Source organism: Silene latifolia, chromosome 11 (genome assembly GCF_048544455.1).
Source record: "Silene latifolia isolate original U9 population chromosome 11, ASM4854445v1, whole genome shotgun sequence".
Lineage (NCBI taxonomy): Eukaryota > Viridiplantae > Streptophyta > Magnoliopsida > Caryophyllales > Caryophyllaceae > Silene > Silene latifolia.
In genome coordinates, this window is record NC_133536.1 from 192,860,049 (window position 1) to 192,932,137 (window position 72,089).

At 41.0% G+C, this 72,089-nt stretch overlaps 1 protein-coding gene and 1 non-coding gene across 8 annotated transcripts; both read right to left on the reverse strand.

The window, feature by feature from the left end:
- Positions 1-24,665: 24,665 nt before the first annotated feature.
- LOC141615593 (small nucleolar RNA R71) lies at positions 24,666-24,772 on the reverse strand. Its single transcript, XR_012530007.1, has one exon. It is a non-coding gene; the product is annotated as a small nucleolar RNA R71 (small nucleolar RNA).
- Positions 24,773-27,469: 2,697 nt separating this feature from the next.
- LOC141612215 (uncharacterized) lies at positions 27,470-38,669 on the reverse strand. 7 transcript variants are annotated; one of them, XM_074430941.1, is made up of 9 exons: positions 38,453-38,669; positions 37,452-37,583; positions 36,784-36,896; positions 36,319-36,397; positions 36,080-36,108; positions 35,807-35,900; positions 29,087-29,176; positions 28,820-29,003; positions 27,470-28,257 (listed from the first exon to the last, which is right to left on the reverse strand). In XM_074430941.1, exons 2-9 carry the CDS (start codon positions 37,581-37,583, stop codon positions 27,854-27,856), a joined length of 1,125 nt encoding a protein of 374 aa, XP_074287042.1. In that variant the 5' UTR covers positions 38,453-38,669; the 3' UTR covers positions 27,470-27,853. The 7 variants fall into 7 exon arrangements, with proteins under 7 accessions (XP_074287042.1, XP_074287046.1, XP_074287047.1 ...); XM_074430945.1 differs by having other exon boundaries at positions 36,319-36,475; XM_074430946.1 differs by having other exon boundaries at positions 36,319-36,475; positions 36,784-36,907.
- Positions 38,670-72,089: the final 33,420 nt, after the last annotated feature.

Genomic DNA, 72,089 nt, shown 5'->3' on the forward strand with positions numbered 1-72,089 from the left:
ACACGGCGTGACCTGGGAATGGTGGGGATATGTCGGGGTGGCCGAGTCGACCATGAGGGGGGTGTTGGTGTGGTGGCGGGTGGCGGTTGGTGGCGGCAGAACAGGGGAAAGCAGAGGACTTATCGTGGCTCTCTTAAGACGCGCACCATAGCCGCATTTCTGACCATGAGTGAGGTTGGAAGGTACCGTTGGAACCGCCATGGACCAGGGGTGGCAATGGTTGTGGTCGTTGGGTCTGAGAGTGGCTGTAGTGGTCGTGGTGGTGGGTTTTATACACGGTGGAGGGTGGTGTTTGGGGATTGATGGGTAGAGAAGGGGATTAGGGCGCGTGTTTGTGGGCAGCTGTTGGTGGTTTGACGGGTGGTCAGTGGGTATTTGGATGGGTCGTTGATAAGTAGCATTTTAGTCGTATTTTACCACGCATTTATACCTTATTCCGACTCGATTTTGTGTGTTTAAATGTCTAAAAAGCTCATTTAATTACTAATTTATAATAATTAGTCGTATTAGTTTATAATTAATAATTAATTGTATTTATGTATAATATTAGTATTATTATTATAATAATTTAATGTGCAGGCAAGACGGGAAAGTGAGGCGGAAGAGCAAGACGAGATTATGAGAAGAAATGGCGGAGGTGAAAATAGGCTAAAATTTGGAAAAATAAACGAAGTAAAGGAGCAGCTGCTAATTTCAGACGGTCTTTGCTGAACTTTTACTACCACCTCCGGCCACCGTGGCAGCCACCACTCACCACGACTAACATCCTCCCACTTCCAACATCACATCCCAACCATCCACGACCACCATGGACCACCGCAACAGCCACCACGAACCCACCTTTCCCCCCTAGCCTCAAACATACAATTACAACTATTTCATGCGACCATCTTTCAACCACCACCAATGCCACCTCCAGCCACCTTACAAACCTCCCACAAACACCAATGACCTCACCCCACTTCCACCTACACAAAACTACCACGTAATCCCACCACTGATCACCAAGGTGGCAGCCACGACTCAGATTTCGAGCCCCGCGCGCTGCTTTTCCCTTGTTTTCGCACTCCCTTCTTCCCTGAGCCGGCAGCCCGGCGGCCGCCACCAAGACCGGCTGGGACACTCCCCAAAAATCCCTCCATTTTCCAGAAGACTCCCTGCCGGTCATGACCCCGGCAGCGGCCAACCGGCACGCAGCACTCTTCCTCTTTAATTACTCTCAAATCCGCAAGCTTGTTTGTCTATGCCGTCTGACCGGCAGCCGCCACACCGGTACCCACCACACCGCGTCATTTCCCTACTCCTGCTTCATGTTTCTCGCTGCCGGGTCCCTGGCCGGCGGCCGGCTTGCCGGCAGGGATCCCCTGTTTACGTTTTTGCCCTGTTTCAAGCTTGAACGTGCGTGGATGCTTTTGCTTTTGTTTTCACGTGGTAATTTAGTATCATTAGTATTAATTATTATATTAATATTATTATTGTTAATCATGGTAATTAGTAATATAATTAGTATTATTACTAGTGTTATTATTAGGTTGTTATTATTATTATCATTAGTGTAATTAAAATTGTAATTAGAGGATGCTATATAAGTCCCCTCTATCAACCTACCTTAGATTCTAATTCCACCTTAAAGACATTAGATTAGAAATTAGACTAGTTAGATTATTTTTCTCTCTAAACATTTTGTAGAACCCTAAATTTATTTTCCTCTCTCAATTTTTTCCTTTTACCCAAGTTGAATCTTTATTCAAAAAATTAATACAATTGTTCTCTAGCTTATCCAAGTTCTTCTCTTTTCATTAGTTTACAATTAGTAATTTTGGGTTGTATTTGGAGAATTGAAGAATCCTTCCATATTTCAATCCAAGTTTTCATCTTTATGTTTGTTGGTATAATCCTTCCTCTTAATTCTCTCTTTAATTTCAACTGTTTACATTTACTTTCTTCCTAGTTTTAATTTGATTGTTGTGTTTGAATTTCTCTTTTATTGCTAGATTATCTTTTTTCTTTCTTGTTCATCTTTTCATGTTCACCATTGTTATTCCCTTTCAAAGCTTGAGTCTTTGAGTTGTTGAGTCAAAGATTGTTACTTTTCGCATTAATCATGTGCCATCTTAGTTTAATTAGCCTTTCCTAATTGATTTGTTGGTTGTTACATGTTTAATTGTAGAAGTCAATTCTAGATTATGTCCATGTCTAAAGTATCCATCTTTATTGTTTCTTTTGCCTTTGGCACCATGATTTGTGAGTAGTTTCCTTCTAGGACTCGGTTTGACCCGCATGGGTAATTTCACTAATTAATTCTCATTAAGGCTAATTTGTTGGGGGAAATTGGTGAGGGTAGCTTAGAGGAATGACTTGACTTATGGACCGATTTTTGGGTAGTGTCAATTTGTGACCCTTGTCCACCAACGAGAGTTGGTTAGGTTGTGAATAGGATACCCGAAATTTGGACCTATTGCTAACCTAGGTTGAGACCGAAAGGGAGAACCGAGGGAGGGCACCTCTAAGCTTGTGTTTGAATTCGACCTTCGAGAGAAGGAGTTGGATGACCCGGAAAACGGTGAGGGCTTAATGACCTTAGCCATTACTAAGCCACCTTGGGAAAATGCATGTTCTTAGGGTAGCCGGGTAATAGGTTAGGGATTCCGACCTTCGAACCCGAGAGGGGGGTCGGTGGGTAGTTCTAGTGTCCTATTGCGAACCCGAGAGGGAGGTTTTAGGCGAATTAGAGCCATCTCCCCCTTACCTTTCTACCCTTTAAGATTAGGCAAGGGAATTGCCATGTGGAATTACGTATAGTCGTGGGAGAACCGAGTTCTAGCCTCTCCTATTATTTGATTAACTCTTAATCTATTTTAGCTTGTCTTTACTTCTCTTGTTTATTTGCATTCCATTTTGCTAGCTTAGTTGTTAGAATTTTATAATTACCTTGTTATTGTTCACGTAGCTAACTTATAATTTGAGACAAAACTAATACTCAAACCTTGATCTCCTTGTGGTTCGACCTCGACTACCCTTACTAGTTGAGTTAATTGTTTGATCGGGTACGACGACCTCTACCCGCTTATCAGTCGTGGTGTAGGGAGGAGGTAAGCAGGTTGGGTGAGGACCATGGTGGTTGGTGGTGTCGGTTTGGAGGGTGTTTATGGGAGTGGTTGGTCACAGTTTGAAATCGTGTGCGAGGAGAGTGTTTTGTGTTTGGGGCAGGTTGGTTTAGGTTATTTGAGTTTGTTTTGTAATCGGGTTTCTTATATCGTAAACCTTTAATAATTATAGTACATAATTAGTTTGAATAATTAATATAATAAAAGGAATAAATAAGTAAATAATTGAATTATAATATTTTGTATAGGTAACGGAATTGGTTGAACGGATTTATTGAAGAATAATACTTCTAGTTGATTGCTTTTATTGGATTGCTGATCAGGTAGGGATAATCCTACTCAACTCTTATTCGATAATATTTGGTTTATTGGATGGCTTATATTAAAGTGAATTGATCATATGTGAATTGTGTTGGTTGATATCATTGTAATTGTTGGAAGGGAGAATTGTATTGCATTGTGTTGGTTGATATTATTATATTTGTTGGAAGGTTGAATTATAATACATTGTGTTGGTTGATGTTAATAATTGTGATGAGTTGAATTAATTGTTATCGTTGATTGTGAATGGGGTTATTGTGAAAAGCTGTGCGACAGTCAGTTATGAGTTGTTGAGGGAGTTTGTACACTGGGGTGATGTCAATATGTACGTTATGAGAGGGGAACCAAACCTTTGCTTGTCCCCAAGCAAACTATGAATGCAACTAAGAACAGATAGTGGAACGGGACCAACTTATCAACTACAAATCATCCACCAAAACCAGTTTAATGCAACAACTAACAAAGTGGCAAGTGATAAGTGCAAACGAATTAAATCAATGTCTCAAACTTACTGAACCGTCGACCTTGCAAGACTCATAGATATCGGACTCTCACGGGTCGCTCATTACTCAAATTAGGCACAGGGTGAGTATATAAGTGAAAGATATAAAGAAGTAAAGACACTCACCTAACTCAACCTATAAGAGCATGCATGCAGTTTAACATGAAAAGAATCTCTACGACCGTACATATGCATTCCCACCAACTGATGACCAAGACACATGCCGAGGACTTATATTTGGGTAAGTGAGGTAATGGGTAAGAAGGGGCTAAAATGAATTTGGAAATGTGGAGTGAATAGCCAGGCTAGCAACAACGGATCCAAATTTTGAAACTACATCCCAACTTCATACTCAATATATATCAATACAAAACAGTGCAAATTGGATGCACTCAACTCACAATACACCACATAAACTTGTCAACTCCTCATAAGATACAGATAAGACATGGGAGTAAAATCACAACGAATTAAACTTCAGCTCATGATTTTTTCGTAATTTTTTCTTTTCTTCTTTTTTTTTTTCTTTTTCAATTCTTTTTCTAATTTTTTTCTTTTCCACACAATTTTTCTTTTCGTATTTTCTTCTTTCCATTCCCTTCAACATATCCACCAACTTCTTCAAATTAGATATATAACCAAACAGCAATGAAACATTCCCAATAACTATTGATTACTAGCTCGGCCAGGGTAGGCATAATTATAGATTGTAGTTAAACAGGACAAAGAAGGCAATTTGGCTATGTGAGGCTCACGAGTAGAATGAAATAAAGGGAACTGCCTCTCCTAACATGTGTCACCATCCACGAACCGAATGCATACAGGTATTAAGAAGACTAGATTCATGCTTATGCAAATTGATGTTACATGCCTTATAGAGAGTACTACTCACGTCCTACATGAAACCGGTCATGAATGTCACCAGTTTAATAAGCTCTGACCTCAGAATGTAATGTAGCTTGCCAATACGTGAGTCAAGTCGATTCGTTCAGATAAGAGAGAAACAAAAACTCGTAGATTATGCACAATACCATGCCAACAAAATGTCAAGATATGCATGTCAAGGGTAAAGACTCATAGTAGTGTCAAAGTTCAAGCGTTCCGACTCAAAATAAACGTGAAAATTTTTTGAATTTTATGTGATTTTTTTTTTTACTTAAAAACAACGATGCATGCGAAAATGAATAAACGTGCAAACGGAAATGCAATAAAACATGCAGACACAGATATGGATGCATACCTCCCCAAACCAAACCGTACAATGCCCTCATTGTACCAACACTAGGGAAAGAAATGCAAACTAAGGAGAAAAGGATAGCGGGAGTCGGAAAACTTACAAGACGGCGTAAGGAGGGACCTCCCCAAACCGACCATGAACATGGGAGGTTATGGACAGCCACGCGGCAGCTCAACAGACGAAAAATAGCAGCTAGACCACGTAACTGCTCGATCGAACAGAGCAGAATTGTTCGATCGAGAAGATTGGGTGCCAAAAGGGCTCGATCGAGAAGATAGGTTACTCGATCGAGATAAACGGTTTTGCAGCATATCGATCGAGGAAAACAGTTGCTCGATCGAGTAAAATTCTCAGCAAAAGTAGTCGATCGAGTAGAAAAACCACTCGATCGAGCTACAGCACCTGAAAAACGTACAAAATAAGTATAGGAAATACGAGAGACGCATAGTTCAGCGTTCGAAGTTCAAAACACAGCAAAAAGAAAGAAAGAAAATAAGTTTAACTAAAGTACAACAAAATTGTCCGGGTTGCCTCCCGGAAAGCGTAGGTTTAAGAGGTCTCGCACGACCTTTCTGGCTTCAACTAACTGGCTCATCGAGGTCGTCGAAGTACAAGACTTCAACACGGTTGTGTGCATCATTTGCTTCATGGTAATGCTTCACATATTGTCCATTCACTTTGAACCTATCTCCCTCAGAACCTTCTAGCTCAACAGACCCAAATTTAGTGACAGTTGTCACTGTATATGGGCCACTCCACCTGGACTTCAGCTTGCCAGGAAATAATCGCAGTCGGGCATTAAACAGCGACACCTTCTACCCGACATGAAATTCCCGAGGTAAGATCCTTTTGTCGTGCCATCTCTTCGACTTCTTCTTGTAGATGCGTGAGCTATCATAGGCGTTGAGCCTAAACTCCTCTATTTCATCTAGCTGCAATAGACGGTTCTGACCACACAACTTAGGATCAAAGTTAAGTTCACGAATTGTCCACCAAGCTTTATATTCTAACTCAACAGGTAAATGACATAACTTCCCATAAACTAACCGATAAGGCGATGCACCAATCGGTGTCTTAAATGCAGTCCTATAAGCCCATAATGTGTCCTCCAGTTTAAGACTTCAGTCCTTCTGTGATTTAGAAACTACTTTAGCTAAGATCTCTTTAATCTCGCGATTAGAGACCTCAACTTGACCACTAGTTTGGGGATGATACCCCAAACCACGCCGGTGTTGAACACCAACCTTAGACAAGATGGAAGTTAGTTTCTTTTCCTTAAAGTGCATTCCCCCATCACTAATGACGACCCTAGGGACACCAAAGCGGGGAAATATAATATTTTTAAACATCTTAATCACGGTATTGGCATTACAATGGGGTGAAGCAATTGCCTCCACCCACTTAAACACATAATCAACAGCTATCAAGATATACCTGTTACCTTTAATAGACGGGAATGGTCCTTGGAAATCGATGACCCAGACATCGAAAACCTCAACCTCTAAGATACCATTTTGTGGCATCTCGTGTCTCTTTGAATTGTTCTCAGAGCGTTGGCAGGCATCACAAGCTGAAACAAAAGCTTTAGCATCAGCAAACAAAGTGGGCCAGTAGAAACCAGACTGAAGTACCTTAGCCACGGTACGCGATGGACCGTGGTGACCATCATAAGAGGATGAGTGACAGCCTTCCAAGATCATTTTGGTCTCCCACTACGGAATACACCGTCTGTAGAGACCGTCTTCACACTCCTTAAATAAATAAGGGTCATCCCAGAAGTACTGCTTAGCGTTATACAGAAAATGCTTCCTCTTCTGATGAGAAAGGTCAGGCGGCAGCGTGCCACTGACAACGTAATTAGCTAAATCTGCATACCAAGGATCTTGGTTAATAATAGAAGACAAAACAGCAAACAAAGAGTCATCAGGAAAAGAATCATCAATAGGTAAAGAATCTTCTCCCTTTTGCTGTGACAGTCTCGACAAATGATCAGCTACAACGTTCTCAGCATCTTTCTTATCTTTTATCTGCAAATCAAACTCCTGAAGAAGGAGTATCTGTAACACCCCGTAATTTCGGACCGTTATTATATTGCGGAAGTAATTTATTAATCAAGTTGAATTTAATATTTATGTATTTGAAGTAATAATAATTCAATAAAATATAATTCTATTATATTTTGAAGTAAAGTATTTATTTTGATAGTTTCGAAATGTTCAAAAATAGTTTAAACCATGTAAAAACCTTTTATTTCGAAAATGGCAATTCTTGTGAAAATTGGGCAAACGATTTTGGAAATGGGTCATATGAGTACTCAATCTTCTTGTAATCTCGTGTTTAAGAACTTTGGCATTGTCGGAATTTGCATTTGACAAACGGTTCTAATTATCGTCGAAACGAGCCAAAACCGACTAATAAAATTCCGCCAAAAATCCCGTCTCTTCCCCTTTTGAACGGCACACCCTTCCTCCTCCTTCCCTTTACATTTTTCTTTTCCAACTTCATTATACTTGAACATTCTAACATGTTCTAAACATAAAACACCATTTTCATACCTTTCTAAGCTAATTTTCATCATAATTCACTCATTTCTACTCCAAATTTCATAAGGATTACATATTTGGAATCCTCTCTTCATTTCCAACATCCTAGTATGTATTAAATTCATTTGCCCTAAATTTATTTTATCCACCATTTTTAGGGTTTTGATTTTAGTGCTTATAATTGTGTTTTTATTGTTTATTTAGGTGAAGATTTAGAAGACGAGTTTGGAGACTCGTATGTAGTTGAAGATAGTGGCTAGCATGTATATTAGGGTTTGGTGTTCAAGGTGCTAATTGCTCATTCTTAGCTAAAGGTAACATATTTCGAGTTACTCGACGAATAAATGTCACATTCTTTGCTTTTTGTGTGATTTTGTGCATGTTAATTGAGTGGTTTATTTCACATGAAAATATGGGTTAAATTCATGTCTTTCATAAGTATAAGCTCACATATTAGTATGGAAATGAAATGGGAATGATTAATTGATGCTTAAAACGGTGTTAAAATGAACAAAAACGGAGAAACAGAGGATTAGGGGTGGCGGCCCAGCAGGCCCGGCAGGCCCGTGCAGGCCCACGGCAGCCCTGGGTTGGCCCGGGTCGGTCCGTTGCTTGTTTTCGTGATTTTTCATGCGTTGTTCGTCGTTTCGGGTTTATTAATGTTATATTTAGTATAAGTAACATATGGGTAATCTTATGAAATGAATAATGTTAGTAGTAAATATAATGTTGGTGGTAAAATTATTCTTATATTGGTAGTTGCACATGTTAGGATAGGTTATGATATGAAATTGTAATTAATAGGCTTGAAATGAACTTTATAGCAATAATTGCAATGTTTGGATGATTATGCCGAAAACTGAGCCCTTAGTCCCTTTGACTGAATCGATGTCAGTCAATTGTGTGATTGGTCAGCCGCGATTGAACCCGTACCTTTCGCAGGGCTGGGGTTGCGGGTAAAAATTCGGTTGGATGAATTATTGTGAGAAATGGATAATTGGCCTTATTCTTGTTTTAGGCCATTTATTATGTTTTATTTCACATGTGTTGTTGGTTGGTTTGAATGGTTTCTTATATTGTAGAAACGGCCCTAGATTCCCTGAAACCTTTAATATTGTTAATATTGCTTGAAATGGAATTGGTATTGAATACTTCTTGCAGGTTGTTGTGTTTGTCATAGATAGGCCTTTATAGTCTTTGACGAGTGTATGTTCACTGCTCAATAGCCTTTGTGTTCCTGACTTGGTGGGTTTATATCCAAGTTGGGGCATGACCTCGTTACTTATTTTGAGAGTAAGTGGTCAGCTTAAGTACTAGCCAACCCTTTGGTGGACTCCTTAGGGTACTCACTTGGTTTTAAAAAAATTGTGGGTCTTGGGTGCGGTGGTGTGTATCCGCATGTCTAGGTCTGCGCAGATTTAGGACTAGGGTTGTGTTGTGTCTTGGCCATGTTTTGATAGAACTTCTGAGCCAAGATACCGGTTCGATTACCTTCCCTACCTCGTGGTATAGACTCGAGTTACAGAGTGACTATTGACCGTGCTAAGAACTTATGCCTGTTTTTGATATATCGTCCTTTCTTGTATGGTGATTCTATGAATTGTAATAGGTGAGATGCAAGCCGGTTACAATTGATAGAGTTTGGATTACTGCTTGTTATATGTTTCACATGATAGTTTAATTTGGTCAGTTTAGTGTTCATATGTTAGAATACTCGATAATTAATTTATTTATGATGTTGTTACATGTTACATTACATGTTACATTAAATATGACATTTCGTGGCTGGGAGGACTCGAAGTTACTCCCCACTGAATTGTGGCTTTCGTGTTTGTATAAAATGCGAATGGCAGGTTGATGATGATTAGATGGGGTACACGGACGAGCTAGTGAGCAAAAGAACCTTGGACTTAGTTTGGTTATATTTTGTAGTAAACCTTTAAACATATGGTTGTGTTATATTTTGGAGGGACATATGTCTCCCTCTTTTACTTTGGTTTGTATCACTTTATTCTCGCGACTTTAGCATGGTTATGTAAATTAGTTTGTTAGTATTTGCAGGTTTTGGCACTCTTCATTTGGAAATGTTTGTGAATGGTTTAGAAAGGTTTTTAAAATTACAGGTTTTATCTAGTTGAACCAATTACAAACATATCCTGTCAGTTTTTCTGTAGAATTTACGTGTCTGTTTAACACTAAAAATGAGGGTGTCACAGTTGGTATCAGAGCTTGTTGCTCCCGACGCACGTTTGTGCACCCCACTTAAAATCACTTGACCTTTAAATAATAAACTTGAGAGATGGGTAGGATGGGTAGATTTAGGATTTTATGTGGTAGCCTATTTGTGATTGCTAATTGTTAAGTACTAATTAAATTTTCTCTTTTGCAAGATGGCTCCGCCAAGAAGAGTGGATGATGCTATTTTACAAGCTCTTACTCAAATCCTCCAAAACCAACAAAACCAGCAGAATCAACAAGCTCCTCCTCCTCCCCCGCCTCCTGAGTGTACTCCAGGCACCTATACTTGGGTGGCTAACCAATTAACCCGAAACAACACTCCCACTTATGGTGGAGAAATTGATCCAGTTGCTCTTACGGGGTGGTTTCGGGAGTTAGAGAAAAGCTTTACGTTGTATGATGTTCAGAAGGAACATAAAGTGAAGCTGGCATCTCACTTCCTAGTACGAGAAGCAGATCGATGGTGGTCTATGACTGGGCCTACTGTTTCATCTGAACCGGGTTTTGACTGGGAACGTTTCAAGGAATTAGTGGAGGCCCGATTCTATCTGCAAGAACTTAAACAGCAGAAGTTGAAAGAATTCATGGAATTAAAGCAAGGAAGCCTTCCTGTTCAGGCCTTCACTGATAAATACAACGAGTTGGCTCATTATGCAACTAGATTGGTGAAGGATGACAACGAAAAAGCTTTCTTTTATCTTGAAAAGCTCTCTCCTAAAATCAAAAGCATGGTCCGACGGGACTCCACCAGCTTTATTTCAATTTACAATGATGCTTTATGGGCTGAGAATTCACTGAAAGACATTGAAAATGAAGCTCGTGCAACCAATTCCAGTCTTGGCAAGAGGCCTTTATATCCATCTTCTAGGCCCTATACTCCTTCACCCAGGTTCACCTCTTCTCCCTCTGACTCAAACAAGAGGAGATTTGTTCCTACTGTGCAAGTTAACCGGGGTGGTCAATCTTCGGCTTTTAACAACAATAAAGGTGCTAAAGACCGAGTGTGCTATAATCGCAAGAAACCAAAGACATCCTGGTAAATGCTTCGTTGATCCTATCATATGCTTTTCTTGCAACAAACCGGGCCACAAGGCCAATGTTTGCCCGGAGAAGAAAGTGACGGCTCCTACTACTCCCCTGCCGCCCCGAGAGGCCGAAAGGCGGATTTTTGTCATGAGCCGAGAAGCGGCGAGGCACACCCCGATATCATTCTTTGGTACATTTTCTATTTTTGATGTTCCTTGTTTGGTACTATTTGATACGGGTGCCTCTTTATCTTTTATTTCAATGAAACTCTCCGATAAGTTATCACTTGAATCATCACATGGAGAAAGCACATCTATATCCTTACCCTCTGGTGATGTCTTTTCCTGTTCTAAAATCTGTCCGAGAGTTCCTATTTCTATCGCGGGATCTATATTTCCAGCAAATCTTTTCCGATTTCCGCTTGAAGAATTTGATGTCATTTTGGGCATGGATTGGTTACATACTTATCATGCTCGATTTGAATGTCGGGACCAGAAAATAATTCTTACAAGCCCTTCAGGTCACCGTGTGTCTTATCAAGTGGTTAAAAGACAAACCGGTGTTAAATTAATTTCTGCTATGAAGTTTGTCAATGCGATGAAAAAGGGTCATCAAGCCTTCTTGTGTATGGTGACTACTTCAGATTCTTCCTCTCTGCCTTCTAAAGAGAACGTTCCGGTGGTATGTGAATTTTCCGATGTTTTTCCTGATGAGCTACCGGGAATTCCTCCTGAAAGGGAAGTTGAATTTACTATTGATCTTATTCCTGGTACCGGCCCTATTGCTAAAGCTCCTTATAGACTGGCACCGTCTGAAATGAAAGAGCTGAAGGCTCAGCTGGATGATTTGATTGCCAAAGGTTTTATCCGACCTAGCTCTTCACCTTGGGGTGCTCCTGTACTCTTTGTAAGGAAGAAGGATGGATCTATGCAGTTATGCATAGATTATCGTGAACTTAATCGGGTTACTATCAAGAATAAGTATCCTCTTCCTAGAATTGATGATCTTTTCGACCAACTCCGAGGTGCTTTCACTTTCTCTAAAATTGACCTTCGTTCGGGCTATCATCAGATTCCAGTCCGAGAAGCTGACATTCCTAAAACCGCCTTCATTACGAGATATGGTCATTTCGAGTTTACAGTGATGCCATTTGGATTGACCAATGCTACAGCAGTATTCATGGATCAGATGAACCGTACTTTCAGAGAACACCTTGACAAATGCGTTGTAGTGTTCATTGATGACATCCTGATCTATTCTAATCTGAAGAAGAACATACCAAACACCTTCGTGCTATTTTGGAGATTCTGCGCCATGAAAAATGGTATGCTAAATTCTCTAAATGTGAATTCTGGTTATCTAAAGTGACCTTCCTTGGGCATGTCATTTCGAAAGAGGGCGTTATGGTAGATCCTGCCAAAATCGAAGCCGTTGTTAATTGGAAAAGTCCGACCAATGTTTCTGAAATCCGTAGTTTCCTTGGCTTGGCGGGTTACTATCGGCGGTTTGTGAAGGATTTTTCAAAGATTGCTAGGCCAATGACTCGATTCTTTGAAGAAAGAGTCTAAATTTGTGTGGTCTGAGGAGTGTGAAAATGCCTTCCAGGAATTGAAAAAGAGGTTGACTACCGCTCCGGTGTTGACCTTACCTGAAGAAGGAGTGGACTTTGATGTTTATTGTGATGCTTCTAAGCACGGTATAGGTTGTGTCTTGATGCAAAAAGGGAAAGTCATTGCGTATGCCTCTCGACAGCTTAGAGTTCATGAAGTTAACTACCCGACTTATGATCTTGAATTAGCTGCGGTGGTGCATGCTTTGAAGATTTGGAGACACTATCTCATTGGAGTCCATTGCAAAATCTACACCGACCACAAAAGCCTGAAATACCTCTTTACCCAAAAAGATCTGAACATGAGGCAAAGAAGATGGTTGGAATTGGTGAATGACTATGATGCCGACCTAATTTATCACGAAGGGAAAGCCAATGTGGTGGCTGATGCTCTTAGCAGAAAATCTTGTCATTCTTTGACTTCTTTTCGGGAATTACCTCCTGAACTTGCTTTAGAACTTCAAAAATTGGGAATAAGCCTTGTAAAAAGGGGCTCTAATCATCTTAATGCCATGTCAGCCGAACCTGACTTCTACCGTGAGATCCGTGCTTGTCTTCCCGATGATCCTACTTTCAAATCCATTCGAGCTAAAATTCAACTTGGGCAAGCTAAGGATTGTAAGATTGATGATGATGGGTATCTTCGTTATCATGGTAGAATCTATGTTCCGGAGGCAGCTGATTTGAGAAAAAGAATTCTTGATGAAGCACACCTCTCTCCTTACTCCGTTCATCCGGGAAGTACCAAAATGAACAAAGATTTGAGATTACAATTCTGGTGGCCTAGGATGAAGATTGAAGTTGTGTAATATGTCAGTAAATGCCTCACCTGCCAGAAAGTAAAGATAGAGCATCAAAAGCCCGGGGGTTTGCTTCAACCCTTGGATGTTCCTCTTTGGAAATGGGAGTCTATTTCCATGGATTTTGTGATGGCTTTACCCAGGACTTCCACTGGAAAGAATGCTATTTGGGTGGTTGTGGACCGATTGACTAAGTATGCTCGGTTTATTCCCATCAAAGAGACCTGGAGATTAGAAGTTCTAGCTCGTGTCTATGTGGATGAAGTAGTGCGCTATCATGGGGTTCCTAAAGATATAGTTTCAGATCGGGACCCTCGATTTTGTTCTCGTTTCTGGACTGCATTACAGGAGGCCTTGGGTAGTAAACTATTGATGAGCACTGCTTTTCACGCCGCCACTGATGGTCAAACCGAGAGAACAATTCAAACTTTAGAGGATCTTCTTCGTGCTTGTGCCTTAGATTTCCAAACTTCCTGGGAGAAATGTTTACCTCTGGTTGAGTTCTCTTACAACAACAGCTATCAAGCCTCCATTAAAATGGCACCATATGAAGCTCTGTACGGTAGAAAATGTCGTACTCCAGTCTGTTGGGATCAAACCCAAAATGTTCCAATGTTAGGACCTGATTTGGTGACCGAGTCCATTGAACAAGTCAAAATCATTCGGGAGCAGATGAAAGCCGCTCAGGACCGTCAAAAATCATATGCTGATGTCCGTCGTCGACCACTTTCTTTTGACGTTGATGATCAAGTATTCCTTAAAGTGTCACCTATGAAAGGGGTGAAACGGTTTGGCGTAAAAGGGAAGTTGAGCCCTAAATATATTAGACCTTTCCGGGTGATTGAAAAGATTGGTCCTGCTGCTTACCGTTTAGAATTGCCCTCAAATCTGAGTAAGGTTCACAATGTCTTCCATGTTTCTCAGTTGAGGAAGTACATTAGTGACCCTAGCCATATCATCCAAGAAGAGATTCCTGAATTGGAGCCTAACTTGGCGGTTGAAGAAAGGCCAATCCGGATTCTCGAAAAAGCCAACAAGCAACTTAGGAGCAAAGTGGTACCTCTAGTCCGTGTTCTTTGGCGTTGTGGAAATGTCGAACAAGAGACTTGGGAGACTGAAGCTTCTATGTTAGCCAAATATCCTGAATTATTCTCGTAAGGCATTCCTTTTTCTTACTCTTTTTCCGCGTTACTAGGCCGTATTTAATCATAATTAGTAAAGATATTATTCTTATTATAGAACTTTAAACTAAAATTTTGAAAATGCTTTTATGATTTTTAATGGTTTTAACATTAATGAGTGTTAAATCTCGTTATTGGAGACGTCCCAATAATGGGTTTTCTCATTTATTGGTGTAGAAACATTTTTATATTTTGATATGAAATGTGGATGTTCTTGTCTGATCAACAAGAATATCACCGTTTCATTGAAAAGATACATATATTTTTCTTATGATTAGATTATTAAGTTGTTGTTTATTATAAATTCTCCTTCTAAGTTTCGAGGACGAAACTTTTTTAAAAGGAGGGGTGATTGTAACACCCCGTAATTTCGGACCGTTATTATATTGCGGAAGTAATTTATTAATCAAGTTGAATTTAATATTTATGTATTTGAAGTAATAATAATTCAATGAAATATAATTCTATTATATTTTGAAGTAAAGTATTTATTTTGATAGTTTCGAAATGTTCAAAAATAGTTTAAACCATGTAAAAACCCTTTATTTCAAAATAAGGGCATATCGGGAAAAATGGCAATTCTTGTGAAAATTGGGCAAACGATTTTGGAAATGGGTCATATGAGTACTCAATCTTCTTGTAATCTCGTGTTTAAGAACTTTGGCATTGTCGGAATTTGCATTTGACAAACGGTTCTAATTATCGTCGAAACGAGCCAAAACCGACTAATAAAATTCCGCCAAAAATCCCGTCTCTTCCCCTTTTGAACGGCACACCCTTCCTCCTCCTTCCCTTTGCATTTTTCTTTTCCAACTTCATTATACTTGAACATTCTAACATGTTCTAAACATAAAACACCATTTTCATACCTTTCTAAGCTAATTTTCATCATAATTCACTCATTTCTATTCCAAATTTCATAAGGATTACATATTTGGAATCCTCTCTTCATTTCCAACATCCTAGTATGTATTAAATTCATTTGCCCTAAATTTATTTTATCCACCATTTTTAGGGTTTTGATTTTAGTGCTTATAATTGTGTTTTTATTGTTTATTTAGGTGAAGATTTAGAAGACGAGTTTGGAGACTCGTATGTAGTTGAAGATAGTGGCTAGCATGTATATTAGGGTTTGGTGTTCAAGGTGCTAATTGCTCATTCTTAGCTAAAGGTAACATATTTCGAGTTACTCGACGAATAAATGTCACATTCTTTGCTTTTTGTGTGATTTTGTGTATGTTAATTGAGTGGTTTATTTCACATGAAAATATGGGTTAAATTCATGTCTTTCATAAGTATAAGCTCACATATTAGTATGGAAATGAAATGGGAATGATTAATTGATGCTTAAAACGGTGTTAAAATGAACAAAAACGGAGAAACGGAGGATTAGGGGTGGCGGCCCGGCGAGCCCGGCAGTGCGGCCCCACGACAGCCCTGGTTGGCCCGGTCGGCCCGTTGCTTGTTTTCGCGATTTTTCATGCGTTGTTCGTCGTTTCGGGTTTATTAATGTTATATTTAGTATAAGTAACATATGGGTAATCTTATGAAATGAATAATGTTAGTAGTAAATATAATGTTGGTGGTAAAATTATTCTTATATTGGTAGTTGCACATGTTAGGATAGGTTATGATATGAAATTGTAATTAATAGGCTTGAAATGAACTTTATAGCAATAATTGCAATGTTTGGATGATTATGCCGAAAACGAGCCCTTAGTCCCTTTGATCAATCGATGTCGATCAATTGTGTGATTGGTCACCCGCGATTGAACCCGTACCTGTCGCAGGGCTGGGGTTGCGGGTAAAAATTCGGTTGGATGAATTATTGTGAGAAATGGATAATTGGCCTTATTCTTGTTTTAGGCCATTTATTATGTTTTATTTCACATGTGTTGTTGGTTGGTTTGAATGGTTTCTTATATTGTAGAAACGGCCCTAGATTCCCTGAAACCTTTAATATTGTTAATATTGCTTGAAATGGAATTGGTATTGAATACTTCTTGCAGGTTGTTGTGTTTGTCATAGATAGGCCTTTATAGTCTTTGACGAGTGTATGTTCACTGCTCAATAGCCTTTGTGTTCCTGACTTGGTGGGTTTATATCCAAGTTGGGGCATGACCTCGTTACTTATTTTGAGAGTAAGTGGTAAGCTTAAGTACTAGCCAACCCTTTGGTGGACTCCTTAGGGTACTCACTTGGTTTTAAAAAAATTGTGGGTCTTGGGTGCGGTGGTGTGTATCCGCATGTCTAGGTCTCTGTGATTTAGGACTAGGGTTGTGTTGTGTCTTGGCCATGTTTTGATAGAACCTCTGAGCCAAGATACCGGTTCGATTACCTTCCCTACCTCGTGGTATAGACTCGAGTTACAGAGTGACTATTGACCGTGCTAAGAATTTATGCCTGTCTTTGATATATCGTCCTTTCTTGTATGGTGATTCTATGAATTGTAATAGGTGAGATGCAAGCCGGTTACAATTGATAGAGTTTGGATTACTGCTTGTTATATGTTTCACATGATAGTTTAATTTGGTCAGTTTAGTGTTCATATGTTAGAATACTCGATAATTAATTTATTTATGATGTTGTTACATGTTACATTACATGTTACATTAAATATGACATTTCGTGGCTGGGAGGACTCGAAGTTACTCCCCACTGAATTGTGGCTTTCGTGTTTGTATAAAATGCGAATGACAGGTTGATGATGATTAGATGGGGTACACGGACGAGCTAGTGAGCAAAAGAACCTTGGACTTAGTTTGGTTATATTTTGTAGTAAACCTTTAAACATATGGTTGTGTTATATTTTGGAGGGACATATGTCTCCCTCTTTTACTTTGGTTTGTATCACTTTATTCTCGCGACTTTAGCATGGTTATGTAAATTAGTTTGTTAGTATTTGCAGGTTTTGGCACTCTTCATTTGGAAATGTTTGTGAATGGTTTAGAAAAGTTTTTAAAATTACAGGTTTTATCTAGTTGAACCAATTACAAACATATCCTGTCAGTTTTTCTGTAGAATTTACGTGTCTATTTAACACTAAAAATGAGGGTGTCACAGTATCCATCTCAATAGCCGTGGTTTAGCTTCCTTCTTAGCAAGAAGGTGTCTCAGTGCTGCATGATCAGTAAAAACAGTAACTTCTGACCCTATCAAATAAGAACGAAATTTTTCTAAAGCATAAACCACAGCTACCAGCTCTTTCTCAGTAGTGGTGTACTTCACTTGAGCCTCATCCAGAGTTCGGCTCGCATAGTAAATTGCATTCAAAGCTTTTTCTTTCCTTTGGCCTAGCACCGCTCCTAGTGCGTAGTCACTAGCGTCACACATAATCTCGAACGACAAATCCCAGTTGGGAGGCTGTATAATCGGCGCCGAAATCAAGGCCTGCTTTAACCTGTTAAAAGCAGAAAGTCACTCATCGGTGAATACAAAGGGGGCGTCTTTAAGTAGCAGCTGTGTAAGTGGTTTAGCAATTTTTGAAAAGTCCTTGATGAACCGGTGATAAAAGCCAGCATGACCAAGGAAACTTCTCACTCCTTTAACATTAACAGAAGGAGGTAATTGCTGAATCACTTCCACTTTTGCTTTGTCAACTTCTATACCCCTGTCAGAAACTAAGTGCCCTAAGACAACTCCCTCGTTGACCATGAAATGGCACTTCTCCCAGTTAAGCACAAGATTAACCTCAATGCAGCGCTGCAACACTTTATCAAGGTTAGACAGACAGTTAGAAAAATCACTTCCATAGACACTGAAGTCGTCCATAAAAACTTCCATAATAGACTCAATGTACTCTGAAAATATCCCCATCATGCACCAGGGGCATTACAAAAACCAAAAGGCATCCTGCGATAAGCAAAAACTCCCTGAGGACAAGTAAAAGTAGTCTTAGCCTGATCATCTGGATGAATAGGGATCTGAAAGAACCCTGAGTACCCATCTAGATAACAGAAAAACTTATGGGAAGCTAACCTTTCTACCATATGATCAATGAAAGGAAGGGGAAAGTGATCTTTCTTGGTGGCGGCGTTCAGCTGTCTGTAATCTATACACATCCGCCAGCCAGTTACTACTCTAGTAGGTATTAATTCATTTTTGTCATTCTTGACCACAGTAGTCCCTCCTTTCTTAGAAACTACCTGAACTGGACTCACCCACTTAGAATGACCAACGGAATAGATAATACATGCGTCAAGCAGCTTCATTACCTCAGCCATCACAACATCTTGCATCTTTTGGTTCAGCTGACGCTGACCCTGTGTGCAAGGCTTGTGATCTTCCAACAGCTCAATCATGTGCATACAAATATCTGGACTAATTCCCTTGATGTCATCCAAAGAATAACCCATAGCTTTCCTGTTTTTCTTAAACACAGCTAACAGAGCAGTCAGCTGATCATCATCAAGTTTAGCGCTAACAATGACTGGATATTGTTCGGTATAATCTAAGAAAGCATATTTAAGATGAGAAGGGAGAGGCTTATGCTCAGGTACCTTTACCTCTATGGCGCAAAGAGTACTGACCATCTGTTCCACTTTCTCTCCCTCGGCGTCGGTGAGTTCACGCTCATCTAAAGCAGCTTCAAGCAATTCGAACACATCGTCATTGTTATCTGGGTTATCTGCACACTCATCCAAAAGCATTAGGGCTTCTAGCGGGTCCTTTATAAAAGAACCTGACCAAAAGTCATAGACAGACTCGTCAACAATATCAACAGAATAACATGTATCCTCTATCATTGGCCGAGTCAAAGTACTAGGCAGACTGAAAGTAATTGCGTCATCCCCCACTGCAAGAGTCAAACGCCCTTGTTTGACATCAATAATGGCCCCAGCTGTACATAAGAATGGTCTTCCTAGTATAATTGGGGTCCGGGTATCCTCAGCTATGTCTAAAACAATAAAGTCTACTGGTATAAAGAACTTGCCTATTTTCATAGGCACGTCCTCTAAGATACCCAAGGGTCGTCTTATAGATCTATCAGCCATCTGTAATGTAATATTAGTCATTTTAAGGTGACCCATTTTCAATTTCTTGCAGACAGACAGAGGCATGACACTGACACTGGCTCCTAAATCACAAAGAGCCTTATCTATTACTTCATTGCCTATAATACAGGTAATAGAGAAACTACCCGGGTCTTTCATTTTAGGTGGAGTTTCATTTAAAGTAAATTACTAGACTCTTCCATGAAAGCAACAGTCTCAAATTCACTTAGCTCTCTCTTACGCGTCACAATATCTTTCATAAATTTAGCGTAAGTAGGTACCTGGGTAATAAGTTCGGTAAAAGGGACAGTTACCTAGAGGTTCTTGACAACGTCCACAAACTTACCGTACTGTCGCTCAACTTTAGCGTCCTTCAGACGTCCTGGATAGGGCACTCTGGTAGCAACGAGTGGACCTGCGACTTTCTCTTTACCTTTATCAGCAGGTAACGTCTTCATAGCAAGGGAAGATGACACGGTAGCGGGAGTAGATATTAAAATTGAAGCTCCGCTGGTTCTGGCACTCGATCGAGCAGTTTCTTCACTCGATCGAGTGGTTTTGTCATGAGAATCACTCGATCGAGGCATTTGAACCTCTCGATCGAGTTCTTGAATTTCAGGTTCTCTCGATCGAGTCCCAGAATCACTCGATCGAGTAACTTTTTCTGCCAAAGTGTTCGATCAAGAGGAATAAACTCCTCGATCGAAGTCTGTTAATTGGGCACCTCTCGATCGAGTGGGATTTATACTCGATCGAGTAACTGAATGGGCGATTTCACTCGATCAAACAGAGATTTAATTCGATCGAGTAGCAGGACAGTATTCAGCAGGGATCCATCAGCTCTTCTAATTCGTCATCCGGGGTATCATCAGCTGTTACAACCCCATCTTCCGGCATTTTTGGTCCATCATAAGCAAGACCACTTCGGAGATTAATGGCATTGATTGGGTCGCACGAGGGTGGATGATTAACTTGGTGTTGCGCGAGTGTTAATTTCGCAACTTGCTCTCTTAGCTCCACAATAGCGGTATTATGCTTGTTGCATTTATCCCCAAGCTGTTGTGTTAAGTTCAATACCAAGGATTTCAGTTCGGCTAACTCCTCATTTGTAGAGGGGGAGTCCGGTTGCGGCGTTGGTGTAGAAGGAATAGAAGCACTCGTTGAGGTCAAGTCTTCATATAATTTGGAAAAAGAAACTCCTTGCTTGAATTTTTGATAAGCAAGGACACGCTCTACATTTGCCATACAACCGATAGGGTCATGCCCCTCCATACCGCATCTACCACATATTATCTCATGCTCAGTAATAGCACAAACTTGTGCATGCTCACCCGTAGTCTGTATAATCTCCGGACTACCTAGACTTCCGCTAGGACTCTAATCTCCACCTCAGCTACTACCAATTTGTTCACATGCCTAACTCCTCGGGGATTTCCATACTCGGCAACATGGATGGCCATCTCCTCAATAAGATGCCACCCTTGATTATCCTCTACGTTCTTCTGAAATCTCCCTTTGGCCGCGTTATCAAGAACAGCCCTTTGGTCCGGATACAACTCATTGTAGAATTGGGTACATAAGAACCAGCGCTTGAAACCGTGATGAGGCACAAAACGGACGAGCTTCTTGAACCTAGTCCAAGCCCCGTTCAAGTCTTCAGTAGATAGTTGCTCAAATGCAGTAATTTGAGCTCTCAACGCATTAGTGCGTTGTGGTGGAAAATATCGCCTGTAAAAGACCAAGGCAAGGGAATTCCAGTCGGTCACACCGGCAGCTTCCCTGTCTAAATCTCTCAACCATTCTCGGGCATCATCGGTCAAAGAGAAGGGGAAAAGGACTCCCTTCACTTTGTCTTGTGTCACCCTAGCAACAAGTTGAATGGTGGAACAGTATTCTGTAAATAATTCTATATGCTTGCACAGATCTTCTCCAGGTACCCCCCTGAAGAGATTTCTCTCGACCAGTTGTATGTAAGAGGGGTGGATTCCAAAGGTCCCCGAATCAGCAGTGGGTAATAGGAAACCTTTTGGAAGTTAATCCACCATAGGCTCTGAATGACTGGCTATATTCGGCATCCTAGCAGATAGAATTTACAGTGAAGCAGGTACGACAACGTTCTCTTCTAGAACAGATATCCTGCAAAACTATCAAGAACTAACAAAAAATATGAGATCAATCTCAAGGAATAAATTCCTTGAGATGAGAGACAAACTTAATACAAACAACAAAATTACGCCACCTCCCCGGCAACGGCGCCAAAATTTGATACCGTCGTCAGGTACCAAAAATAAATACCTAGATACAACTAACAGAAGTTAGCAGCAAGTAGGGTCGATCTCCACAGAGAGATGGAAAAATGTCAACTTAATTAAGTCCGTCTAGGTAACAGTTCTAGGGGTTTTAATTGGTTGTTCTAATCTAAAAGAGATCAAGAAAGAGAGGAAAAACAAAGGAATAAAGGTTGAGCAAATAGAGAGAAAACAGCTAAGACAGTCGGTTCACCATGATTCTTCAGTCATGCAATCTAGGTCTCAGGTCAATGCAAGTATGGTCTATGGGGCAGTGAATATCTCCTTCTGGTCTCAATTCGCTCTAAAGTACAAATAGCTTAGCTTCCGCCTTTACTACGTGCCCTAATGTTCGCTACAAGTCTCACCCTTTCCAATCTTCCGATCTAGGTCAAGGTTTAATGCGGTTTAATGACTAATTGCGTCGACTCAATTCGGCAGAAACAATTATATGTAGCGATTAACAACATAAACTACACTAGCATTAAACCTAATAATTCGATTTACAATTCCTTCATAATCATGGATTCCCTAAGTCTTAGCAAGAGAAATTAGCTATGCATTATTATTGTGATAGCAACAATCATACACAAGCAAGAAGAATTAAACATGATAATAAGCAAAAGAAGATTAAAGTTAACAATCACAAATAAAGAGAGAAAGAATTAAAGAGAAGCAAAATATTAAGATTAAGATAAAAGAAAGAGACACCAATTACAAGATTCGATCCAAGCAATGATTCCAGAGTAGGAGTATGAGAGAGTAGAGAGGAAGAGAGAGTATCGTCGTCTCCCAGATGATGAAGAAGTAGTAACACGCAGTACTTAACCTAATTTAAAAATTAATTACAAGGCCCAACACGAAATAAGGCAAAAACACACGTACAAGGTGAAACCTCTCGATCGAGTGGAATGAAACCACTCGATCGAGGACATAACCAGCAATCCCTCTCGATCGAACAGAAAAATTCGAACGAGGACTTCTTATATCAGCCTTCTTGATCGAGTATCAAAACAACTTGATCGAGTGAATCTTCAAAGTAGAAAGCATTCGATCGACTAATAAGTAGTCGATCGAGCTATATTAGCACGTAGGATTCCTTGACACATTCCAAGGTCAGCTCACGCGTCTTTTAAGTGATAGATTACAAGCTCCAATTCCTTATTCTCCACAAATGCATGCAAATGAGACAAGTTTAGGCTCGATTTATCTTCTTTCTGGTCCGTACCTGCAATTTACACAAGACAAGCCAAAGTAGACTATTCGGGGGTATTTGTAGCTAGATGCTACATAAATAGTACAGAAATGCGTGTAAAAATGAGGTAAAAACCTTATAAAAAATACATGCATCGGGTACTATTACATATTGGCGGTACGTTGTTAAGGGAGGGGTACCAAAGTAATGTGAGCACATTGTTAAGGGAGGTATGCTAAGTCATGGAAAGGAGCACGTTGTCAGGGAGTTGTGCTATGAGAATGGAGAGTGGATTGTTATCGTATGTTCTTGTTGTTAGTGTTTATTCCTACTCAACCTCGCGGTTGACTGTGTATTCGTGAACACATGTGATGAACCATAATGGGGAGCAGATTTGACAGGTACTAAAGATTAGCTGACTTGGGAGCTATGGGATGCGTAAGAACTTGGCCAATCCACCTAGAAGTCTAGACCACATAGATTGCGAGATCACTTTATTTATTTCCGCTGCGAGTTGTAATTATTTTATATTAAGTTTTAGTTGGTAAAGTTGTAATAAACATGTAATCGCTAAGTTTTAATTTAAAGTACTTTGGTGAGTTGGACTTTGTTATTCACTACCTCGGGAAACCGAGATGGTAACGCTCTCATTTACTTGGGAATGTCTAGCTAAAGGCTCCTAAATAAATGGGGGTGTTACACGACTCCCCTAGACTCTTTTATCAAATATTTTTACATCATCTTATTTACAAGTTATCAAACCAACCAAACAACCAATCGTAATCGACTTTGATAGAATTCTATTCATAGCATTTCATAACGCAATTCCCGTCTCCTCGTGTTCGACCCCTTATACTACATTCATTTGTGTCTAGGGAATTCTATTTTTGATTAGGTATACGATAAGCTTATCAAAGTTCGGCGCCGTTGCCGGGTAGCACGGTTTTATTGCGTTTAGAATTGTTGATTTTTATCTTGTTTTCTCTTGTCTTGAGGAACACTTGTTCTTTAAGACCGTTGCTTACAAATTTCTTGAGATTGTTGTCCTATGACCAGGTCTTCCCGCATTGGAAAATTGCTTTCACCAGATTTCGAGCCCGAGGAAACCTTGCGAAGAGGACGACGTTTTTGGAAAGAAATTAAAGAAGCCGCTTCTCCCGTGCAAATTAAAAGTGCAAGAAAGTCTTACTTAGAAGATCTTCAAGCTTTTGAAGAGGAAGAAATTTCTAGTTCACCATCTCCAACCAAAAATATGGTGAAACTTTCCGATCATTCCAAGCCCACCGCGGCTATGCTTCCAGCCGGTATCACTACTACTCAAATTACCGCCCCGGAGTTCGAGATCAAACCGGCTTTTATTAGCCTTGTGGAGAGGAAGCAATTTGGGAGAAGTCCTTTGGAGGATTCCAATTTGCATGTTCAAAATTTTTGTGACTATTGCTCCATGATTCTGTAAACGGGAGTCACTCACACCCAAATTAGGGAAATACTTTTCCCTTTTTCTTTGAAGGACAAGGCAAAACTATGGATCAATAGCCTTGATCGCACCACCATGGGAATCACCAATTGGGAAACTTTGGCTCTTGTTTTCTATCAAAAGTTTTTCCCACCAGAGAAAACTCAAACTTTGAGGAGCCAAATCACGGGATTCCGTCAACAAGCACTTGAGAACTTATATGAAGCTTGGGAAAGGTACAAGGAGTTGCAAAGGCAATGCCCACATCATGGGTTGGATGCTTGGTTCTATTCTACAATGGATGTTGTACCGAGTCCCGAAGAATTCTTGATTCCGCCAACAATGGGTGGTTTGATCAAATTGACACCAATATTGCTCATGCCACGATTGAATCCATGGCGATTCATGATGCCCAATATGTCAATTCCCGGAGTGCACCAATCAAAGGCAAAGAGGAAGCTTCCGACACTACCATTTTGAAAGCTCAAATCTTATTGCTCCAAGAAAAATTGGAGGCTCGAAATACGGCTTCCTCTCTTCAACAAGTCAATGCCATGTCCTCTACAAGCCATATTGTTGTTTGTGAAGGTTGCGGAGGTGCGAGTCATTGCACCGCCCTATGTCAAGCCCTTATTGAGGAGCTAAATGCTTTTCAAAGTTTTAGACAAAGTTCATATCCACCGAGTACATTTTCAAATACATATAACCCGAACACAAAATTTCACCAGAACTTGTCTTATAAAAGCAACAATGTGCTTAACCCTCAACCCCAAAAAAAATTTGTGCCTCAACCTCAACAACAACAAAATGCCTATGTTCCACCACAACAAAGGTTCAATTACCCACCGGGTTATCAAAATCAAAACCAACAACAAAGGCCACCTCAACAAAATTTCCAACAAACCCAAGGTCCACCACCCCAAAATGCCTCACAAAACAACCAAGGGGGAGTAAACTTGAAGCCTTGGTAATGCAAATGGCTAACACCCAAACAAAATTGTTGGGTCGAATGCAAATGAGTGACCAAGCTCATAATGCTGCAATCAAAATGCTAGAGCATCAAATGCCTCAACTAGCCGCATCTAGCTCTCAAAGAAAAACAGGTCAATTACCGCCTCATGGTGAACAACCACATGATACCATCAATGCTATTACCTTGAGAAGTGGTACAAAATATGATGAGCCATCCATGCCCAAGGTAGATGAGGAGGTACTTGTTGAATTGGAGGTTTCTCCTAAAGCTAAGAAAGGTGAAGACATTTCAAAGAAAGTGGATGAACCAATTGTGGTTGAGAAAGTTAAAGATGTGGAGGATGCTCCTCCCAAGAAAGATGTTAAAGCAAAAGCACCGGAAAAAGTGAAAGTGCCTTTCTCTCATAGATTGGCCAAACATCAAAAGGAAACTCAATTAGGTAAGTTCATGGAAGTTGTGAAGAATCTCCAGGTAACCGTTCCTTTTACCGAATTAATCACTCAAATTCCTTCTTATACTAAATTCATAAAAGACATTTTAACTAAGAAGAAGACTTTTGACGATGTTGAAACTATAGCATTCACCGCCGAGTGTAGTGCTCTTTTGTAAAACAACTCCCCTCCTAAGTTAAAAGATCCCGATAGCTTTCCATTCCATGCACTATTGGCACCTATACAATTGATAAAACTTTATGTGATTTAGGTGCTATTGTGAATGTAATGCCTTACTCTATTTGTGATAAGCTTAACATGGGAGTCTTCAAATGTACTAGTGTCACGTTGCAAATGGCGGATCGTTCTATAAAACGCCCTTTGGGAGTTTTGGAGGATGTTCTCGTAAAAGTTGGTAAGTTTTTCATTTCGGTTGATTTTAATGTTCTTGACATGGCCGAAGATGCTCAAATCCCAATCATTTTGGGAAGACCCTTTCTACATACCGCGGGTGCGGTAATTGATGTCAAGAATGGTAAGTTAACTTTGGAAGTGCGTGACGATAAGGTCACATATAATTTAAATAATGTCATGAAGAGTCCAATTATAGAAGAGTCTTGTTATTCTATTGACGTTTTGGATGTTGATATTGTCATAGAAGACTCTATACCTCGATCTTTGGCTAAAGATCCTTTGGAGGCACTCTTGCTATTAGAATCATTTTCAGGTGATGATGAGATTGGAAATGAGGAGATGGATGCTTTGGAGCATGAATTGGATGGAGAAGAGCTATCATTGGAGGAAAGCTCACAATTTGTAGGTTTGGTTTCTACACCTCAATTTCTGATGCAGTGTAGGTTTACTGTGTTTTTAAATACGGTTATTTTTGGGGATGAATTAAAGCCACAAGGTTGTGTGGATGATGTAGGATTCACACCTCAAGCTACGAGTAATGCCTTTTATTATGTGCTGCATAAGCTAGCTATACCATATGCCTGAATATATTTTCTTTTTTTTTTTTTAGCTAAGATGGCGATTGATCCCTCGCTCCTAGGTGGAGAGATCCTTGCCATTAATGTTGGTTACATAACATGATATGGCTCCTCCAAAATCATATTCCAGCACTTCCGGAAGATGACAGACCTGAACATTACATATAGTCATATACCCAGCACGTCAATTGTAATTTGATTGCTAATCGGCCTATTCCATTAAAAGGCAATTTGTTAGAGTACTTCATAAATTACGATTACACAGTGCAAACAGTTTACATACTGTGTTCCGTAGCGGAAGAATACTACGAAATCATATGTAGTAGTATATTCTGCATTTTGAGAAAATGTTCCTGGTACATGATAACCAAACTTCAAAACTGCATACTTTGCACTGATAAGAAAAATGAAATTTTCCTGATGGCTAATATCAGCAGGTAAGGGGTGAGCCTTAGTCCACGACCAAACTGGACCAGACGGAACACTAAATCTAACATTTTTCCGAACCAGAGACGGATTGAAAATGTTCAGTAACATTTGGTCCAGTCCGGTCATAGACCTAATAGGACAAAAAAGTGTTGAAATTGTCATCAAACATAATATACTCATAGTAAAGTTGAACTAAATTAGCGAACTACATTACACATTTACACCTATCCATCTTTTACTCTGAAAAAAACACTAATAGTTAATGATTTTTCCCGTATAAAAGTATATAATTATTATACAAATTGTGAAAATTAATTTAAAAGAAACAAAAATGTCTGGTCCATTCGGCCTAAACCAAAAATTTCCGATCCACAGACCGGACTTACAACTAAAGTGAAAAAACACGGGGACCAAGAACTAGGCCTGAATGTATTCTGCTTGGGTTTGGTCCACACTGAACAATTCCGTCCAAACCATTTTTCAAGTCCAGACCAATACGTGTTCACCCTTAGCCAGCCCTAAGGCAAAATTTCAAAAGATGCTGTCTTTTTTATCCTCCTCGTTGAAAAAAGAATTGAGAGGATTTTCCTTGTTACCTTGCATATTGCTTCCGAATTCATTGGCTCGAAAGACCGTTGAACTTGTAGTTGTGGGGGCAGGCTTTGCTACAGATATGAAGGCCACTTTTTTGTTCGAGCTAAATGTCGGCTTGTATAAGCATGGAGAAGTAGACATGGTTGAGTTATCCAGAACACCATCTGGCTCCACATTTCCCGAGTCATCTTGTTGTGGGTTTGACGAGATTAATGCTTGATCTATCTGACTGGCTTCATGGGCGAGTTTTATCGGTGATTCAGTTCGTTTCCTCTTGACAGTAGAGGCATCATCTAGACTGCTCTCGTGAGCATCATTTTTAGTGAGGTCGGGTTCATCATCTATGAAAAAAAGGCAAATCAATGTTACAAATTTCTCCACCGAAAAGCATTCATGACAAATGTAACATGTAACAAGTACTCTTAACCCACGAATAGTTACGTATTCTACTATATCCTAGACAATAGGTACATTTCATTTTTTAGGAGTGATTTGCGGGGTCAAAGGGAGAATGAATGTGGACGGACTCCACTTGAATGTGATTACATAATTATTAATCAACAAGCACACGTAAACTATATGCGGGGACAAAGGGAGTACCTAGTAATCATCATAAGGACACCCGAAGTATGAAACAAGAAACACAAGATCATATTTAAACATTCAGATTGATTAGGACCATCCATACATAAGTTAAATTAGTCATTCTCATGGGTGTTCAAAGCCTTGAAACTTTACAGAAAGAAGATCGTCAAGCCAGAATCCACGTTTACATGGAAAGGTTTATAAATAACAATATAGCCCAGAAGTACCCAGAAAATGAAAAGAACCACGATAACTTGATAAAGTTAGATTCATGTTCACGTACAGTACATCAAAAGAGGGGGAGGATGGCTGGGTTACCTTCAAGGGAAATCCCAATACTTCGATATTTTATGGACGTTTTCAAAATTTGTCCAGTTTCCGAACTTCTGTCCTCACTTATATCGACTTTGTTAGTCGTTTCTACTAAAACAAACTTATCTGTTTGCCAGGCACAATTTAATGTGACAACTTCGTCCATCATGGGATAGTACTCTCGAAAAACCTGCATCATAAAGAGGAAAATCATACAATAAGAAACATTAGTTTAAGTATACGAGGATGGTTTTGTGAGGACAAATTATTTACCTCTATTCCATCCTGGGTTATCTTAATGGACTGTTTCTTTTGAGCAAGAGAAGAAACTTCATTAAACAAAGAAACAACGTCCAGTAGCATCTGCAGTACAGAATTAAGTCAAATACCAAGCAACAGAATTAGCTTTCATCATTAAAAGGGGATAGGGTTGAATAAAAATCATGGTAAAATGAACAAACTCTGCATAGCTGACATCAAACACAGTTTTGGTTCTTACATGTCCTAGTTACATTCTAAAAATATAAAAAGTATTTACAAGAAATGGCCAAGATACCAAGCATTTCCTGTTTATTAAATTGATGAACATACAAAAGTAAAAATGAGTCTCAATATCTCATTCAGCCACGCTACGATGAATTTATGGGATCATTTTGGTCAGGTTTCCTTTCTTATTGAAAAAGGCAGGATCGTCTTGGGAGATCTCAACATAATTAGAAGTGCAGAAAATATCATTCATATATTCCTAGACTTTCCTAGGGTTTCTCCTATTCTCTCTTAGGGTTTCTCCTTCTTTTTCCTAGGTTTTTCCTTTGGTTCGAGGCACTTATTTTCGTTTCTTTCTTAATTTCGATTGTTTTTTGTGCTTGCTGCTTGTTTGTTTGCTTGGTTTCTCTCTCGTTTTTGCTATGCAGGGCCAGTTTAAGAGTGCAACACAGGGCCACACACGGAATGGGAAGGAGCCGTTCGATAGTCGGGAAACCTTAGCTATTGAAGCAATTGAATGGGATGATGATGGAACTGGTGGTGACGATAAGGCTAAGTTGATGCTGGTGGGCAAGATTTGGTCTTCGAAGTCGATTAATGCTAAAGCGGCGATTGATACCATGACGAGGATTTGGAATTTGCCAAACCCGGTACTGGGGAATGTTATCGATGCAAAGGAGAAACTGTTCGTTTTTCGTTTTGGTTCTGAAAGGGAGAAGGCAAAGGTGATCGAAGGACAACCGTGGCACTTCGACAAATATGCATGGTGTTTCAACGAACCAAATCTTGCTGGTAAGCTAACAGATGTGCCTCTGACTCATTTCCCAATCTGGACTCGGATTTATGATTTACCTGTCGCGGGGAGATCGAGTTTGACGAATGCTCAGAGGGTTGGGGAATGCTTAGGGTCTTTTGTCGAAGCTGATGTTGGACTGAACAATGATATCGATAGGGCAATTCGGATACGAGTTCTCCAGGACGTACAAAAACCGTTAAAAACACATGTTCCCATTAAAATGAAGACGGGTAGGATTGTAAAGTTCGACGTCAAGTATGAAAGATTGCCTTTATATTGCTATGGATGCGGATTAGTGGGGCATGGTGAGAAGGATTGTGATGACGGTCCGTATGAACAAGATGAGTTATTGTTCGGTGAATGGCTACGGGCTTCCCCGTGGAAAATTGTGAAAACGACGCAGGATACGAGTGGTAAAGCACGCAGGGATCTTAGCTCTCAATTTGAAGCTGAACAAGAGAAGGATAGGGAGGCTGATATATCGAGGATGATTGATAAACTTAAGTCTATTGCGCTGGATTTGAAAGTGAAGAAAAGTGAGGCTCGCAACATGAAAGAGGGGGCAGGTGTTGTAGGGGAGGGTGGAAGTAGCAGGGAGGGGGAGTGCAGCTCTCTCTTGTGCTCTCCAAATATACGGGTGGAAGCGGAGGGGGAGGGGGGTGAGCGTGATGAGGGAGGTAGGAGGGTGGCTGATGGGTGGATGGACAGCTCTGAGGGAGGGGTGCTGGAGAAAGTGGGTAATCTGGGAGGGCAGGAGGGGGAAGCTAGGGCAGGAGGCGGGGGAGGAACATGGAGGAGATGGGTGAGGGGAGAGCAGGTGCAGGTGAACGATACGGTGATGCTGACCATGGGCAAAAGAACGAGAGATGGTGATGAGGGAGAGGAGGCAGCGAAGAGACTAAAAGCTACGATAGACGGGGGCGTCTTGATACCCGAGGCGGAGGTTGAGGGTGCTCAACCCCGCCGGGCCCAATGAATATCTTAAGCATAAATTGTCGGGGCTTGGGCAACCCCGACACTGTTTCTGCCCTCCGAGAGCTTGTGCGGAGGGAAGCCCCGGCCATACTTTTTCTTCGCGAGACAAAATTGTGTGGTCGTGAAATGCGGAGAGTGAGAGAAAAGTTTGACGGGTACTATGGTATGGATGTGGATAGTATGGGAAGATCGGGGGGTCTCGCTTTCATGTGGAAGAAGGAGATTGATTGCACTTTTCAATCTGCTTCGGTTCACTATATGGATTTCATTGTGAGGGAGGAAGGTAAGGAATGGAGAGTTACGGGGTTTTATGGTTGGCCGGCAGTTGCGGATCGACACCTCTCTTGGGAGCTTCTTCGGCTGTTGGGAAGGCAATCAGCTGTGCCGTGGGTATGCATTGGTGACTTTAACGAGATTCTATTCTCAACCGAGATGAAGGGAGGGAGCCGTGCGCAGTGGCAGATGAACAATTTTCAGTCGGCTGTGGATGATTGCGGCTTGAGGGATATTCGGTGGGAAGGGTATAAATACACTTGGGATAATGGGCAGGTTGGAGATGACAATAGACAAAGCATGATTGATCGGGCGATGTGTACTGAAGAGTGGTTGGACTTATTCCCGTATGCTAAGCTCTTTCATCTTGAGCGGGAATGGTCGGACCATGCCCCTATAAAGCTCGTGTTGGACACGAGAGCAGCTGGTGAGGGTCCCTCTCGAAGCTTCAAGTTTGAGCAAATTTGGGTTGGGGAAGAGGGGTGCGAGGAAGCAGTGATCCGTGGGGTTCGAGCAGAAGGAGGGATGCTTGGCGAGTCCATTAGAGCCTGTGCACGGGAACTTCATAAGTGGAAGAAGACTAGTGTACGTAAAATTAACTATGAGATGGAGAGAAAACGCAAGCAGCTTGCCCAGCTTGCCCGTCTGTCAGAGGGTACCCGTACCGAGGAGGAGGTCCGCAAGCGTAAGAAACTGGTGGCTGAACTTGCTACTTTGCGGAGACAAGAGGAAATATATTGGCGTCAACGCTCCCGAGCTTTATGGTTGAAGGACGGGGATCGAAATACTAAGTTCTTCCATGCAAGGGCAGGCGAGAGAAAACGGAAGAATCATATCGCTAAATTGATTGATGACCAAGGGGTGGAGCGGGCTGGAAACGAAGGTGTGGCTGGGGTGGCTCTAGATTATTTCCGGAATATCTTTAAATCGTCCAGACCCACGGAATTTGAGGAGGTTCTTGACGGGCTAGCAGGCCGAGTTACGGAACAGATGAACACGGTTCTCCGAGGTGAGTATAGGGAAGAGGAAGTTGTGGAAGCTTTAAATCAGATGCATCCCCTAAAAGCACCAGGGCCTGACGGTATGAATGTCCTATTCTTTCAATCCTTCTGGCATATCATTGGACCTGAGGTGGTATCGACGGTACTGGGTATTTTGCGTGGGGAGATTGACCCGGATGAGTTTAACATGACGAACATTGTGTTAATCCCGAAGAAAAAAGCACCAAATAAAATAAGAGAGTTCAGGCCCATTAGCTTATGTAATGTGATTTATAAGCTTGTGTCGAAAGTCCTGGCGAATAGAGTGAAGATTTTTCTGAATGATATTGTTTCGGCAAATCAAAGTGCCTTTACGCCAGGGAGGTTGATCACTGATAATATTCTCATTGCGTTTGAAATGTTTCATTACATGAAGAGGTCGAGGCAAACAGAGGGATACATGGCGCTTAAATTGGACATGGCTAAGGCCTATGACAGAGTGGAGTGGGATTTCCTTAGGAGAGTGCTCGAGGTGATGGGGTTTGATCAACGGTGGGTTCGGAGGGTTATGAAGTGCGTTTCATCTGTGACCTTTTCGGTTCTGGTGAATGGGACCCCGTCTGAAGCGTTCCGACCTGAGCGAGGCTTACGTCAAGGGGACCCACTTTCCCCCTACCTCTTTATTCTTTGTGCGGAAGCTTTGTCGAATCTAATGAGAAGGGCCGTGGAGAGTAATTCCTTACACGGGCTGCGTGTGGCTCCGTCTGCCCCGACTGTCTCACATTTGTTTTTTGCGGATGACAGTATCTTCTTTGTGCGAGCAAATGTCAATGAAGCGGATGCTATAAATAACATTCTTCGGAGGTATGAGGCAGCGTCTGGTCAGCTGGTAAATTTAGACAAAACTACGGTCTCCTTTAGTAAAGGGGTGACAGCTACGGTCAGGGAGCAGATTACGGGAAGGCTTGGGGTGGTTGAGGTCGAGGAACAAGAGAGATACTTGGGGCTTCCAACGGTCATAGGACGATCCAAAAAGGCGATAACTGACATTCTTCGAGATAAACTCAGCAAAAGATTACAAGGATGGCGCGGGAAAATTTTGTCGAGGGCTGGTAGGGAGGTTCTTATAAAGGCAGTTGCCAATTCACTTCCTACCTATGTAATGAGTGTTTTCAAAATCCCGTCGAGTTTTTGTGATGAGCTGCGGTCAATGGTTTCTCGCTTTTGGTGGGGACATGAGGAGGGGAGACGTGGTATTTCGTGGGTTGCTTGGTGGAGGATGTGTCGGCCTAAAACTGATGGGGGGCTGGGCTTCCGTGATTTTGAGCTTTTTAATAGAGCGTTGCTAGGAAAACAGGCTTGGCGACTAGTGACTTCCCCGGATTGTCTATGGGCTCGGGTAATGAAGGCGAGATATTACCCCAATTCTGATTTTTTGGCGGCAAATGTAGGGAATGGACCAAGTTACACTTGGCGTGGGATTGTGGAGGCGAGGGGAGTCCTAGACTATGGCATGCGAAGAAGAATAGGTAACGGGCATGATACTTTGGTGTGGGGGCAAGCTTGGATTCCAGGGACCCAGACTGGGAAGGTCATAACGCCTAGTGTGACGGGGATGGAAGACTTGACGGTGGCAGACTTGCTAATACCGGGGGGAGGAGGTTGGGATAGGAATTTGGTGGACTCGGTTTTCTTGCCGTTTGAGAGGGAGCGGGTTTTAAATATCCGGGTCAGCTCCCTTGCCTCCCCGGACACGTGGTTCTGGGATAAGGAAAAGGATGGGGAATACTCGGTTCGCTCGGCTTATGCGGCTTTAGCAGGTCACAGCACTAGTTCGACGGAAACTTCGAGTTGGGAAAGGGAACGATGGTTATGGAACCGGCTTTGGAAAATTCCTGTGTGGCCCCGTGTCAAGCTTTTCTTCTGGCAATTGTGTAGCGAAGCGATAGCGACATCAGACAATATAGCAGCTCGGACCAAAGGTGAGATCTCTCCTTGTTATTTTTGCTCCTCTGATAACGAATCTTGTTTACATTTGTTTCGAAATTGTAGTGTGGCGGCTTGGGTGTGGGAGGGACTGGGCCTTAATTGTGCCGAGGAGGGGGAAGGTGGTGGGTTACGGGAATGGATAGAGGCGTGCTGGGGTAATCTTTCCATGGATGATTGCGGGAAATTTATGCTTGGTTGTTGGGCAATATGGGAGTGCCGAAACAAGTGTGTGTTTGAAGGAGCAAGGGTGGAGCCAGAAAGGATCATTAAGAGAGTGAGGGATGTGATGGTCGAGATGGGGGAGGCCGAGGTTGATAGCAGGAGACGGAGGGGCAGAGAGAGACGGGAGGTAGCTAATGAGGAAAGTGAAGGTTGGCAGCCGGCAAGAGGAGAGTATGTCAAACTGAATGTTGATGCGGGGGTTAAGGAAGGTGAGGGGGTGGGTACTGGTGCCGTGTGCAGGGACGGACAGGGAAACATTCTTTGGGGAGTGTCCGTCGCGCGTGAGGTTACTTGGGACCCAGGAATAGCGGAAGCGGTGGCGGTCTTAGACGGTTTACAGGAGGCCTTGGCTAAAGGACACCAACACGTGATGCTCGAGAGTGACTGTTTACAAGTTATCGAAGCACTGAAGGGACGAAGCAAGGGACGAAGTACCTTATCGTTGGCTGTGGATGACATTCTTGCTTTTTGTAATAATTTTCAGTCGGTCTTGTGGTCACATACTAGTCGTGTAAACAATTGTGTCGCTCATGCCTTGGCACATGCTATTCCTAGAGTTGATGGTAGAGTAGAGTGGTCTGATGTTCTTCCTCCGGCTGCGCATACAGCGGCTCTTTTTGATTTATCTTTAATGAAGTAATGCCCTTTGGGCGTTTTCCCTCACAAAAAAAAAAAAAAAAAGAAGTGCAGAGAAAAGGAAACGTAAGGCTCCTCCTATGGTGACTCGTGGCAAAAATGGAGGAGTTTAATGATTGTAACTTGACCTGTGGGCTGTGGCTTTAACTTTAATAACATTCACAATAATGACTGTGAATTCACAGACTAATAAAATGAGGGTGTTGATAGGGCTTGGTCTATGCTTCAAGGGAGCCATGGTTAGTAAAACTTGCAGCAACTCTTTTCTACCTACATTTCATTGAGCATGTAAGATACTACCTCCGATTTTAGAAATGGCCCATTAACTTTATGCACAAGGATTAAGGTTGTGAGTGGGGTGGTGGGTCTCGCCAATAAAGGAGGTGGATTTTATTAATGAAAACATGCTCTAAATGAAAATGGGGCAATTCTAATGAATAGGCCGAAAATGGAATATGGGGCATTTCTAAGGAATTGGAGGGAGTACATGTTAAAGGCACCCTATTTAGCCAAAAGCTCGAGACACAGCACAAAGGCTTCATTAACAAATAACTTGGCCATTTGTTAGAAGTGATGAGATGAGAGTATTAACGGCACAATTTTAGTGGGTCTGAGCAAGGTGTAAAGAAAGTATACCTGCTGAACCAAAACTCTGAGTCGTCCAAGGAGAGCCAGTATCATCAGGGAAAAACCCATAAAAAATGAACGAGCAAACAAAGTAGAAATTTCTCTGTCAATAAATCAAGGAATTGCTCACGGAAAAGGGTGTGACATGTTGCAGACACATGACATGACCCAAAAATAACTCATTTTCCCAGAAAATTTAATTGAGTGAATCTCTTGAATGTGGTTGAAGTTGACATTAGCAGATTCTTAACGAATAAAGGTCACCCTAGAATCAAAGGATACATAGCTGTCTTCAGAATAGGCTCAACCATCTGCACAATGGGCCATAGAAACACAACATAAGAAGTTGGACATCATCAAACCAGCTTGCAGCGTTGTTTGACTGACTCGTCATTACTCTCAAAGGCTCAAAAACTTGTTTTGAAAAGGGGAAAAGTTGGAAAACAGTGTCAATTGTCAACAATTTTAAATAAATGGTGGTGGGAAAAAGGGAGTGGGGAATACAATGTGAATCTTCTCACCTCGGAGAGTAGTCGAGCTACTCCCAAAAGACGTTCCATGAAATTAAAAGTTCCATTGTCACATTTCCTCTTCTTCAAACTGTCCAAGAGATGATGAAAGACGTTAAAAGGATGCGCACAGCAAGATAGAAGTTTGTCTTAAAACCTTCCTATTTCCCTGAATTAAGAAACAAAAACTTATGGTAATCAAGAATATTTAACAGAAGACGTGCGTTGATAGTGCAAAAAATTGGGTAAAACTAAAAAAGAAATCTTAAATCGTGATAATGCTATAAAACTGTAGATCGTAAAAACGAATTCCTGAGAATAAAACAAGGTATTAGGAACCTGAATCAGTATGATGTAGCAACTAAAATAGAATTAACAGAATAAAATCACAGCTAGCTCAATTCACAAAACTACACATTGAAGTAAGCAGATTCTTGTAAAATAAAAAGAAAAGGTGGACAGTAGCAAAATTCTTACGTTTCTAAGAAATGTGCCTTTGCTTTGGGCTTACGGGCGGTAATGACATTAAAACAACAATCTAAAAGGTCTTCCATGTGAATGGTAGTTAAAATCTTAAGATACCTGCGCACCTGAAATAAGACTGAATATCCATCCATGAGAAAACAGTAGGCAGGCAAGATAAATAATGTAAGGGATACTCTCTCGTGTACCCCTGAACTGTTTCGTTTTCTATGGTGTACCCCTCGTTTTTCGCAAAAAAACTTTGACCGGCAATAATTCTCTATTACGAGTTTAGAAAACGGTATTTTTTTTTTCCAAACCAATTATCTTGTCAATGCCTTCAATTTGAAAAAAAAAAATTCACCGCTTTTTGAACTCTTAGCCGGTAGTTATGGTTGGTCAAACATTTTTTAACGAATAAATTTTGACCGACCATAATTCCCGACTACGAGTTGAGACGTCGGTGAATTTTTTTTCAAACGGAAGACCTCTTAAAGACGGTCAATTTGAAAAAAAAGTTTATAGTATTCTGAACTTGTAGCCAAGAGTTATTGACGGTCAAAGTTTTTTTGCATGAAAAGAGGGGTATATCATAGCAAATGAAAAAGTTGAGGGGTAGTGGGGTACACGAGAGAATATCCCATAACGTAAAGTGAACAAGTTTTGGAAAGAGAAGCAAGGACCTTAAGAAGGTAGTGAAAGTAGGAGCACCTTCTGTGCTGATTCTTATTTTTGTAAACAATTCGGTCCAGAATTCCATTTTCCACTTGCAGTTGAGACACAAAGGATTTAAGCCTTCCCTCCACCAACTCCATCTAAAATAACAATTATACATACATTTCTTGATTAAAATACTCGCCACAGAGAATAAACAATTGATTGGGACGAGAAGAGAGTAATTGTATACTCCGTATATAATAAATCGGTTTCAAGTAGCTATAATTACAACAATTATTTCAAGTAATTAAATTTTATGACTATTGTTAGAATTGTCCATCTACATTGTCCTCTACATTGTTCGATGATTTCCAATATTAAATATACTAAACAATAAATATTAAATATGTCCAATAACAATATTTACATTTTTAATAACAAAAAAGAATAATAACAAACCCATAATTAATTGAAAAGCCCAGAAAAGGAGAAGAAAACCCATAAATTTACCAGAAAATGACAATAATGACAAAAAACTTGACATGAGTGATTATTAAACCCAGAAATTAGAATTGAAAATAAAGTATACTCCGTATAATTTAAGACAAATAATCTTCTTATTCTTCTACTGGATTTACCCCAAAAGAATAAGAGGACAATTATCTAGAGTAATTGATGCATTTTTTTGTAATTGGAAAGGTATACGCAAAAATAAAATTCAAACACCACTGATTTCACTTGCATTAACTAGCACATGTACATTATCCCTGAAAATCAAATAAGCAAAGCTCAAAGTTTAAAGCATTCATTCATTAACTAGCACACTCTTCGACAAATCATCATCAGTAAAATCAGACGAAACAAATGAAATTAAGAACAAATTAATATCAATTGAATAGCAAATTAATACAGTACTAATTTAAGGGCAAATTCGTTTGAATAGAAAACTGAATAGCAAATTCGTATGAGATTCAATTCAAATAAGCATATGAAATTAAAAACAATAAAAAATTGAAATCATACTTACTAAATAATTGATGGATTCGAAATAGGAATAAAAAAAGAGGGATTTATCCTTCTTGCTGGTCGTCGTCGTCGCCGGTCACTATCGTCGTCGGCTACCGTATAATCTCAGTTTATGCTTAGAGCCTTAGAGGTGGGTTTTGGGTTTAAGGAAAGGATTGGGATTTTGGTAAAGAAAGACAGTAAAATAGGAGTTCATATTCGAGTCCATACTTACACCGGTTGAGATTGTTTTCTCCAAACATCTAACGGTCCTAAATTTATTCATAACACTAAGGGTTGTTTGGTTACCCATTAAATAACACAGGAATTCCAATTCATGTGAATTGCAAAATGGGTAACTTGTTTGGTTACCCCAATTCACATGAAATAGAATTACCTTGGAACTCTAATTCCTCCATAATGGAGGAAGTTGCTTACCTAGGTCCCCCTAGGTAAGTGGGAATGCCTACATGAATTGCATTTCCTTTATGCAACCAAACAACTTTTCCTAATTCACGTGAATTCTAAAATCATGTGATTTATCACTTCCTAGGCAATGCAACTTCCTACATGCAACCAAACGACCCCTAAAAGAAAAATGAAAGTTAGAGGGGAAATTATTATTAAATGGGATTGAGAAAAGGAAATGAAGAGGATCATAATCCGGAAAATAGAACCATGTGTGTTATTGTGTTTGTTAGGCTAAGATTTAAATGCTTTTTTTAAAGTATACGTGTCTTAAGGGTCGAATTCGGTTCCCATAAATCAGAGTCGTACCCGAAATACTTATCTAAGACTCATACCCGACCCATACCCGCACGACTCTCAAAAATTCAGATCAAGACCCAACCCATTAGGGTCCGACCCAAAGGGTCTGGGTTGGGTCCCCGTCCCGCTGCCATCTCTAGTCATGAGTGTATAAGTGGTGGGTTTGGGTTTGTTTGGAAGGTGTCTATTTATATAATGACTAGGTTTGGTGCCCGGCTACGCTCGGACTATCTTTATTTACCATTTAAATTTTATTTTCTATGAAATATGATACACTAAATTTGGTTAACACATACATTTACAATTTATATCTTGAAATTATAATGAGATGTAAAAATCATTAACAAATTACGAGACACGTTCACCACTCCTGTTAATATTATTACTTTCACTACATCCCTTGTTAATACTATTTCTTCGGTTACTGTTGTTTGTTTAACTACTCCTGCTATTTTTACGGTTAACCCGTTAGGTTTGTCAAACTCATATATTTCAATAAAATTAATATTTTCTTAAAATCGAATTGTTAGTTAATTTTTCATACTCTCTTCGTTGTTCCTATGTTACTTTCATTACATGTGTTGTGACTACTATTACTTTCGCTCCTCGCGCCGTCATTTTTTTTTTTACTACTCCCACATTTATTATTGTTAATTTCACTACTCCCCTTGCTGCTATTATGGCTTTCACTACTTCCGCTGCTATTATTGTTACTTTTACTACTCACAATGCATCGATTAGCTTACCAATCGATTCAACAAATATAATATTATTAAATTTATATTTAAATAAATATGAAATATTAAATTAGAATATTATTAAAGAGCAATTATTATTTTTTACTAATTAAATTACAATTTTAATGAATAAAGAAATATTATATTTTTAGAAAATCTAGATTGATTTATTTACCTTTTAATTGTTTTCAAAATATAACGTATTTATATTATATTTATGTATATTAAATAACTAACATCTTTATACTAATTAATACCATAAGTGAGGCATGTTTATTTTAAGGAAACTTAGCATATTTTGGTATTCTCTAAATTTATATTTTAACCAAAACTATATAATATTTACATTGAAGTCCCTTGTCCAAGTCCATCACACGGTGCTATGATTAAAAATTATATAGTATAATTAATTTGTATATATTTATTTAATTACATTGAAGTCAAAGAATTATGTAATATTATATATTATGGAGTCTAACTTGAATTATTTATAACCTACTTATATATTATATTTTTGTATATTAAATAATTAACATCTCTATACATCTAATAAACTATAAAGTTTAATAAAATTACATAGATTTTAAATTTAATATATAATTTTATGATGATAATAATTAATACCATAAGTGTTCATGTTATACTAATTAATTATTTTATTTTAAGGAAATTGACCATCTTCTAATCTTCTATAAATATTTAGGAAAATTACCGAACATCTTCTTTCTTTTAGTCTCCTTGAAATTGACCATCTTAATTAATTATTTTATTTTAAGGAAATTGGTCATCTTAATTAATTATTTTATTTTAAGGAAGTTGATCATGTTTTAGTCTCTTACAAATATTTAGGAAAATTACCAAGCTTCTATATAATTTAATTTTAACCCAAACTATATAATATTTGCATTGAGATCCCTTAACCGGGTCCATCACACGGTGGTAGTGATTTAAAATTATATAGTATGATTAATTTGTATAGATTTTTTTAATTACATTGAAGTGCCTTGATTTCTGGATTTAATATATAGTACTAGTATTGGTGCCCCCGGCTTCGCCCGAGCTACCTCCACTTACCATTAATATTTTTTTCATCAAATAAAATTACTTAAAGTTGCATAACCCATAAATTTATCATTAATATATTTTTTTATGGCATATCCTAAAATTACAATCAATACTATATATTAAATCCAGAAACCAAGGGACTTCCATGTAATTAAAGAAAGTTATACAAATTAATTATACTATATAGTTTTAAATCACTAGCACCGTGTGATGGACCCGATTAAGGGATCTCAATGCAAATATTAGATAGTTTGGGTTAAAATTAAATTATATAGAAGCTTGGTAATTTTCCTAAACATGGTCAATTTCCTTAAAATAAAATAGTTAATTAAGATGGTAAATTTCCTTAAAATAAAATAATTAATTAAGATGGTCAATTTCAAGGAGACTAAAAAAAAGAAGATGTTTGGTAATTTTCTTAAATATTTATAGAAGACTAGAAGATGGTCAATTTCCTTAAAATAAAATAATTAATTAGTATAAACATGTACACTTATGCTATTAATTATTTTCATCATAAAATTATATATTAAATTTAAAATCTATGCAATTTTATTAAACTTTATAGTTTATTAGATGTATAGAGATGTTAATTATTTAACATACAAAAATATAATATAAGTAGGTTATAAATAATTTAAGTTAGATTCCATAATATATAATATTGCATAATTGTTTCGATTTGATTTAATGCATATATGTAATATATTTTTATAAATATAGAATCCTCCTAAAATTGCATACTTAAGTAGTAAAAGTAATTTCATCAGCAAAGAAAAGAATTGTAGTAACATTGGATATAGTTATATGATACGAAGTAGTAATTACTCATTTGAATAGTAAAAGTAACAATATTATCAGCGAGATTAGTGAAAGTGGTAGAAACAACAACGGGAGTAGTGAAATAATCAATATTAATGCGGAAATAGTGAAAGTAACAATAATTATGGCGGGAGTAGTGAAATTATCAATATTAATGCGGCAGTAGTGACAGTAACAATAATTACGGCGGGTGTAGTGAAAGTAACAATGATTACGGGCAAGTAGTGAAATATTATTACTATTGTTTCATCAATAAGAGTAAAATATTAATAGCGGGAGTAGTGAATTTGTCTCAAAATTTATTTCATCGTGATTTTAAGATATGTCATAAAAAATATACTAATGATAAATTTATGGTTATGCAACTTTAATTATTTTATTTAATAAAAAAAATTAATGGTAAGTAGAGGTAGCCCGAGCGAAGCCGGGCACCAATACTAGTGAAATAAATTTTGAGACAAATTCACTACTCCCACTATTAATATTTCTCTTATTAATGAAACAATAGTAATAACATTTCACTACTTGCCCGTAATAATTGTTACTTTCACTACTCCCGCCGTAATTATTGTTACTGTCACCACTACCACATTAATATTGATAATTTCACTACTCCCGCAGTAATTATTGTTACTTTCACGATTGTCGTATTAATATTGATTATTTCACTACTCCCGTTGTTGTTTCTACCACTTTCACTAATCTCGCTGATAATATTGTTACTTTTACTATTCAAATGAGTGATTACTATCATATAACTATATCCAATGTTACTACAATTCTTTTATTTACTGACGAAACTATTACTTTTACTACTTAAGCATGCAATTTTAAGCGGATTATATATTTATATAAATATATTACATATATGCATTAAATCAAATCGAAACGATTATGCAATCAATCAATACTATATATTAAATCCAGAAACCAAGGGACTTTAATGTAATTAAAGAAAGTTATACAAATTAATTATACTATATAGTTTTAAATCACTAGCACCGTGTGATAGACCCGATTAAGGGATCTCAATGCAAATATTATATAGTTTGGTTAAAATTAAATTATATGGAAGCTTGGTAATTTTCCTAAACATTTGTAAGAAACTAAAACATGGTCAATTTCTTTAAAATAAAATAATTAATTAACATGGTCAATTTCTTTAAAATAAAATAATTAATTAAGATGGACAATTACTAAAAGAAAGAAGATGCTTGACAATTTTTCTAAATATTTATAGAAGACTGGAAGATGGTCAATTTCCTTAAAATAAAATAATTAATTAGTATAAACATGCACACTTATGGTATTAATTATTATCATCATAAAATTATATATTAAATTTAAAATTTATGCAATTTTATTAAACTTTATAGTTTGTTAGATGTATAGAAATGTTAATTATTTAACATACACAAATATAATATAAGTAGATTATAAATAATTCAAGTTAGATTGCATAATATATAATATTGCATAATTATTTCGATTTGATTTAATGCATATATGAAATTGTTCCGGGTGTAATTCCAGAGCAGTTATTTGTTACCACCCGTGCTTGTAGAATGACGTCTTTGATCGAATCCTCCTTTCGGTCTCCTGAAACAATGAACAAACTGAGGGCTCGGCTTTGCACCGAGCGAACTCACTCCGACGCTCAAGTCAGTAAACTTAAAGAGATAAGTTGTTGTTACTTGGCGAAGTATATTTTGTAGAGAGATAAGGAAGATATTACCAGATGAATAGTGATTTTAGGTTAAATTGTGGATTCTTTCCTCAATGAGAGTTGAGGAGTATTTATAGACTTCCACCTTTTGTCACGTAGTGGCCAAGTGGCCAAGTGGCTAGCAGGTGGAAAGACTGATCTACCCTCGGCCGAGGGACCCGTGTCAGGCCGGCGGGCCCTGTTGACTCGCCGCCGAGGGGTCTTGGATATGAGCTCGCGGATATGTGCCCCGGCTGGCTAGTTGTCCTAGCCGAGGCACGAGAGACAGGCCGACAGGCTGCGTCGGTTAGGCTGTCTAAGTCGTTGACTTGCTTGTGGATATCTTTGACCTTGCTCGATGTATTGACTCGGTCAGCGGGTGCAGAATATACCCCATCAATTTGCCCCCAGCGTAGTCTATGCCGTGGTATGGGCTCCGATGTATGTTGAGCGTATATTCTGCGTAAGTAAAAATTTTCTTTCTCGGCCTCTTCTACCTCGGCTTGGTTCTGCTTAGGCCGTACCATATCCCTCCTCCACATGGATGTGTAAAGGGCATCCGATGTGGAAAAGAGAGACGACGGCGGAGACCGGGGTTGAGAGTCTTAGAGTTGTTTCGATTGCCCCGGCCGTGCTACCTAGCTTGGTTAATCATGTGGCCGGCGGAGAACAGATACTTAGGAATTTGTTGAGGAAGATGAATAGGCAGAGAGGTATGAAGGGGCGTGTTGAAGACGCTTGGTCACTGTTGCATTGATTGACGTTCAACTGTTGCAACGATTGACATTCCGTGGTTGCATGTCTGACACGTGTCTGTTCGCTGATTGGCTGACGTTTCATGGGCTGTGCCCTGATTGGTCCTTCTTCATGGGCTTTCCCCTATAAATAGGGCAGTTAATCCCTGAAATTGGCCACCAATTTCATTTTCTCAAAAATTTTCTTCTTTCTAGCCCTCTTCGACGAAACTTCTCTCTAGCTTTCAGAATCGTTACTCCGGCGTAGCACTTTTCTTCAAGGTAAACAAACAAATTTTTAACTTTTTCATTGTTAAGTTTTCGTTGTGAATCATGTCTTCTGCTGATGCCGGTCCTAGTAACCGTGCGCCGGGGGGTTCCCCGTCGCGTCTTGATGAGGAGGAGATACTAGACGCCATCCCGATAAGGTCTGGGGGCCCTAGGTCTCCTTCTCCCGAAGTTGATCCAAAAGCTTTGGAGGGTTGGGAGGATGATGATGATGTTGATGATGACGATGATGATGCTGAAAGGGCTCGTCCTAATGAGGGGAGGCAGTACATCATGGATCACGGCGACGCTGTAAGGTCCGCCCGACCGAGCTTGGACCCATAAGTTCGCCGATTGTTCCGGCGAAACACTTTTTGAGGGCCATTTCTACTTCGGCGGGGTACAAAATTGTTATCCCCGAGGAGGGTCGGGCCGTCTGTTGCCCTCCCCGGTTTGCGGCGTATACATCCGGCACACAGGAGTACGGGCTCCGGTTTCCGCTGAATGATTACGTTATGGCCATCATTAGAGCCATGAACGTCGTCGTGGCCCAGCTGCACCCGTTGGCTATTAGAACCATAGTCGGCTTTGTCTGGCTCTGTCTCTTCAAGGGGGAGGTCCCAACGGTTAATTTATTCTGTCGGCTTCACCACCTTCGGCCGTCATTTCCTAGCCGCGTCGGATGGTACAGCGTGCAAATGGAGCCGGGTTACGTCTCCGTTGATAAGCTTTCCTCCTGCAAGGACTGGAAAGATCGGTGGGTGTACGTTGAGGTGCCGGATGACTATCCGCTGCCCCGGTCCTTCCAGCACCAAGTTAATTTGCGGTGCGAGACTAAGGCGGAGCATGACAAATGGGTCACACGGAATAAGCTTAAGATGGACGCAGCAAGGTCCCTCTTAATGCGGATGAGAAGCTGGCGATGAGGCTTTTTGAGGCGGACAAGAGTGGGGTGCCGAAAAGATGGATTCCCCCAACGCAGATCATTCTTCAGGATGAGCTGCTCTGCCATGTCGGCCTCATACCGGCCCTAGCACAGGGTGAGTGGGGTCGGTGTGAGGCCCATCTCTGCTCTCAATGTTTCTGTTTTTTGAATTTTGATTTATTTCTTCTACTTAACTCTTGCTTTGTTTCCTTTGCAGACCACTTTGGACCGGACCTGTCTGAGGATATCCTCCGGAGAATGGGGCTTGCCAAGGACAAGACCGTTGCTGATTTGCATCCTAAGGCTCTAGCCCGTGATCGCAGAACATCGCCGAATGATCTCATGGATCAGCAGCTGAAAGGCTTGAATGTGGAGGCGGCCCAGGCGAAGGTTGCTAGTAACATGCCGCGCCGAACGCGGAAAACAAAGTCTTCGGCAGCGACGGCGTCGACATCAGTCCCACCTCCCATCCCTTCAGTCCAGAAGGAGACGGTGGTGATCGTTGATATCACCAATGGGGGGGACTCCGATGCGAAGGGATCTCCCCTTGTCCGTAAGAGGAAAGAGCCTGCTCCTGCCGCTAATGCTTCTACTGCTGCCGAAAAATGCATGAGTGTGATGACCTTCTTACTTAATTTATTCTAAGAAGAACTATGGCAAGGGAAAGATTGTACGAGGTTTCGTACCAAAAATAAAATACCTAGATTACTGCTAACAGAAGTCAGCGGCAAGTAGGGTCGATCACCACAGGGAGGCTAAATTGCTATCTATCTGTCTAATTCGGTCTGTCAGGGTGTCACAGAAATGGGGGTTTGAATTGATTGATTTAACTAAACTAGAGATTAAGGCAAGGGAAATGAATAAGAGAATTAACAGAAGGAGAAGGGTAGTATGCTAAGAGTCGGTCCACCGTGGCAGCTATAAGATCTTATACTATCATGAATACTAAGGCGATTAGACTATTGATAAGAAGAGCTATGGTCGTCACCTTTCGGTCCTTAAACCGCCCTAGAGCGTAAACAGCTTAACTTTCGCCCTCACTGCAATACCCTATTGTAATTAAGCAAGCCTTCCCTTCCAATCTTTCGATCTAGGTCGGGGTTAACTAGAATTATTGGTCTCCTGCATGCATACATTTGACCGGATAACAATTAAATTGCCTAATACAATTCCTATCGCAAGGCTAATCTATTTAATACAGTTAAAGCATGCTACCACGGCTTCACTAATCCTAACATACTAAGGGGATTAGCTACTCATGATAAAAGGGAAACAAGAAATAACGTAACTAATATCAATAAACATAACAATAATTAAAGAAGAGAATAAGAGAAGGAAATAGGAGAAAGAATTAATACTGAATTAATGATCCTAATAGGAGAGCAAAAGTAACAAAGAGCAATGGTAGGGAAAAGTAACGTGATCCCGCAATTATTGGATGATTACAAATGACAACCCTTACTCCTATTTATAAGAAAATAGGAGTAGGATTAAACCTAATGACGGAAATTAGACTAAAAAGCCCAACCCGTGGCATAGCCCACTCGATCGAGTGGGTTAAACCACTCGATCGAGCAAACCCAGCAAGAAACTGCTCAATCGACTAACAATGTGCTCGATCGAGTAAGTGCATAAAAAGAACTGGTCGATCGACTACATAGTCTACTCGATCGACGATTATTGACTCTAAAACCACTCGATCGAGTAATAAATCACTCGATCAAGTGAAACTTGACTTCAGCAGCTACAATTCTCGCTAGTTTGACTTTGACTTGTCCTTTTAGCGCCCGAAACACCTTCACGCATCCCAAGACAGCAATATTTCCCGCTCCAAATCATCTCTTCCTCCAAATGCATGCTAAACGGACGGTAAATGACTTGATTCCGCTACTTTCTGGTTCATTCCTGCAAATAAGACAAAATACACCAAAGTAGCATATTCGGGGCATTTCGTAGCATAAAACCACGATAAAAGCATAGAAATACGTGCATAAAATAGGCTAAAAAGACTATATAAAATGCACGTATCAAATCTCCCCAAACCAAACCTTTACTCGTCCTCGAGTAAACTCAAAACTATACGCTAATGGAACGGAAAAATAACTCAGAGCCAGCTACAAATGCCCACTTAAGCCAATTTAATACAAGCAAGCTGACACTTATAGCTAAAAGTCAAATGCAAACGAGTTATAAGATGTTTATAATAAAGCTGAACCGTCGACCTTGCAAGACCTTAAATAATGGACTCTCACGGGTCACTCTTTCTCTCATGAAGCAAAGGGTGAACATATATGTGTATAAGAGAGAAAGAAAGATAGTCGCTCACCTAAACTACGACCCACATAAACATGCATGCAGCTAATATGATAGACAATTCTAACTACCGTACACACATTCCAACCAAACAAGGTCCTGTCACAGCCGAGGGCTTACAAAAATATGGTAAAGTGAGGCAATGGGTAAGAAAAGGCAAAACATGTTATGGGAATGTGGAGGTATAGGTGATCAAGCTAGTACCTAAACAAAACCATATGAAACATATCCATTTCCAACTCAATTTTGAATTAAGCACATGCCCTTTATTTGGCACAAAATCTCACCAAACCAAACTGAACATACTCCTCATATGATGTAAGACAGAACATAGGAGCAGAAACCGTCAACTAACAACATCTTTATTTCATAATTTTTCTTCTTTCTTTTTTCATTTTTCTCGGTTTCTTCTTTCTTCTTTTTTTTTGATTTTTTTCTTTTTCTCTTTTTTTTTTTCATCACGTTTTTTTTCTTTTCTTTTCATCATCCTCCCTTTCTTCATTATTACCAACTCCGAATCAATAGAATATGCGCCAATATTTGATGCAATGAAATATATACCGCAAAACAACAATCTAAACTAGCTTGACAAGGCAGGCTAAATTTGGATGTAGCTAAAGGGTCAACTGGCAAATTTGGCTAATGTGGAGTTAAATGGGTAAAAATGAAAGAAAGGGAAATTGTAAGCACCTCCCTGCATGTGACACCAACCACTAACCCGAATGTATGACGGCAAAAAGCAATTGAATTTCATATATGTGCAAATTGATGATACATGTTATGCAAGGAGTAACTACTCACAATCCTACATGAAACTGGTCATAAATGACACCAGTTTATAAGGCTCTAAATCTTAGAATTTATAAGTAGGATGCCAAAATTTTAGGTCAAGTCTATATGTTCAGCTAAATTTTAACATTAACTCGTAGATTATGCAAAGAGACAAAGCTAATAAGATAATAGTTTAATGCAAGGCTTAAGCAAAAAGACAGTTATAGAGCAATATCATCATTGAAATCTACCGTTCCGACTCAACCTACATACTAAAATAAACGTGAAATTTTTTTGAATTTTAACAATTTTCTGATTTTTATGAGAATTTTATGCATTTAAACAAAAATAAACAACAATGCAAACATAAAATTAAACGTGATAACTGAAATGCAATAAAAACAATATGCAGACACAGATATGGATGCATAACCTCCCCAAACCAAACCGTACAATGCCCTCATTGTACCAAAACATGGAAAGGAAATGCAAACTGAAGGAGAAAGAGAGTAAAAGCGGAAAACTCACAAAATGCGCGAATAAGGGGACCTCCCCAAACCGACCATGAAATGGGAGGTTGCTAAGGGCCCGGAAAACCGTCTCAAAAAGCTAATCCAAGTCAATAGCACTCGATGTCCGTCCAACAGTGGTCGATCGAGTGACATGGCCATAGAAACCACTCGATCGCCAAAATTTGATGCGGTCGTTTCTCATTCTGCAGGTGGTCGATCGAGAGGAGGGCTGCTCGATCGAAGGGAATTGCCAGCAAACGTGCTCGATCGAGTAGAAAAGCTACTCGATCGAGTGATTCTCAGCTAGTACCTGCAAAACGCAATGAAAAACAGCCCGCAAACTAACAAGACAAGCATACTGAGATAGTCTATGGTATAAAAACCATTTATTACAACTGAAAGTAAATATAAATGCAGAAATAAATCGCCGGGTTGCCTCCCGGGTAGCGCTAGCTTCAGTCATGTCCCAGCTCGACCTTCTTTTCTTCGAGCCACTATAATTAATCATGATCAAAACAGCTCAAAGCGCGCAGCAACCTGTCAAATAGCTGCGCATGTGCTACACAAAAGCATAAGTAGCACAAAAGTGGAATACAGAAATAGGAAATAAAATTAAACAACCGTTTAAGTCTGACAAATTTCCTATGGGCGCTCCTAAATTTATCCACAAAATAAAGGAGCGCGGGAGCAACTGTCAATATATAAGGGTCCCGATTCAAATTAACAGTTTTGAAATGACGAGGACGGTGAAAATTCGTTAAATTATGCGTCCACATATGAGGGGGTATAGCTTTGGAAAAGGAAGCATGAATAAGACGAGGCAATTTACAAATAATAATGAAATTATCGCTTACTACCTCGGGTTGGTTGCTCTCAACTACGGAATCACTGACAAAGGAATGCATTACCTCATCCGTGCTAGGAGCAATTACCGTCTCAGCTGCTTCTTCATCAACCTCCTCAGTGGAATCCACCCCGTAAATCGCAGACTTCAAGTGTATCCGACTCACTTTGTGAATAGGGGAGGTTCACCGTAATCTTCATCATCGTCAAACTCGTCATCCAATATGAACCCAAGTGACGGAGTTAAGCTCCCAATGGCCAAATCAGTCGATCGAGCAAAGTACTCACTCGATCGACCAACTTCCTCCCGCATCTCACTCGATCGAGTAACAAAATCACTCGATCGAGAACTATCCTCCTGAACATCACTCGATCGAGAAGGGATATCACTCGATCGAGGACTGTCTTCTGGAAAGTCACTCGATCGACCATTAAAAGTCACTCGATCGAGTGATTCTTCCCTGTCTGTGTGGTATCCTTGCATACGCTCTGGAAATATGATAGAAAGTCTTCATCCGAAATATAGAAATCATTTTCAGCATCGGACAACGCGGGTTCTTCATGGGAAAAACCACTCTCGGTCAAGCACACCTCTTCTGGTTGCCGATTATCCAACCCACTGTTAACCGAGCAATTTCGATCGAGCTCACTCGGTGACTTGAGCATCCATATGTCTATCATATTCTAGAATTAAGGATTTCAGCTCCGCGATTTCTTTTTTCTGTATATCACGAGGATCCTGTTGCGGTGGCCATTGATGAGGTGGATGTGGCGGCACAACTACGGCTGCATTGTGCTCAGCAGCACCACATCCCCAAGACTTCTTCCTTTCCCAACTAGCAGGTGGCTCAGCTTGGGCTTCAAACTGGGCAATTAGTCGGGAGACAGATGTCATCTTGGCAAGAGGGATCGAAGGTACTCAAGCCTTCCCTTCGATAATCTCCCTCGTGCTTTGTCTAATAAACCTGTGAGCCTATCAAAACAGCACTAAAGAAAGAGATAAGAACAGCCTCAGGGTACTTAGTCTTCCCTTGAGGCGAAAGGACAAACAAAATAAAACAGATAAAAAGCGTCGCCTCCCCGGCAACGGCGCCAAAATTTGATACTGTCGTTTCGTACCAAAAATAAAATACCTAGATTACTGCTAACAGAAGTCAGCGGCAAGTAGGGTCGATCTCCACAGGGAGGCTAAATTGCTATCTATCTGTCTAATTCGGTCTGTCAGGGTGTCACAGAAATGGGGGTTTGAATTGATTGATTTAACTAAACTAGAGATTAAGGCAAGGGAAATGAATAAGAGAATTAACAGAAGGAGAAGGGTAGTATGCTAAGAGTCGGTCCACCGTGGCAGCTATAAGATCTTATACTATCATGAATACTAAGGCGATTAGACTATTGATAAGAAGAGCTATGGTCGTCACCTTTCGGTCCTTAAACCGCCTAGAGCGTAAACGACTTAACTTTCGCCCACCGCAATACCCTATTATAATTAAGCAAGCCTTCCCTTCCAATCTTTCGATCTAGGTCGGGGTTAACTAGAATTATTGGTCTCCTGCATGCATACATTTGACCGGATAACAATTAAATTGCCTAATACAATTCCTATCGCAAGGCTAATCTATTTAATACAGTTAAAGCATGCTACCACGGCTTCACTAATCCTAACATACTAAGGGGATTAGCTACTCATGATAAAAGGGAAACAAGAAATAACGTAACTAATATCAATAAACATAACAATAATTAAAGAAGAGAATAAGAGAATGAAATAGGAGAAAGAATTAATACTGAATTAATGATCCGGAATAGGAGAGCAAAAGTAACAGTAGCAATGGTAGGGAAAAGTAACGTGATCCCAGAATTATTGGATGATTACAAATGACAACCCTTACTCCTATTTATAAGAAAATAGGAGTAGGATTAAACCTAATGACGGAAATTAGACTAAAAAGCCCAACCCGTGGCATAGCCCACTCGATCGAGTGGGTTAAACCACTCGATCGAGCAAACCCAGCAAGAAACTGCTCGATCGACTAACAATGTGCTCGATCGAGTAAGTGCATAAAAAGAACTGGTCGATCGACTACATAGTCTACTCGATCGACTGATTATTGACTCCTAAACCACTCGATCGAGTAATAAATCACTCGATCAAGTGAAACTTGACTTCAGCAGCTACAATTCTCGCTAGTTTGACTTTGACTTGTCCTTTTAGCGCCCGAAACACCTTCACGCATCCCAAGACAGCAATATTTCCCGCTCCAAATCATCTCTTCCTCCAAATGCATGCTAAACGGACGGTAAATGACTTGATTCCGCTACTTTCTGGTTCATTCCTGCAAATAAGACAAAATACACCAAAGTAGCATATTCGGGGCATTTCGTAGCATAAAACCACGATAAAAGCATAGAAATACGTGCATAAAATAGGTAAAAAGACTATATAAAATGCACGTATCAAAGGCCAAGCATGGTACAGATCTATCCTGTGGCTCAGACTTAGCCGGTTCATTAAGCATTCCTGATGACAGGCTCTCCGGTATGTCCATGTATGTTGACACGGATGCTTTAATTGAATTTTTTGTAGATCAACCGCTGCCGTCTACCGGTCACACTATTGAACGGCGTGCCGAGAAGAAAACTGCGCAGGCAAGTGGTCAAGATGCCACCGTTGTCACCTCCTTCCCGAAGCCTACCCCCCTCCAGATTAAGTCGGAGGGCCTAAGTTTGACCAGGTTGCTGTCGAAGTGGGTTGATACGGCCGATGCTCTTATTGTGGAGCAAGAGAAGGCCATTGCTGAAGCTGCCCCACAGCTCGAGCGGCTCAGGATCAAACTCGACGCTGCGAACAAGGAAGCCGAGAGGGCCAAGGCTGAGGCTGAGGAGGCGTCCGTCTTAGAGAGAAAACTCGGGGAGGACGCTGAAAAGGAGGTCCTTGCTGAGAGAGCCAAGGCCGAGGCTGCGGCGGCTGAAGCTGCTAAGCTGCTGGAGGGGCGTGACCTCGTTCAGAAGCACGCCGACCTTTATGCTAAGCAGAGGGACGAATGGAGGGGCATGTTTCAGGCCCAGGGGAAGGTGGTTCGGAACAAGGATGCTATCATCGCCCAAAGGGAGGAGGACATTGAGACGCTCCAAACCGTTATCCTCCCTAACATGTGCGCCCAATACCGGGACCTGGCCGAAGAAGCTGCCAGGGAAGTGATTGGGGAGCTCTTCCCTCTTGATGGCTCCTTTCCGTGGGACAAATTTGACGAGCTGTTTGATGACAAGCTCGAAGCTAAGGAGAAAGCCGCGGAGGAGAAGGCCAAGGAGGAGGTAAGGGTGAAGAAGGAGGAAGAGGTGGTCGCGGAGAAGGCAACCCTTGCTGAGAAGACTAAGGCGGCCAAGGAGGAAGCCGAGAGGATGAAGGCAGCTGAGGCTGAGGCTGCCAAGAAAGCTGAGGCTGAGGCTGCTGAGAAAGCTGAGACTGCCAAGACAGCTTCTGGGTCGCCCATCAAAGATGATCTTTCGCTAACGCTGCGATGGCAAGCAAGCAACGGGCATAGGGAGACGGGCGGTCGTCACCAGGCTCACCCGGCGTCTCGGATAGCTTCAGCTGTTCGGGAGCCAATTATTAAGCCTTTTCTCCCTGCCATCTTTTGGCGCTTCAAATGATATGTCTGTAACCTTTTGCTTTTCTTTTCCTTGTTTTTGTAAAACTTTGGTAGGTTGCGTTTTGGCTTATCCCTATGGGGACGGCCGTCGTCTGTATTCTCCTCACTTGTAACCTGTTATCAATTTTAATAAGAGTTTGCTTATTTTGCCTCTGGCTTGGCCGAGGTCTTTTCTTGTCTTCGTCTGAGTTGTCTTCTTACGTTATTAATTGAGCGCTTCTTTTGTTTCTCGCCTCGGCTTTGGCCGGCCGAGTTTAAGTGCGTATCTCAACTGTGTTTAACGTTTCTAAGGCATGTTGATCGCTTTCGCGAGTATCAACTGCGCTGGTAGTGACTGCCGTGACGTCTGCTTTCTAATAGTGACTGCCATGGCGTCTACCTCTTGGAGTGACTGTCGTGGCGTCTACCTCTTGGGGTGACTGCCGTGGCGTCTACTTCTTGGGGTGACTACCGTGGCGTCTATTTCTTGATAGTGACTGCCGTGGCGTCTACCTCTTGGAGTGACTGCCGTGGCGTCTACCTCTTGGGGTGACTGTCGTGGCGTCTACTTCTTGGGGTGACTGCCGTGGCGTCTGCTTCTTGATAGTGACTGTCGTGGCGTCTACCTCTTGGAGTGACTGTCGTGGCGTCTACCTCTTGGGGTGACTGCCGTGGCGTCTACTTCTTGGGGTGACTGCCGTGGCGTCTATTTCTTGATAGTGACTGCCGTGGCGTCTACCTCTTGTAGTGACTGCCGTGGCGTCTACCTCTTGGGGTGACTGCCGTGGCGTCTACTTCTTGGGGTGACTGTCGTGGCGTCTGCTTCTTGATAGTGACTATGGGGGGGAAATGAACACTTTGATGGAAAACTTGGACGATTCTTCATTAGATATAAACATGCGTCGGGGTGCCCACAGTCGTCTTGGGCACCTCCGCCGCTATACAAAGTATTTCCCGAGATTGTCAGTGTTCCAATGGCTCATCAAAGGCACACCCTCCATGTCTGTCAGCCGGTATGTACCCGGCCTCATTTCTTCAACCACTTTGTAGGGACCTTCCCAGTTAGCCGTCAGTTGCATCCATGAGGTCGCCCTCCTGTTGTAAGGATGGGCTTTTCCCCTTCTCTGACTTCTTTGCCACTTTGAGGGATTGCATGTTGCACCCTCTGGCAGATATCTGGATGTTGACCACCTCGTCCTTCTCGTCCTTGGAGACGAGCTTATGCGCTTCCCCCGGTCCGAGACATACATCGGTGTCGGGGCCCGGATGGACATCATCATGCGTCGGCCTCGCTCAGAGTGACTCGGCCTATGAGAACGTTGTAGGCGGACGAGCCGTCGATGACCACGAACTCAGCTAGGACATTCTTAGCCGCATCTCCCTCGCCAAACATCACTGGCAATCTGATCAACCCCAGGGGTACCAGGCCGGCCCCGGAAAAACTGTACAACGGATTGGTGCAGGGGCTCAAGTCTTCAACCTTCAGACCGAGGTTGAGAAAGCACTCCCTGAACATGATGTTCGTGTAGGCGCCTGTGTCAATCGGCACCTCTTGACCAGGTGGTTGGATATGTCCAAGTGGACTACAAGTGGGTCGCTGTGAGGGGCGATGACTCCCTCGTAGTCCTTCTTCCCAATAGTCATATCGGGGACGTTGGAAGCGGGGATCGCTGTTTTGGGCACAAAGTTGATGGCCTGGTACAGCTCGTTCAGGTGTCGTTTGTGCCCATGAGCGGACCCACCGTTCTCGTTTCCCCCGATGACAACATGGATCACTTCTATCCGTTCAAAGACGGATTTCTTATTTGAACCGCCGGCCTCAGTCTTTTGGCCTTTGGCAACATACTTGTCGAGGCTCCCCTTTCGGATCAGCTCTTCAATGGCATTCTTCAGATGCTGGCGGTTGTCGATAAGGTGACCGGTGTGGCCGTGGTACTCACGATCGGCTCGTGTCACCGTCCCCCTTCGGCACTGGGGGCCTTTCCCACTTCGGCCCTCGTTCTTGCTCGGGGCGAAGACCTCGGCGGCGGATACGACCGGGGGTGTGGCCATTGAACCGTTTACGGTAGTACGGTCCCGAACTCCCCGGCGCCCGCCGAGTTACGCTTCCCGGCGCGGATCTGTCGACCGTGACCTATTATTATCACGGCGTCCTTCGTCCGGCTTGTCCTCCTGGCGGCTCTTTCTCTCTGAGTGCCCGGCCTCACTGGGGCCTACCCAGGTTTTGTGATAGTCCTCCACCTTTATGGCTTGGTCGACCATCTTCCTGGCGGAGTCTAAGTTTAGGCCGCCGCACTTGATGAGCTCGTTTTTTAAGTCTCCTCTTGGGAGGCCTTTCATCGATGCGAAGGCCGCCGATTCATTGCTCGACTCACGAATCTGATGAACCTTGGCGTCGAACCTCTTCACATAACTCCGGAGAGACTCGCCTCCCTCCTGTCTGATAGTCAGGAGGTCCGATGTCTCGACGGCTCTCCTCTTATTGCAAGAATACTGGGCTAGGAATGTGTCCCTTAGGTCGGCATAACAGTATATCGACCCATCGGGTAGCCCCTTGTACCAGCTTTGTGCCATCCCCTGCAGAGTCGTAGGGAAGACTCGGCACCAAACCTCATCAGGTTGCTCCCACACCGACATGTGAGACTCGAAAGCCTCGGCGTGGTCGGTTGGGTCGCCTTCTCCTTTGTATGATATGGGTGGCAACTTTAGCTTAGTCGGCACCGGGACCTCTAGGACGTAGGCATCGAGGGGCTGTCTGACCACGTGTCGAATGACACGCGGCGATCGGCTCCTCATATCCTTGGTCCGACTCCTCTCCCCGTGGCGGGAAGGCCTTCTTCTCCGACTCTGGTGAGTCGGGCTTCTTCTCCGACTCTGGTGAGTCGGACTTCTTCTCCGACTCTGGTGAGTCGGACTTCTTTCACTTCTCTGGGGCAGGCCTCGTCGGTCTTTGCGGCGACACCGTCCTCCCGCGAGTGCGGGAAGGACTCAGGTCTACCACTAGCACTCTGGGCTCCCCCGGCGTCTTGACAGGGCCAACTTCTTCCAGTGCTCCGTTCAAGTCTCTTGGAGTCACATTCTGGGCCCTGGTCTCCTGGACGGGTGCCGCCGCTCTTGTCGGAGTGACAGTGTGAGCCGGCGTGCTACCTATTAGGTCCAGGAGTAGTTTAAGTTTTGCTGCATCAACCACATGTCCCATGATGGTGACCTGGTCGGCGGGCAGCGGCGTATCTGGTATTATTGGCATCCCGTACTCCGGTTGAATTACCCGGCCGGTGGAGGGCTGCGCAACCCCAGAATTGTGGACGGTATCATCTTGGTAGAATTCGGTTTCGTCAGTCACGAATACCTCTTGTTGTTTCGACATCTTCTTAGCTTTTTGGGTGGGTTTTTGTTTGTGTTTTCTTTTTTGTTTGGGAATGAATGTGACTAGCTTCTAGTATCTTTTCCCCACAGACGGCGCCAATTGTTCCGGGTGTAATTCCAGAGCAGTTATTTGTTACCACCCGTGCTTGTAGAATGACGTCTTTGATTGAATCCTCCTTTCGGTCTCCTGAAACAACGAACAAACTGAGGGCTCGGCTTTGGACCGAGCGAACTCACTCCGACGCTCAAGTCAGTAAACTTAAAGAGATAAGTTGTTGTTACTTGGCGAAGTATATTTTGTAGAGAGATAAGGAAGATATTACCAGATGAATAGTGATTTTAGGTTAAATTGTGGATCCTTTCCTCAATGAGAGTTGAGGAGTATTTATAGACTTCCACCTTTTGTCACGTAGTGGCCAAGTGGCTAGCAGGTGGAAAGACTGATCTACCCTCGGCCGAGGGACCCGTGTCAGGCCGGCGGGCCCTGTTGACTCGCCGCCGAGGGGTCTTGGATATGAGCTCGCGGATATGTGCCCCGACTGGCTAGTTGTCCTAGCCGAGGCACGAGAGACAGTAAACAGTGCGTCGGTTAGGCTGTCTAAGTCGTTGACTTGCTTGTGGATATCTTTGACCTTGCTCGATGTGTTGACTCGGTCAGCGGGTGCAGAATATGCCCCATCAGAAATATATTTATATAAATATATAATCTTCTTAAAATTGCATGCCTAAGTAGTAAAAGTAATTTCATCAGTAAAGAAAAGAATTGTAGTAACATTGAATATAGTTATATGATAGTAATCACTCATTTGAATAACAAAAGTAACAATATTATCAGCGAGATTAGTTAAAGTGGTAGAAACAATAACGGGAGTAGTGAAATAATCAATATTAATGCGGCAATAGTGAAAGTAACAATAATTACGACTGAAGTAGTAAAATTATCAATATTAATGCGGCGAGTGACAAAGAATAATAATTACGGCGGGAGTAGTGAAAGTAACAATGATTACGGGCAAGTAGTGAAATGTTATTACTATTGTTTCATTAATAAGTGTAAAATATTAATGTCGGGAGTAGTGAATTGGTCTCAAATTTTATTTCATCGTAATTTTAGGATATGTCATAGAAAAATATATTAATGATAAATTTATGGGTTATGCAACTTTAAGTAATTTTAATTAATGAAAAAAATTAATGGTAAGTAGAGGTAGCCCGGGCGAAGCCGGGCACCAATACTAGTATTATATATTATGAAATCTAACTTAAATTATTTATAACCTACTTATATTATAGTTTTTTATGTTAAATAATTAACATCTCTATACATCTAATAAACTATAAATTTTAATAAAATTGCATAAATTTTAAATTTAATATATAATTTTATGATGATTATAATTAATAGCATAAATGTACATGTTTATACTAATTAATTATTTTATTTTAATGAAATTTACCATCTTCTACTCTTCTATAAATATTTAAGAAAATTACCAAGCATCTTCTTTCTTTTAGTGTGTGTTTGGCCTAGCTTGTGAAAGTGTTTTTTGGACTCAAAAACACTTTTTTTGCCAAACACATCATTTTCTAAAACTTAAACAAAAAATGACCAAAAGCTAAAAATCCATATTTTTGTTCATAGAAAGAGAAGCAGCAATTTGTCGCTTCTACTTTTGAGAAACACTTTTGAAAAATTAAGCTTGATAAACAAAAACTTATTTTTGAGAATCGAGGCCAAACATGCTCTTAGTCTCCTTGAAATTGATCATCCTAATTAATTATTTTATTTTAAGGAAATTAACCATCTTAACTAATTATTTTATTTTAAGGAAATTGACCATGTTTTAGTCTCTTACAAATGTTTAGGAAAATTAACAAGCTTTTATATAATTTAATTTTAACCCAAACTATATAATATTTGCATTGAGATCCCTTAGCCGGGTCCATCACACGGTGCTAGTGATTTAAAACTATATAGTATAATTAATTTGTATAACTTTCTTTAATCACATGAAAGTCCCTTGGTTTCTGGATTTAATATGTAGTATTGATTGATTACTTAAATGATAATTCATAATTTTTATTTTTTGAATTATTAATTTAAACTCAATAATTCATCTTTTGTAAATATATTTGAAATTTAAAATATATATGTGAATGATTAGGGATATTTATTTATTTATTGTTTTTTTATTTTTGCAAAATTTCGAGCTTCACAAGTACCACCTGAAATTTCCGTTAGTTATTTTATGTGACGAGTTCGCAAGATTAGCCTATTAATAACTAGCTTAAATAATGAACACATTGGGGATATACATAACATGTACGGAGTAATTTTTATTTGGGATATTTTCTCGTGTATCCCTGAACTTTTTCGTTTTCTAGGGTGTACCCCTCATCTTTCACAAAAAAACTTTGACCGACAATAATTCTCTGTTACGAGTTCAGAAAGCGGTAATTTTTTTTCCAAACCAATTATTTGGTCAAGGCCTTGAATTTGAAAACAAAATTCACCGCTGTTTGAACTCGTAGCCGGTAGTTATGGTTGGTCAAAGCTTTTTTAACTAATAAACTTTGACCGACCATAATTCTCGACTACGAGTTGAGACGTCGGTGAATTCATTTTCAAACTGCAAACCTCTTAAAGACGGTTAATTTAAAAAAAAAAAAAATTATCGTATTCTGAACTTGTAGCCAAGAGTTATTGACGGTCAATTTTTTTTTTGCAAGAAAGAGAGGTACATCTTAGAAAACGAAAAAGTTCAGGGGTGCACGAGAGAATATTCCTTGTTATTTTTATAACATCAAATTATCGTACTTCTTCTTAATTAAGGGATGCATGTTGTGAAGCAGTTTATCTTTCCGACTTCGTCATGGATGTTTGGGGTGTCCAGTCCCCTTATCTATGGAGTATTTGCTTCAGTTGTCGGGCTAATAAAGACGACTGTAACTTTACATCTGGTTAGTGTTTTTCTGATCTCTACCCGACCTTCAGAGATGGTTTTGGTCACAGGGTTGTTTGTAACACCCTCTCATACCAAGGTGTCTTACCAGGACCACCCTACCATGAAAGTGTGTTACCATCTCGGTTGCCCGAGGTTAGTACATATCAAAAGCGTCTGAACTGAGCATGTAACACCCCGCGCCTTTCTTATATTTTAAATGAACTTTTAAGTAATTTTTATTAAATAATTATTATTTAAAGCTTATTTTCATAAAATATTGTCTTAGCCGTGTAACGGTGATAATAGTGTAGATTTTAATAATATTATTCTCCGACTCGAGTTATAGTAGACTTGGGACGAAAATTCTAGTAGATACCGACTCATTTTGAGTTATTGGGCTTAACTTGACTCATGGGCCTTTTTCCCCCTCTTTTCTCTACACAAAACCTCAACTAAACCCTCACAACTTCATCTCCCTCACTTCTAATTTCTGAAATTTCCCAACAACCACATCACCATTGTTGAACCTTCCCTTACTAACCCTAAAATCACCATATCTCACTCAATTCTTCACCAATCTCGTTCCTTTTCGCGCCATTCTCTTCCTTTTCTCATTTCCCTTCTTTCTAAGTAAGAAAGTTGCCATCTTTTCCTCTATTTCGAAATTCTCATCTTACAAGGATGTGGATTCTTGACTTAATACTCTTGTTTTTGTGTTTAGGGGAGAACTTGGACAACCCGGAGGAGGATAGCTACATCATTGACGAGTCTTTAGAAGATTGAAGTGCAAAAAGGTAACGGTGATGGGTTACTCGACTTTTATGTTAAAATTGTGTGAATTGTGTAGTATTAGACTCACATGAATGTTAAATTTGGTGTCTTTCATGCTTTTTGGTGATTTGGTGTTGAGTAGAATACTTGTATGACAATTCTCACATGTTTAAGGAGTAATTTCATGTCTTGTTGTAATATGGTGAAATATGGGATGATGTTAGTGTAATTCCCTCATAATTATTTGATTTAAGCCTCACTTTAATGACTTATAATCCACCCCATATGTTAATTACATCTTGAAAGTGGTAATTTTACTCGAGTATTCATCATGTTTAAGAAGTATGAAATGATTAAATGAAAGATGGTTGAATTTGGAAGGCTTTAGATGAATGTTTGTTGAGTTTTCGTATACAGTGATCCTCTGCCGGTGGGCCGGCAGCCGGCCTACCCAACCGGCAGCGCGTCATTGCATTTCTGAGTTATAAAAATGAGGAATTAAGCCTTTGTAATCCCCTAAGGTGGGCGGCAAATGCCCTACCCAACCGGCGTGCGTATGATGCGTGTCTTTTATATAAGGTTTTCACCTCATTTTTACACGCATTTACGTGCTTTTTATGTAGCATCGGCTACAAATACCCCGAATATTCTACCTTGGTCCGTTTATTGTAATTTGCAGGAATTGACCGAGGAGGAGTTAAATCGAGCCTTAATTGTCCCAATTGTACGCATTCATGGGAAATAAGGAGCCGGAGCTTAGAAATCTTACACTTGGAGGACGCATGAGCTGAGTAAAGGAAGAAATTCAAGTCCCGACGTGCCTATGTAGCTCGATCGAGTGGTTTCACCGCTCGATCGAATGCTTTATACACTCAAGACGGTCGATCGACCGTTTATGGAGTCGATCGAGGAAGTTCAAGCAAAGTGCTCGATCGAGAGGTTGTCCTGGCTCGATCGAGTGATTTGGCGTTCGATCGAGTGATCTTTCTCCTCGATCGAGGGGTTTTCGTGTGCTTTTGGTTTATTTCTGCCTAATCTTTTATGGGCTTTTGTAATCAATCCATAGATTAGGTTTAAGATGATTTTGCAGTATAAGACTGAGGAGAACATTACGTTACTCCCAGCTCTTCACTACGTACATTTCGACCGCTACTTCTGTCACTGTTCTTTGGATTTCTATTCTCTACATTTGTCACTCTGACTCGGTATTATCAATCTAATTTATTTCTTTATCGTATTTACTGCTTTAAATCCTTTTTCTCCTTGCTTTATAATTGTTCAATTAATCTCTTGATAGTTTATTCATCATGCTTAGTTTTAATTATTGGGTTATTGTAATTGTTAATCCGACGATTATGAGTAGCTAATTTCCCTATGCTAAGACTATAGGGGATCCATGATTTGAAGGGAGAGTAATCGATTTACTAGGTTAATGCCGGTACCGTCTTTGTTGTTTAAATGCTACAAATAATTGTAATTGCCTGATTGAGTCGACGCAATTAGACCCTTATTCTTAGTGGACCTTGACCTGAACCGAAAGGTTGGAAGAGGCAGACTAGTAGCGAACAATAGAGTATTGCAGCGAGGGCGAAAGTTAAACTGTTTACACTTTATGGTGAATTAAGGACCGAAAGGTGACGTTCGTTACCCCTTAGACCGTACTGCATTGACCTGGGACCTAGATTACTCGACCAGATGATTATGGTGAACCGCTTGTCTTAGCTACTCTCTCTTATCTGTTAAACTCCTTCCTTTTATTTCTCTTTCCCTTACTCTCTTAGTTTAGAAATCACATTTTATAAACCCCCAAATTGGTTACCTTGGCGAACCTAGTTTAGCAGACAAATTCCTACCTCTCTGTGGATTCGACCCGACTTCCCTAGCTACATTAGTTAGTTAGAACAAGTTGGTTATTTTTGACAGGTACGCGACAGACGTGTCAAATTTTGGCGCCGTTGCCGGGGAGGTGGCGCAAATTTTGTTGCTTTAATTAAGTTTGTCTTTTGTCTCAAGGAATTTATTCCTTGAGGCTGATCTCATTTTCTGCAAAGTTTTGATCGGTTTTGCAGATTGGCTGTTGCTTCGAAAGTTGCTTGACAATATGCCTACGATTACAGAGCATACAGAGCCATGTGGTAGATGTGGCGAGGACGGGCACGATCTTTATGAATGCACGGCAGGTGTAGAGCGCGCCCTTGCATATAAGAAGTACAAGCAGGGAGTTCCTTTCTCCCAGCTATATGAAGAGATAAAGAGCGTCTCTATCCCTTCTACGCCAGTACCACGACCGGCCTCTCCCTCTGCAAGAGAAGAAATTGCCAAGTTGAAATCCATTATGATGAGTATGTCACAGAAATCTGATACAGTTATATCGGAATTGAAAGAGCAAGTCGCGCAGTTGACACACGCGACGGATCAGGCCAAGTTTCTTCCAATTTGCGATCCAGCCAGTGCGATGAATTTTCAAAATGACCTCATTCATGAAGAAAACGAGGTGTTGACAGCTGATGATGACTCAGATGATGATCTAGACGAGTTCCTCCAGGAAATACTTGCTGCGTGTGCTGTAACCACTCGATCGAGTGACTCTACTACTCGATCGACCGGTTCTAATCGTCCAGTGACTCGATCGAGTGAAAATGGTGCTCGATCGAGAGGTGCAGAACTCCAAGACGGTCGATCGAGTGACACTACTACTCGATCGACCAACCATGCTGAGGATGTCACTCGATCGAGTGAAGCACAAGGTCGATCGAGCGACAAAGGTACTCGATCCAGTACTTCAAGTGGCGGAAACTCCAATTTACTATCTAATACCGCCACCGTGTCATCTTCCCCTGCTGTGGAGACGTCACGCATTGATAAGGGTAAAGGAAAGGTTGCGGGATCACTCATCGCTACCAGGGTACCCTTCCCAAGTCGTCTGAAGGACGCAAGGATCGAGCAACAGTACGGTAAGTTTGTGGACATCGTGAAGAACCTTCAGGTAACTGTTCCTTTTTCTGAACTTGTTACTCAGATACCCACTTACGCTAAGTTTATGAAGGATATCGTGACGCGTAAGAGAAATTTGAGTGAATTTGAGACGATTTCATTTATGGAAGAGTCTAGTAATTTACTGTTAAATAAGGCCCCTCCAAAAATGAAAGACCCGAGCAGCTTTTCTATTACTTGTGTCATAGGTAATATGGTCATTGATAATGCCCTTTGCGATTTAGATGCCAGTGTCAGTGTCATGCCCCTTCCTGTCTGCAAGAAATTGAAGATGAGTCACTTCAAGGTGACTAACATTACCCTACAGATGGCTGATAGATCTGTTAGGAGACCCCTAGGTGTCTTGGAGGATGTGCCTGTGAAAATAGGCAAGCTTTACATCCCAGTAGATTTCATTGTTTTGGATATAGCGAGGACACCCGACCCAAATTATTTTAGGAAGACCGTTCCTCCGTACAAACAGGGCCGTTATTGATGTCGACAAGGGCGTCGACTCTTGCGAGGGGATGACGCTATCACATTCAGTTTGCCCAGTACTTTAGCCCACCCGATGATAGAGGACACATGTTATTCGGTAGATATCATTGATGAGTCTATTTATGACTTCTGGTCGGGTTCTTTTATGAAGGACCCACTGGAAGCTCTCATGCTTTTTGATGAGTGTGCGAGATAGCCCGAGGACGATGACGACTGCGTTGGATTTGCTTGTTGATGATTTAGATGAGCATGACGGGGAGCAGGTGGAACAAATGATCAGCACTCTTTGCTCCATTGAGGTAAAGGTACCGGAACGTAAGCCTCTCCCATCTCATCTTAAATATGCCTTTTTAGACGATACAGAGCAATATCCTGTCATCGTTAGTGCCAAGCTTAGTGATGATCAGCTGACCTCTTTGTTAGCTGTACTTAAGAAAAACAGGAAAGCAATGGGCTATTCACTGGATGATATCACGGGGATTAGTCCCGATATTTGTATGCACAGGATAGAGTGGAAGAGGATCACAAACCTTGCGCAGACGGGGTCGGCGTCGGCTGAACCGAGAAGATGCGGGATGTTGTGATGGCCGAGGTAATGAAGGCTGCTGGATGCGGTATTATTTATTCGTAGGTAATTCTAGATGGGTAAGCCCGACGGGTAGTCCCGAAGAAAGGAGGGACGACTGTAGTTAAGAATGAGAAGAATGAATTAATACCCACCCGAGTAGTGACCGGTTGGCGGATGTGCATAGACTACGATACCAATGCCGCCACTAAGAAAGATCACTTTCCCCTTCCTTTTATTGATCAAATGGTAGAAAGGTTAGCTTCTCATAAATTTTTCTGCTATTTAGATGGGTATTCGTGGGTTCTTTCGGATCCCTATCCACCCGCACGATCGAGGCCAAGACTACATTTACCTGTCCTAAGGGCGTTTTTGCGTATCGCGGAATGCCTTTTGGTTTGTGCAATGCCCCCGCCACCTTCCAAAGGTGTATGATGGGGATATTTTCGAGTATACTTGAGTCTATCATGGAAGTTTTTATGGATGACTTTAGTGTATATGGAAGTGATTTTTCCGATTTGTCTGTCTAACCTTGAAAAAGTGTTGCGTATTTGTATTGAGGTTAATCTTGTCTTTGAATCGGGAGAAGTGCCACTTTATGGTCAACGAGGGAGTTGTCTTAGGGCACTTAGTTTCTGATAGGGGAATAGAAGTTGACAAGGCAAAGGTGGAAGTGATTCAAAGAATTACCACCTCCTGTTAATGTTAAGGGGGTGAGGAGCTTCCTTGGTCACGCGGCTTTTATCGCGGTTTATCAAGGATTTCTCCAAAATTGCTAAACCACTTACACAAATTTGCTTAAAGATGCCCCTTTTGTGTTTACGATGCTTGTCTTTCGCTTTTAACAGTTAAAGCGGGCCTTAGTCTCTGCGCCGATCATACGACCCCCAACCGGGACTTGCCGTTTGAGATCATGTGCGACGCGAGTGACTATGCACTAGGAGCGGTGCTTGGCCAGAGGAAAGACAAAGCCTTGAATGTTATTTACTATGCGAGCCGAACTCGGATGAGGCTCAAGTGAAAGTACACTACCATCGAGAAGGAGCCGTTAGTTTGTAGTTTATGCCTTAGAGAAGTTTCGTACTTATTTAGTTGGGTCGAAGTCACTGTTTTTTACCGACCATGCAACTTTGAGGCATCTCCTTGCTAAGAAGGAGGCTAAACCGCGGCTACTGAGATGGATACTCCTTCTTCAGGAGTTTGACCTGCAGATTAAGGATAAGAAAGGAGCTGAGAACGTTGTAGCTGATCACTTGTCGCGACTGATGCGACAAGAAGGGGAAGATTCTCTACCTATTGATGATTCTTTTCCCGACGATACTTTAATTGCTGTTATATCGTCTATTGTTGACCAGAACCTTGGTATGCGAGATATAGCTAACTTCGTTGTCGGTGGCAAGTGCCGCCCGACCTTTCTCATCAATGAAAAGAAGCGTTTTACGTATAACGCTAAGCGATATTTACGGGATGACCCTTACTTGTTTAAGGAATGTGCAGACGGTCTCTACAGACGGTGTATTCCGCAGTGGGAGACCAAAATAGTCCTGGAAGGCTGTCACTCCTCTTCATATGGTGGTCACCACGGTCCATCGCGCACCGTGGCTAAGGTACTTCAGTCTGGTTTTTACTGGCCCTCTTTATTTGCTGACGCCAAGTCTTTTGTTTCAGCTTGTGACGCATGCCAACGATCAGGGAACATTTCAAAGAGACATGAGATGCCACAAAACGGCATCCTAGAGGTTGAGGTTTTCGATGTCTGGGGCATTGATTTTCAAGGACCGTTCCCGTCCAGTAAAGGTAACAGGTACATTCTAGTAGCTGTAGACTATGTGTCAAAATGGGTTGAGGCAATTGCTTCACCTCATTGTGACGGTAAGACCGTGATAAAAATGTTCAAAAAGATCATATTCCCCCGTTTTGGTGTCCCTAGGGTCGTCATTAGTGATGGGGGGATGCATTTTAAGGAAAAGAAACTCACCTCCATACTGTCTAGAGTTGGTGTCCAACACCGGCGTGGTTTGGGGTATCATCCCCAAACTAGTGGTCAGGTAGAGGTCTCTAATCGTGAGCTGGAGGAGATCTTGTCTAAGGTAGTTTCTAAATCACGGAAAGACTGGAGTCTTAAGCTAGATGACACGTTATGGGCTTATAGAACTGCCTTTAAGACACCAATTGGTGCATCACCTTATAGGTTAGTTTATGGGAAATCGTGTCACTTACCTGTTGAGCTGGAATGTAAGGCCTGGTGGGCAATCCGTGAGCTTAATTATGATCCTAAATTGTGTGGTCAGAATCGTCTTTTGCAGCTAGATGAATTAGAGGAGTTTAGGCTTAACGCCTATGACAGCTCGCGCATTTACAAGGAAAAGACGAAGAGATGGCATGACAAGAGAATCCTACCTCGGGAGTTTCATGTGGGGCAGAAGGTGTTGCTGTTTAATGCCCGGTTGAGACTATTTCCTGGCAAGCTGAAGTCCAGGTGGAGTGGTCCATACACGGTGACAGTTGTTACCAAATTTGGATCCGTGGAACTTGAAGACTCCGAGGGTCACAGATTTAAGGTGAATGGCCAATATGTGAAGCATTACCATGAGGCGAGTGAAGCGGACAACCGCGTTGAAGTCTTGCGCTTCGACGAGCTCGAAACGCCAGTAAATTGATGCCAGAAAGGTCGTGCGGGACCTCTTAAACCAGCGCTCTCCGGGAGGCAGCCCGAACTGTTTTTTTTATACCTTTGTTGAACTATTTCAATTTCCTTAGGCTTACGTTGAACTTTGAACGATGTATTTTGAACTCCATCTGCATTTTCTTTGCTTTTAGTGCGTGTTTGCAGGTAAGAGTACTCGATCGAAAGATCGTATGCTCGATCGAGCGCTTTTTGAGGGAGATTCCACTCGATCGAGTGAGAACAGTCCTCGATCGACCAAAACCCATACCACGTCTACTCGATCGAATGGTCTTTCACTCGATCGAGTCCACTCATGCTGCAAAACATTCGATCGAGCTGTTCCAGGCGCTCGATCGAGTAGTTATGACCTCCAGCTGCTGATTTACGTCTACAAAGCCACTGTTTGACTTTCTTTGACCTCCCATGTTCATGGTCGGTTTGGGGAGGTCCCGCTATATGACGTTTTGTAAGTTTTCCGACTCCACTTCTCCTTTTCTTTTCAGTTTGCATTTCTTTCCCTATTTTTGGTACAATGAGGGCATTGTACGGTTTGGTTTGGGGAGGTATGCATCCATATCTGTGTCTGCATGTTTCTTGCATTTTTGCTTGCACGTTTATTTATTTCCGCATGCATTGTTGTTTTAATTAATTCCAAAAAAAAAATCATATAAAAATCATAAAATTCAAAAAATTTTCAAAATTTTCATGTTTAAATTGAGTCGGAACGTTTGAACATTGACGCTACTTTGAATCTTTACTTGAGCCTGGCATATTCTTGACATTTAGCTGGCATGATTATGTGCATAATCTACGAGTTTTTGTTTCTCTCCTATCTGAACGAATAGACTTGATTCTTTATGTCGGCAAGCTACAATACATTCTGAGGTTAGAGCTTATTAAACTGGTGACATTCATGACCGGTTTCATTTAGGATGTGAGTAGTACTCTCTTTAAGACATGTAACATCAATTTGCATAAGCATGAGTCTAGTCTTCTTAATACATGTATGCATTCGGTCTGTGGATGGTGACACGTGTTAGGAGAGGCAGTCCCCCTTATTTCATTCTACCCATGAGCCTCACATAGCCAAATTGCCTTTTTGTCCTATCAACTACTTTCTATAATACTTCCTACCCCAGCTGAGCTAGTAACGAGTAGTTCTTGGAATGTTTTATTGCAATATGGTTATTTCATCTGATTTCAGAAGATGGTGGAAGAATTGAAGGGAAAGAAAGAAAAAAATGTGTTGAATTGTTGAAAAAATGGAACGAAAAAACGAAAAAAAAAAAAGAAAGCGGAAAAAGAGACAGAAAAAAAAAAAAAAAAAAAAAAAGAATGAGAATTGCACAATGTTTCACACTCCCACGCCTTATTTATATTTTATGGGGAGTTGACGACTTTTGGTGTTTTGTGAGATTAGTGCATAATTTTGCACCGTTTCATCTTGCTGTTATGAGTACGAAGTTGGGATGCAATCTATATTTGGATCCGTGTTTGCTAGCCTGGCTATTAACCCCACATACCCAAATTCATTTTAGCCCCTTCTCACCCATTACCTCACTAACCCAAATGTAAGTCCTCGGCACGTGTCTTGTCATTAGTATGGTTGGAATGCATATGTACGGTTGTAGAGACTTTATTCATGTTAACTGCATGCATGTTCTTATAGGTCGAGTTAGGTGAGTGTCTGATTCTTCCCTATCTTTCACATATATACTCACCTTGTACCTGATTTTGAGTGACGAGCGACCCGTGAGAGTCCGACATCTTTGAGTCTTGCAAGGTCGACGGTTCAGTAAGCTTGAAACATTAATTTAACTCGTTTGCACTTTTCAGTTGCCACTTTGTCATTTTGTTGCATTAAATTGGTTCTAGTGGATGATTTGTAGCTGATGCGTTGGTCCCGTTCTATTGTTCACCCTTAGTTGCATTCATATTTGCTTGGGGACAAGCAAAGGTTTGGTTTGGGGAGATTTGATGCGTGTCTTTTATATAAGGTTTTCACCTCATTTTTACACGCATTTCTGTGCTTTTTATGTAGCATCTGGCTACAAATACCCCCGAATATTCTACCTTGGTCCGTTTATTGTAATTTGCAGGAATTGACCGAGGAGGAGTTAAATCGAGCCTTAATTGTCCCAATTGTACGCATTCATGGGAAATAAGGAGCCGGAGCTTAGAAATCTTACACTTGGAGGACGCATGAGCTGAGTAAAGGAAGAAATTCAAGTCCTGACGTGCCTATGTAGCTCGATCGAGTGGTTTCACTGCTCGATCGAATGCTTTATACACTCAAGACTGGTCGATCGACCAGTTTATGGAGTCGATCGAGGAAGTTCAGCAAGAAGTGCTCGATCGAGAGGTTGTCCTGGCTCGATCGAGTGATTTGGCGTTCGATCGAGTGATCTTTCTCCTCGATCGAGGGGTTTTCGTGTGCTTTTGGTTTATTTCCGCTAATCTTTTATGGGCTTTTGTAATCAATCCATAGATTAGGTTTAAGATGATTTTGCAGTATAAGACTGAGGAGAACATTACGTTACTCCCAGCTCTTCACTACGTACATTTCGACCGCTACTTCTGTCACTGTTCTTTGGATTTCTATTCTCTACATTTGTCACTCTGACTCGGTATTATCAATCTAATTTATTTCTTTATCGTATTTACTGCTTTAAATCCTTTTTCTCCTTGCTTTATAATTGTTCAATTAATCTCTTGATAGTTTATTCATCATGCTTAGTTTTAATTATTGGGTTATTGTAATTGTTAATCCGACGATTATGAGTAGCTAATTTCCCTATGCTAAGACTATAGGGGATCCATGATTTGAAGGGAGAGTAATCGATTTACTAGGTTAATGCCGGTACCGTCTTTGTTGTTTAAATGCTACAAATAATTGTAATTGCCTGATTGAGTCGACGCAATTAGACCCTTATTCTTAGTGGACCTTGACCTGGACCGAAAGGTTGGAAGAGGCAGACTAGTAGCGAACAATAGAGTATTGCAGCGAGGGCGAAAGTTAAACTGTTTACACTTTAGGGTGAATTAAGGACCGAAAGGTGACGTTCGTTACCCCTTAGACCGTACTGCATTGACCTGGGACCTAGATTACTCGACCAGATGATTATGGTGAACCGCTTGTCTTAGCTACTCTCTCTTATCTGTTAAACTCCTTCCTTTTATTTCTCTTTCCCTTACTCTCTTAGTTTAGAAATCACATTTTATAAACCCCCAAATTGGTTACCTTGGCGAACCTAGTTTAGCAGACAAATTCCTACCTCTCTGTGGATTCGACCCGACTTCCCTAGCTACATTAGTTAGTTAGAACCAGCTGGTTATTTTTGACAGGTACGCGACAGACGTGTCAGCGTACATGAAACTTTGGTGTCTTTTATAATAGGGTGTATCCCCTGCCGGTGGGCCGGCAGCCGGTCAACCGGCAGAGAATACACAATGTGAAATGTTGAAGTTAATTGACTATAGTAGGTATTCCCTGCCGGTGGGCCGGCAGCCGGTCACCCGGCAGAGGATACACATTGAATGTTTTTGACCTTGTTTCCTTTAGCTTGTATCCCCTGCCGGTGGGCCGGCAGCCGGCCACCCGGCAGAGAATACACCCTCACCTAATTTGACATTGTTCACCATAGCATGAATCCTCTGCCGGTGGGCCGGCAGCCGGTGCCCACACCGGCAGAGAGTACCTGATGTTTCTCATACCTTTATACTTATGCATACTTCACATGAATTGTTTACGTTATGTTTGTGCAATCTTTTTCACTCGTATTAGTGACCCGAGTGTGACGTTTTACATTGTGAGACTACTCGACATTCCTTATTTATTTGCCCTCGGACATTGGGTCACGGTTAGGTGCCATTGTTTCCGAGTTGGGCCATTTTTCCTTCCGCCTCTTCGAACCGGGGGTCACGGTTAGGTGACAAGGTTCCGATTTGAGGTTACTCGACTTTCGGACACGGTTAGGTGTACCATGTTTCGAGTCTTGGATACGATTTGGTATCGTTTGTCGAATCGGGTGTCGTCCATCCCGAGAGTCTGGCCAGGTTTAGACTAGGACCGTATTATGATCGTCGTCCTACCAAGAGGTTGGAGTCTAGAGGGTTGTCTTGTTTGAGTCTATACTTTGTAATTTGTCTTACATTTGAGTCGAGTCAATTTGTGACCGTTTGACCTAATTATTCTTCTCTCATTTATGCATAACTACTCTTATTGCATTTTGTATACTAATCATGATTCTCTTGTTACCGTAAGTATTTATTCTTATGCTTGTTTGTTTAATTAAATTCCTAATTACTTGTATTTTGACATATTGTGGCTGGAGAACCCCGAGTTACTCCCACTGACGTGGCTTTCATATTTATTATGAATGACAGGTTGGTGATGAAGCTTAAGTGGGGAAGACCGTGTGAGCTAGCGAGTTCTTACCTCGGACCTTATTAGTTATTACATAATAGACTCACCTACTTTTCGAATTGATGTTAATTCGTGGGATATCTTCTCCCCAATAAATAGACTTGTGTTGTAAACTTAAACTTAATTATCTAAACTTATCTATCGTGTTGGTGATACCTCGCGTTGGACTTCACTAGAAGCTTTAAAAGTTTTAAAAATCTCGTGTTTCCGCCACGATTTACTAGTTATATTTTGTTGCCTCAACGAGGGGTGTCACAGTTGGTATCAGAGCATATATTGCTCCCGACGCACACACGTGTACCCCAACTTAAAATTCTTACTTGACCTTGAATAATGAATGGGAGATGGGTAGA

Excerpts from the sequence above, each read along its gene's own strand:
- LOC141612215 (XM_074430941.1), bottom strand. The coding sequence starts at position 37,583 with ATGGAGTTGGTGGAGGGAAGGCTTAAATCCTTTGTGTCTCAACTGCAA. Across the intron at positions 36,897-37,451 it reads ACTTTCACTACCTTCTTAAG|GTGCGCAGGTATCTTAAGAT; the intron begins GTCCTTGCTTCT and ends GTCTTATTTCAG. Across the intron at positions 29,004-29,086 it reads TAACCCAGGATGGAATAGAG|GTTTTTCGAGAGTACTATCC; the intron begins GTAAATAATTTG and ends TTTATGATGCAG.